Here is a 72,089-nt window from a genome sequence, read left to right as displayed (position 1 = left end):
CATCATTTATAAAATTCACAAACATTTAATATTTTTTTAAATTACTATGAAAATTTGAGAATAAACTAATGAAAAAGTATTCATTATTATTGAAACAAATATTATTATTATGTGCTAATATTGCAAATATCATTTGATGTAAATTTGACCATTGTCGTATTTTAAACCACAAGCTAAATAATACTCAAAATTCCATAGTGTATATGTAATCTTGTGATTACACAATGACACAATTAAATTATAAAAATGATAATAATCTTATAACATTATGAGCCTCATTTTGATACTAAGTCAATCATATGGTAATAAAAATAAATAAAATAAATATTAATTAGGTTCGGTCGGTTTCGGTTTTCATCGGGTTCAAAATAATCATCTGAGCCCGACCGAAACAACCCTATGCTATTCAAATTAAGCAATTGAATCAACCCAACACCCTATCCGTTTACATAAAAAAGACAACGGGTCGGTCGGTTTGAATCGGACGGTTCAAATTTGCCCACCCCTAGATGTAAGGTTGAAGATAACCGTAGTGGTGAGATGTTTAGTGCAGATTACGGTTCTTCAATGATTAGATGAGATTACATGTCAAAAAATTAACACTTTGATGCTCAAGTTAATATATGATAATATATGAGGGAGATGATACTTTTCAAGTATGAATGAAAATGATATTTTGATGTGACTCAGGGTCGCATATATAGAGGAGCATGTTACAACACGATCGTTTGATGTATATAAACAGTTGAGATGGAATTGAGGCCATGCTTTTGTGCGGTGTCCAAGAACGAGGATCCACCTGTACATCAGTGATTGACATACTGTCATACCCCAAAATTTGCCCATACTATTTTTCCTATTCAAAAGTCAAATCAAGGCACAATATTCAAAGACACCCTCTCCTAATCAACTAGCCTCCAACTAGGGTTTTGTTCTTCCCAAGGATAAATCAACTTCACATGCCTCAAGTTGACTTCAGGGTCTCTAAAATGATTCAAAGTATCCTCATGCCAATTTTCAAGCTCTGATTCAAAAGATAGCTCACTCAATGGCCCGAACGATCAATAATCGACTGGTTAACCTAAAAGTCAAACTATGGTCAAACCACAGTCAAAACTCCCGATTCTTGGGCAACATTAACATTTCTATGTTATATTCATCATTTGATCAAAATTTGATCATGATTCATCAAGAAAAAGGTCCAAAATCATCAAAGGAAGAGGTTACTAAATTAGGGTTTTAAAGGGAAAGTCAACGGAACTTTGACCGATCATAACTCTCACATGGTTCATCAAAAATTGCCCAACCAAAGCCTATTCTCAAGGAAATTTCATTTTCTACAACTTTGATGTTGGGTCTAAAGTCAAGAAATGCACCATTTGGATGATACAAGTCAAAACATTACAGGTTCTTCTAGGAACTCGCAAAAAGGCAGTTTTCTCGCACAAGCCATATCGTCAAGATAAAATCTCCAAATGAAAAAAAGTTTCCAAAGTAGCTTGTAGAGGGCATCTAAGCTTTCCAAAAAGTCCTGGAACACCTTCATACGATAAAAATTGAAGGAGTTACAGTTGGTGCAAGTTGGGCAAAGTTTGAGAAATGCATAAAGCCACAATTGAGAAATTTTGTTTTTTTTAGCAATGGGCCTATACTTCATTGTTGACCACGAAAATGCATCTTCATAAGAGGCCCATGGATCAATTTTCATTTATTATATGGTTTTATTCTATTAATTTTTGAATTTATTAATTTAAATTCAATTTTAAAAGAAATAAAATCATAACTTAATGGTAAAGAGAACATATGTGTAATTTCCAAATATTTAAGGACCCCACATGTGTGCAAAAGTCGTGTGAAAATATAAAAGGAAGGCTTGAGACAAAATCTTGGAATTTTGGAAAGTTTTCAAAAAATGTTTTGGAAAGAAATCATGACATTTCCACACTTTGATGACAATGATTCTTTCCATTTTGTTTCAACCCTAATTTTGTTCCATATATAATCACAAATCATGCAGCCACAAGACACGAAACCCTAGCCTCCAAGACTCACACCCAAGGTTCCAAAAAATCACCAAAAAAAAGATTTTTCGTTTTCAAATTTGCAGACCCTAACCACTCAAAATAACCACTCTAATCTCTTCCTGGGACGGTGTATGGTAAGTATGAAGCCAAGCATGAACCCCATGCTATGTAAAATACCACGCTAAGATTGTTCATCATGCATCCATTTTATTCTTTTTCGTTTTTAATTGTTTAATGCGTTTTTATAAGATGTGATGCATTTTACATGTTTATGATGATATTTAGAACAGGTTTGATCCATAATATGGGAGTTTGGAGCCTTGAATAGAGAGACACCATTTCTAGAGCATAGAGATATTGCTTTGCGTTTTTTTTATTTGCGTGATGTTTCGGGCCAAAAAAACACCATCAATGGACTCACAAGGTCCTAATTAGTGGATCTGGACCAATAGTTTTCTTGCTTTGTCGTTCGTTTGCATTGTTTAAATCGTAGGTACAAAAAAGAAGGAACTCGCGGAAAAATCCGCAGGAAAAATCACAGCTGTTTCCGCGGGTAAATCCGCAGGTGATCGCGAGGAAGATGATGAACAGTATGCATGGACTTTTTGACTAACACGCGTGGCGCGTTCCAGCGACCTCATTGGCCAGTCAATGCGCAGTAGGGTCCATTTTAAAGCTGCGTTTGACTTGATGACCGGTTTTCTTTTTTTTTATATTATTCCATTTGATTTATTAACAGCAAAATTGCATAGCACAGATGGCAAGGGAAACTCGCATGTGAACGCAGAACCATGGGATCGATTCCCAGCGGTGGCATCCCCCAACTTTTTTTTTTCATTATTTCTCTTTCTTCACTAATTCTAACTATTTTTCTTTTCTTTTCTTTTTTTAATTAATTAAATAATTCAATAATTGGTACACTTAGGTTAATCAACTAGTATAACTTAATTAATTAAATCAGATAATTAGGATTAGTGAATAATTTATTTGGTTTTACTTAATTAATCTAATTAGTTAAAGGGAATTAATTTAAACAATTTAATTCTAGTAATTATTCAATAATTAGTAAATCACTAATATTTTATTTCTTTTTTAAAATTCAGCCAAAATTAATTTAATTAGGTGTTGATTTAGAATTAGGATAAAATTAAGTTAAAATTAATAGTTATTTTAGATCTAGGTCTCATTTATTTTTCAAAGACTAATTTCTTATTATCGTTCCCGATTTCTTTTCTCATCTCAAAAAAAACCCATGTATGGCGCATGATTGGTCTATTTTATTTAAGACATTAGAATGTACATAGGCCAAATGTAAAAATCATAGTGAATATCTTTATGTTCCGCACCTTTAAATTCTCGTATTTTATTGTATATACATATTACTTAGATGAATGCTAACTAGGGTGTGTATGATAAGACAGAATCAAACGTTAGCTCACTAAAGATATACAAGATAAATTATAATCGAATCCAACACATTTGCACGCACTCACCCATAGGGTACGCCCCTCTCGGTTGCCTTACGATTATATGGTCGTGTCCCTCGAATGTAGAGGTATCTTAGCAAACGATGACCCTTGAAAATATCATCATAGAAAAGATCTTAGTCCCTCAATGACCCTCGATTGTTGCCTACGGTAAAAGATCTTGTCCCTCGGAGTCCCTTCGGAAAATGATGATAGTCCCGCTAGAATGCTAAGGTTCCTCTACTTGTTGCCTTCAACGACCATACGATGACCCTTCGATGACCCGCACGCCCAATATAACAAGGGTTTCCTACTTCTATATAGTATGGATAATCCTGGGAATCGTAAAAAGTATAGAAAAGGACCAAATAATTAGGGTAGTTCTCTTAACCTGCCTAGCTCAATAAAAAAAATATCTTTTCAAAAACTCTTTCAAAGACGAAGGCTACGCATTTACGCTAAAGTCCTTACGTCCCTTATGCTTCTTTTCAAAACAAACAAACATGAGCTAAGCAAATTAAGAGCCTGTAGATAACTACGGATGAAAAGGGTGCTTGCACCTTCCCTTTTCATAACTTACCCCCCGAGCCCGTTTCTTTTAAAAAGGGTCTTTTTCTGTACTTTTTACCCTTCCTAACATTGGACAAAATAAAAGTCGGTGGCGACTCATGCTCACTGCAACATTGTTGCATATTAAAAATAAAAGTCAGTTCACCGAGTTACACATACACTTATTGAATTGGATTGATTTTCATATATCATTGGCCAATCTGAAACATTTTCCTTAAAGTCATTGCTATTAGTTTTGAAGCGATGGTTGTTGCTGCAAAAGTCGACGAGGCCGGTCTAGGAATATGAATCCTCGAAGGAATCTTTCCCTTAAGAATATGCCATAGTGAGAATATGCTCTGTGATGGAGTTGAGTGGAAGTAGTTGGTCTGGGGAATACACACATTAATTGCACATTGTGTAGGCAAAAATTTATTGAGACGATGGCCTCCATACGTGTAGAGTAGGAAAATGGAGCACCTAGACCCGCTAGAGTGCACATAAGTTCCCTTACTGTTCAAAAATTTTTCCTCAATTGTTGGGTATGGGATTTGACCTTCTAGCATATCATGATCATTGATCTAGATGCTCATTGTATCTATAAAGCGAGAACTTGGGATTTAGTTTCATTTTTCGACTTCTTTATTTCTCAAGTGTAATTATGGAAAAAGCTTTAGGGTTTAGTCACTTTTGTGTTGCTAAGGTTCATGGAATTTGGATTGCATGCTCGGAAGATCTTGCATTTCCTCTAAAGTTTGTCGGAGAATTGCACTAAAACACATGGTATTCACTTTTCTTACTTTGATCATTTCTAAGTTTTCAATCTTGTTTGATCATGGTGAACCCGAGAAACTAAGATTTACGTATCCCTCTTATAGACCTTAGTGATATAAAAGTTAATGACACTGATTCTAGTATTGACCGTGTGGTTAATCTTGGTGCTAAGGGATTTTTGTGATTAATGTGGGCACGGGATAAGTTGGGGCTGCATTTACTTTTGGTGAAATTTGTTGAACATGTGACTCCGTACACTAAAGGAGATGAATTTTGGAGGATTGGGAAACGATAGCTTAAATCAAAATTGTTTTCCAAATTAGAATTTGAAACATTTTCTAAAAAAGCGTTTAGATATGCAGTGGTAAATAGGGATAAAAAATAAGCGGAAAGTAAAAGAGTTAAAGGAAGAGAGATAACACTATAGATATATAGATGTTTGGTCTTAAAGAAGTGACTCACTCCTCTCCCCACGAACTAGTACTTGAGAGTATTCAATAATGCTTGAGATCTTTTAGAAGGATAAGCCCGCGAACTCCCTCATACAAGAAAAATTAAGTTTCAAGCTAACTTTCAACCAAACAGCGAACAAAGGAATGAAACAGTTAGTCTTCACTCCGAACAACGAGAAGAGCTTTGAGCAGTTAGTCTTTAAGACAAACTAAGATTTTATGCAGGTTGATCTCAAAACAACTCAGAATTTTGAGTTGGCTATCCTTCAACCGAATCGAGGTTTTGCACGGGCGGAACATAAATTGAACCGAGACTTTTACCGAGATGATCTCGAACCTACTAAGTTTATACATAGGCTGAACTCAGAAATCGAGTGAGAATTTATACCAGGCTGATATCAATTTGATAAAGCTTTTAACGAAGCTAGGCTCAAGAACCATTGTGAAGATTTTTTTCGGGTTATTCTTCATGAACCCAAATGGAGGGCTTTTCGTCAATGGCGAAGCTCACAAACCAAAGACTTATACTAATCCCCAAAAGAGATTTTACACTGGCTTAGCTCCAAACCAAAAAGATTACTATATAAGAAAGAATAACTTACTTAAGAGAAAAAATAAATCTTGGTAAATTTACAATAATGTCCTTTACTCAAAACAATTTCCTCACTAAATTCAAGACCGCACTCAAAGCACTATGGCTAAAGATATGAGAGAAAAAGAAATACTTTTAGAGATACTTAGAGAAAGAGGAAAATTGAGATATTCACGTTTTTTTCTTGATATTTTGAAATGAGGGAAAAAAACCCTTTAATTATAGGCGAAGAGATGGTTCAATTTAGGAAACAATCCATGGCAAAATAAATCGCCTAATCGATTAGCTAATCAATAATTGATTATTGGTCCCTAAATTGGAAGATTTTGATAGAGAGTTGTTACATTTTTATTAAACATTCATAATTGATTATGGACTTTTTTTCTCTTATTAGGTATTTGTTCTAACCGATTAGACAAATCTAAAACTTGTCCTAATCAATTTAATAGTTTTCAAATCAACCGGTTAAGCTCCAAAATATTTTTTGTGATTTAATTTGAAAAATAAAGGCTTCCCAAAGAGCTCTCAACTATTAAAATGTATTTTGATGATATTTTTTGGTGGAAAATATATGATTCACGTGTTTAAATGAGTTTAATATAAAAAATAAAAATACAAATGTCAGTTTAGCAACTTTAATCACATAGGCTTTTTGTTTAACATAACTTTGACGTCAAGGGTCAATGCCAACAAGAAAGTGAGATATAAAGACTTGTACCAAAAAAAGATTTAAAAACTAAAATCAAAAACTCGTCAACTTATTGAGACCAAAAGACTATTTAAGCATTTGTATTATTTTGTTGTATTTGATGATTATATTTAGAATTTGAACGCCATCATAACGTTTCAAACAAGTTGTTGAATGGTGTGTTCATACCTATGCTACGAAAGTTTGTATTGCTGTTTTTCGACGATATACTAATCTAAAGTCGTTGTTGGGACTTGGGAGGATCACTTGAAGCATCAGCAGTTGTGTTTGATTTGTTACAAAAACATCAATTAGTGCTAAACCAGAAGAAATGTCAATTTGGCCAATCTACAGTCGAATACTTGGGTCATCTTATTTTAGGTGAAGGAGTGGCTATAGACCTAAGTAAAGTGAGTAGGGTTAAGCAATGGCCAGTTCCTCAAAATGTGAAGGGAGTAAGGGGTTTTCTAGGACTTACCCGATGTTATCGTAAGTTTATCAAAGAATATGAAAAAAATGTGAGGCCATTAGTAGAACTCACAAAGAAGGAAGGTTTTAAATATATAGGCATTTCATGCACAAACAGCTTTTGAAACACTAAGGGAAAGGCTCACGATAGCTCGGTATTAGCCTTACCTGATTTTGATAAGGAGTTCTTAGTTGAATGTGACCCTTAAGGTGTGGGTATTGGATCCATCTTGATACAATAAGGGAGACCAATTGCATTTTTCAGCAAAGCATTTCAGGTTAAGAACTTGGCCAAATCATCTTAAAAAACCAATTAATGCCAGTAGCCTTAGTAATCCAACACTGGAGACCTTATCTTCTGGGTTGGCATTTCGCTGTTTCAACATACCAGAAAAAGTCTCAAACAGTTGTGGCAGCAAAAGATAACAACACCGGAGCAGTAGAATTGGTCAGCCAAATTACTTGGGTACCAATTCGACATTATATACAAGCCTGAAGTGGATAACATAGGTGTTGATGCTTTGTCATGTGTGTTTGAAAATGGGGATTACAGGCATTGATTTCTTGTCCAATATGGGAGGAAGGGAGAAAAGTGAAAGAGGAAATGCACTGGAATGAGTATTTTATGGGAACTATTGATAGCCTAAAAAAAAGAGAGCATCTAAGGCTGGATTTACGTACCATCAAGGAGGTTTGTTGTATGAGAGATGGTTGGTTTTGTCTAACAAATCAAGTCTCCTCTGTAAGTTGTTGGAAGAACTTCACATCACTCCTCAAGGGGGGAATTCAAGATTTTACATAACATACAGAAGGATTGGAACCAATATTTATTGGGTAGGCATGAAAGGAAGGATACAAGAGTATGCTAGATCTCGGGATACGTGCTAACAACAGAAGTATTTATCGAAATCTCCTGGCAGTTTGCTTCAACCCTTATTGATACCAGAGGTAGTGTGGCAAGAGGTGTCGATGGATCAACCTAAGTCATGGAAACAATGGATACATTGGGAAGAATTCTGGTTTAATACCACCTATGCATCCACTAGGAAAACTCCTTTTGAACTCATTTTTGGCAAGAAACCTCCAATAATCATGCATTTACTACCAGGGGAAAGAAGGGTGGAAGCAGTGCAGATTGATAATCACGCATTTACTACCAGGGGAAACATTGGATCGTGACGAAGCCTTGAGACAGCTTAAGTTTCATCTACAATGTGCTCAGAGAAGGACGAAACAGCATGCAGATGCAAGGCATAAATCAATGTTTACTCGCTCAATGCAAAGCTCGCAGCCAGATACTATGGGTCATATCAAGTCATTGGACAGGTAGGAGAGGAGGCATACAACCTCAAGCTACCCACATGATCATGTGTGCACCAAGTCTTTCACTTGCCTTTGTTGAAAAAGACAATAGAGGAGTATCATGGAGAGAAGGAGATGCCCAAGGATATGGGCCGAACGATGTTATGCTATTTGAACCAGAAAAGGTATTGGTTGAATGAGTCATTGATAAAAAAGGTGAGGCTACAGAGCAAGTGCTCCAGAAAAGGTATTGGTTGAATGAGTCATTGATAAAAAAGGTGAGGCTACAGAGCAAGTGCTGGTACACTTGGGAAGATGTTGTGATGATTGAGTCACTTTTCGAAATTCAACTGAGAGGATGAGGCTACTTGGGAAAATGTTGTGATAATTGAGTCAGTTTTTGAAATTCAACTTTGAGGACAATGTTTCTAAAGGAGGGGTTATTGTTAGCAACCCATGCAATGGGAATGATAGACATGGATGGGTAGCAACCCACGTAACTGAATATTGTTAGACTGATAAGTAGTTGTGAGTGAGGATAGGATGGGGTATCTGGAGTAATGATCAACTTAGCATTATGAATGGAAAGCATTAGATTTCCATAGGAGATATAAACCCATTTATTATACTTCAATCATGCAGTTTTATCAAATTGTTTTATCAAATTCTTGTGCTGATTCTCTTATTTTCTCTTAATTCACTGGGTTTTTTTGGTTTGACACATTTTTACTATTACTATATAGTAAAGTGCTTCTATCAGCCATGACCATTTTTAGATGTACAGAACAAAATTTTAAGAAATTTTATCCTCATGTTACTTCCAGAAATACATAGAATTTAGTTGAAATGGAGTACAAATAAGTAATACTTGAATTAGACAAAGGAAAACAGATTAAATTCAAGTATTCGGTCTGTTTAAAGTATATGACTGAGAACAAAACAACCTAAAATACAAAATTGAAAATCAAAATTTTCTTTGTCAAAAACACAAGATGGCACACAATAACACTCTAACTATCCTTGGCTTCCTCAGCAGCTGTCTCAAAAGTCTCTCCTGGGACAAGCTCTGGAACATCATCATCATTCTCTTCTTGTGCTGTGGCTGTGCCAGCACCTGCTTCAGGAACCTGCTTATTGAACTGCTCAGCTATCTTCTTCAGGTTTTCCAAATTATCCGGCCCTGTATTTTAATAATATTCAAGACGTTAAGATTGGAAGGACAATAAACACCAAACACACCTTTGGAAAAGTTGAAAGCACATACCTAATTGGTGGATAATGCTGGGAAGAATGTCTTGCAACTCTGCAGAAGGGGAGATTAAATTTTAACATCATACAACGGTAAATAACCAGCCATAAAATAAGCAGTACACTATAGAAGGGTGTTCATAAATTGTGGTAAGAAATGCCTTAGTGTACTCTAAGATAAAATGAAAAGATCCATATAATTGATTGTGAACAGATAAAACTATGAATAGACTAGCGTAAATATATGAAGAGGATGTATTATCTTACTCTTGGTTTGAGGAGCACCACTAACAACCCATGTATTAGCAGCAATGGATGCTTGAACTGGAAAGAAAACAATCCAATTTAAAAGTCAGCAAAATCTGAAAAGCAATATATAAAGTATAAATGCTGAAATATTATGGACTGTTATTACCTTTGGGGTTTGAGAACTGGATGACAACATCATCCTTAAAGATATTGACCTCCTCAATTTGAGGGATGGCATTCACCCCAATTCTCTTCAGGGTGCTCTGAAGCCTTTTGTCGTCTGTAGTTGTTGTCTTGTGGACAGCCTTCTTCTTTCTACGGTAAAGTGAATGTAGAACATCAAGAAATTATTTAACTTAACAAAAGCATTATGGATTCAAAACAACACTTAACAAGAAAATGGAGAAATAACTGATATTTATAAGATCTAAGGCTCATGTCAACATATGGCTAGTGACTCCAATGACAAATGACTGATATTATTAACAGGACGCATATGACAACCAAGTTATATTAGAAAAGACCAAAGTTAGGTTTCACAAATACCTTCTGACAGTACCCTTTCCACCCGTTCGAACCGAACCGGCCATCTTGATCAACTTTTCACGATTCATCTGAGTAAAGTACACAAACTAAATATAAATTTCATAACACCAAACTACATTAAAATTGAAAAAAAAATGCAAAGTTATTAGTAGCAAAACTCAATATGGAGTGGAAAGACCTCCATAGAGTAGATTGTGTACAAAAACATAACTAACATCCTTCTCAACCACCCTTGTAGCAAATCAGTAACTCAAAGCTCAATATACAACTAAAAATGGTAGATTTGAGAAAACAAGAGACCTAAAAAACAAAATTAATAAAAAAATGGAATGGAAAATAGGACGAATTCGAAATCAACACACCGCATAGAAATTAGGTCAAATTCTGAAGGGTTGAAAAAACCGAAGACAGTGAGAAACAACGCAACAATGGATAGCAAGATACAACAAAACGAAAAATCAGTGAAATGAAATAGAGTAGAAGTGATGAAAGTACCTTGGGGAAATCAGTGATTTTGGACACAGGTTAAGCCTCACCGTGAAGAAGAACGAAACGACGCAACGAGATAAGATCCTTCTTATATCTATAAAACCCTAGTCTTCTTTTTATTTATAAAAAAGAAAATTAAAAGTGGGATTTAAATTTAGGTTAAATACCTTTTTATCCCTATAAAATTATTAAAATTGATTTTTGATCCTTATAAACAATGACATTTATAAATCGGGATTTTTATTATTTTAATTATTATTTTTTGAAACTTTAAAAATTTATATCGAATTTTTTTTATTTTAAAAAATTTTAAATCTACTTTTAATATAATAAAGTAGAAGACATATGAAATTCTATAATTATCCCTCTAATCACCAATTTGAGGGTGATAAACGGGGACATAGATGTAATTGCATCTCCTTTAATACTTTAATTAATAAATAAATTTTTTAATCATTTGGTAACCTTTCAATTATCCCTTTTTTTGTTTTACCATCATTATAATGTGAAAAAAAAAATTTTGGAATTGTGCAATCTTTCTTGGAATACAGCAAAACCACCTCCACACTTCTCCTCTTTGATTTCTGAGAAATCCTTCAATTTTCTCTCATTAATCTATATATTATGGCTTTTGATATCAACCAACAAACCCTAAACTACAATAATTGCATAATGCATCTCTCATTAAACTATAATAAGTGCATAATGCATCTCTCATCCACAAATTCAATCTCTCCTTCAACCCTAAACCCTTTTTGCATATTTTCATATTTACGGTATTATACATCATGTTTACAATATGATTTTATCATTTGTCACCGAAAATTGTGAGTTGGTCTTCTCTCTGTTTCAGATCTGCAGAAGAAATTTGTCGCCTCTGCTGCAACTCTCTTTGTCAATTTTTTTTGTTTGCTATGATTTGATTTTGTTTCAGTTCATGTTAAATCCTTTCTCATTCCATCATTTACTTTTGCAGCCTAATCAATTTTTTTTTTATTAATGACACAACACAACCCCCACTTTTCCAATGTTGAGAACCTTGGAGTTTCAGCTTCCTTCATCTCCTTTAATACTTTAATTAATAAATAAATTTTTTTAATCATTTGGTAACCTTTCAATTATCCCTTTTTTTGTTTTACCATCATTATAATGTGAAAAAGTTTTTTTGGAATTGTGCAATTTTTCTTGGAATACAGCAAAACCACCTCCACACTTCTCCTCTTTGATTTCTGAGAAACCCTTCAATTTTCTCTCATTAATCTATATATTATGGCTTTTGATATCAACCAACAAACCCTAAACTACAATAATTGCATAATGCATCTCTCATTAAACTATAATAAGTGCATAATGCATCTCTCATCCACAAATTCAATCTCTCCTTCAACCCTAAACCCTTTTTGCATATTTTCATATTTACGGTATTATACATCATGTTTACAATATGATTTTATCATTTGTCACCGAAAATTGTGAGTTGGTCTTCTCTCTGTTTCAGATCTGCAGAAGAATTATGTTCAAGGTTGAATTTGTCGCCTCTGCTGCAACTCTCTTTGTCAGTTTTTTTTTGTTTGCTATGATTTGATTTTGTTTCAGTTCATGTTAAATCCTTTCTCATTCCATCATTTACTTTTGCAGCCTAATCATTTTTTTTTTATTAATGACACAACACAACCCCCACTTTTTCAATGTTGAGAACCTTGGAGTTTCAGCTTCCTTCCTCTTCGCCTCAACAACAATCTTTCCCAGTCTACAAAGCCTATGCAAATACAAGTTTGTTCCACCAGTTGGTTCATTTTTTTCGTTTCCATTGTTGTTTTCTGTTTTCATTTAACACTTCCTTTTCATTTTTGTGTATTATTTTCATCGGGCAAAAATAGATTGCAAAACCCAATCTGAAAAAACCTCAGCAAACAATAGTTTCAAAACTAGATTTGAAGCAAACTCAGCAAACTATCATTGCCAAACAAAATCTAAATTAAGCAAACTCGGAAAACAATCGTTGCAAAACTGGATCTGAATCAAACTCAGAAAATAGTCACTACAAAATCAGATCTGAAGCAAACTCAACAAATAATCATTTTGGATTCTCAATTATTGAAAATTGGTCAGTTTAATTGAGTTTTCATCACAAATATATAGAAAATTTTTAAATCATATATTAACAATATTTATCATTAAGTATCCAGGCATTATTTTGTTTAACCATGGCTATGATTGATACGTATTATTTTCTATGAATACCAAAAAAGGATTATGATCAAATTAATATATAATAATCAATTGAAATCTTTTTTTTTTCTTTTTCAAATTCACTTAAAACATTGAAATTTTTTAATGATTATACTATGAGTTTTTTAATCCATATATCAAATTTCTATACTCATATACTCATGTCATTATATCGGAAGATGATTTTCATTCCAAGATTTATTACAAATTTGCATTTCAATATTTGTGTTACAAAATTTAAGTCACATAATCTCATCTCTTAATGATTACACTTTGGGTTTTTTAATCTATTTATTAAATTTTTTATTTTTTCAAAGATTTATTTTAATTTGTTTATAATTAAAAATTAAAATTTAGTAAATAAATAACTTATAAAGAATTAAGAGAATAGTGAATCTTTAGAGAATAGTAAATAACTTATCAAGACGAAGTGCATAATTTCACTTAATTTTTCAGTTTTCCAACCTACAAAATATGTTACATACTACTCATTAATTATTTATTAGTAATAATTACCATAATATACTAAATCTAATTTATCCTTAACTTTTCAATTTTTAATTAATTATTTATTCGTAATAATTATCAGAATATACTAAATTTAATTTATCCTTAATTTTTTAGTTTTTCAGATTTCAAATTCATGGTGTATATATGTAACGTTGTATTTGTTCCGCCCATTTGCGAGAAAATAATAAGATAGAGAAACAAGTTGTACTAAATTTGAAACTTCTGTGTTATTTAATGATAATTTTTTAGAGAAAATACAAAACTATTACAATAAATTAATGATAATATTTTATTGAATACGGAATAGGGGAAGGAACTAAAATAACAATTAACCATCGTTACTTATATTCACTTATCTCTAATAAAATAAACTTTAAATATATGTGTAGTAACTATTACAGAATATATACATTAAAAAATTAACTTTTTTTACCTAATCAATAAAACATACTACATGTTTGAAGCCATTATATTATTTACTCTAACCACTTTAGAAATTTTTTTAATTAAAAAATAAAAAAATTAAATTGAATATAAAAGGGGATTTGTTACTTAGACATGGAGGATTAAGCTACGCCAAATTTGGAACCACGGTAAAAAAAAGAAGATAAATGGTGACTATCTAATTATTTACGCTCGAAAAACATTATTGTTACTCAAAACCTTTTGCAACAACTTCAAAAACATAAATGGAGAATAGTTTATTCCTTTTATTTATAAAAAATCATATTAGAAAGTTAATTAATAAATATATATCAATTGTTTCTTGCCAAATTAACATTAGGAAGGTATTCGAAAAAAACCGTTTTAAATTGATATATTATTTATTTTTATAATTTTAAAAAAATAATTGAAAACAAAAAATAATAGATAAAGGATGAATGTCTAATTATATACGCCGCATAAAAAATGTAGAATAGTCTGTTCAAATTTGGAACCACGGTAAAAATAAAGAAGATAAATGGTGACTATCTAATTATATACGCTCAAAAAACATTATTGTTACTCAAAACATTTTGCAACAACTTCAAAACATAAATGGAGAATAGTTTATTCCTTTTATTTATAAAAAATCATATTAGAAAGTTAATTAATAAATATATATCAATTGTTTCATGCCAAATTAATATTAGGAAGGTATTCAAAAAAAACCGTTTTAAATTGATATATTATTTATTTGGGTTTTTATAATTTAAAAAAAAAATTGAAAACAAAAAATAATAGATAAAGGGTGAATGTCTAATTATATACGCCGCATAAAAAATGTAGAATAGTCTGTTCATTTTATTTTAAAAAATATTTATAAAAATTAATTAATTTGCATTAATAATGTAAAAAAATTTACATATCATTTAAGAATATTTTTAGACATCATTTATGATTTGTTTTTTAACAACCAATTGAACAACGTTATTCATGTCTCTATTTGTCATGATTACCCTATTACTCTATTTTATGGGAATAAAAATATAGATTCACTATTAATTAGGCATGCTTATATATATAATAGGCTTAATTGCAACTTTGGCCCCCCTATTTTGTCTTTTTCTTGATTTTAGTCCCTCATTTTTAAAACCACGATTTTGGTCCCCTTTTGAATTTTCTATTGAAAAAGATACAGAAATAGGGACCTATTTTGCAGAAAAAGGCAAAATAGGGGGACGAAAATTGCACAGAAAACTTAAAAAGGGACTAAAATAGTGATTTTTAAAATAGAGGGATCAAAATCAAGAAAAAGACAAAATAGGGGGACTAAAGTTGCAATTAAGCCTATATAATATTAATTATATACACTATTAATTAAGTGTGCATAGACAGTATCACATAGTCTCAAAGAACCGTTTCGACTTCGCTTGCAATTAACATTAAAAAGGTATTTCATATAAAAATTATTGTATTGTGTTTTTCATAATATAATATAATATAATATAATATAATATAATATAATATAATATAATATAATATAATATAATAATTAAAAGGAGTATTTCATATCTGTTACATTTATGATTGGTTGCGATTTACTTTACACGCATGCTGTTTCTTAACTTTTCAAAATGGTCAAACTTGCCTATTATAATAAATGGCCTACTCTAATAAATTAATACTTCAAATCCTCATACTCTATATATTTTTTTAATAATGATAATAAATTGTGTTTTTGAAATTTTGATAGCTCCATATTTTTATCTGTAGTATATAATATAATAATTAGAAGGAATATTTCATAGTGTCACATTTATGATTGGGATTTAGTTTACACGCATGAATATTTCATACTGTCACATTTATGATTGGAATTTAGTTTACACGCATTTGTTTTTTAACTTTTTAAAACGGTCAAACTTGCATATTCCAATAAATGGCCTATTCCAATAAATTAATATTCTAAATCTAATATTCTATATATTAACTTGAATTATACCTTTTATTATCAAGGTATTAATAAGGAATTGATAACACGTTCTTTGCATCCTAGGAGGTATTGATAACACGTTTTTATATCTTCAAAAATTAATTTGATTTAATTTTAAATAATATATTATTTTATAATTTCTCATTCCATCACCGTTCTGTAAATTAGTACAATAATATTCTCTACACATATTTATCTATTTGACACTTAAATTTAGGAGACTTTCTTTCATGTTGATTTTTTACATCATAGAGATCTTTATATGATTATTTTATTTTATTTTCATGTGAAAATTAATCTATAACTATAGATAAAAGAGATAGAAATTGTTAGACTAATATATTTTTTAGATTAATTTATTCTTTAAATTTATCTATAACTATTAATCTATGTGATATGTGGATAATAATTAACAATAATATCTATTTAAATTTTTAATACAAAGTTATAAACCTTCTTTAATAATGGATCATTTGACTTTTATTTATTTATTTACCTGGATCCTTATTTTTATAAAAGGAAAAATATTGTTTATATTATTTAGATTTAATTTTTAACTAATATGTAATTGAGTAAAGTGACAATAATAACGATATGCCATCAATATTGATGGCATATCGTTATTATTGTCACTTTACATTTAACATGAGACAGTTATGATAGTTGAATACATAATTTCTTATAAAAACAAAAATTTGACGGGCCGAAACTACTAATAAAATTACATTTAACTTGAGACAATTATGATTGGTGAATACATAATTTGTTATAAGAACAAAAATTTGTTATTCTTTTTGCATTTTATATACATTTTTAACCATCACTATATTATATTAATTTACTACTTATAACGATATTATACGAACCGTGCGAACGCACGGGTAAATGATTTCTTAATTATTTTCTTTATTTTTCTACTAAAATATACATTTTTCGACGGGACAAAGCTACTTAATTTGTATATATTTTATTTACATTTTTAACCATTACTATATTACTTATTTTCTTTATTTTTTATATGTTGATATTAAGCCATAACAGATACTTTTGAAAAAATAAATCTATTAAATATATTGAAATTTTTATTTAAAATAAGTGAAAAAGATTTCAAATGCTTATAATAAGATAGAGGTATGAGTGACAATGAACAAAATTTGGACAACAAATTTGGTACATGTTACCGAATCAAATAAATATAATCACATATATTATATTTATTTAATATTTATAACATTGTGCAATCAAATAAATATAATCACATATATTATATTTATTTAATATTTATAACATTGTGCAATTCGTGCGAAGGCACGGGTAGATGACTACTCATGGTAGATTTGTAACGATATTGTATGATGTGTGCGAACACACGGGTAGATGACTACTTAATTATATATATTTCTAACTAAATTAAATTAATATTTATATGACAATTATAATTTCAAATGTTTTTCTTTTTAATTTGTGTATCTTTTATATATATTTATTAACCATCGTTATATATTTATTTATTATTTTTATCGACTTTGCGTGACCCGTGCGAACGCACGGGTCCTTTACTAGTTTTGATAGAGAAATTTAGTATCACATTCTAAACATGTGTGAAAAAAGTTATTTAAAAATTTAAAAATAAATAAGTAATTTTAAAAAATAATAGAAACTAAAGGTACTTGTACAAAAACTTTTGTAACAACCGAAATATATCATTTTTATAGAGATTAAAAATAAAATATGAGATATTTATAAGGACAAAAACATATTCAATCCTTAAATTTTTAATATAAAAAATGATAGAGAAATATATATATATATATATATATATATATATATATATATATATATATATATATATATATATATATATATATATATATATATATATATATATATGTATGTATAAAAGTTGGATTTTTTTAAAAATAACTATGTTTTTTAACAAAGTTTTCAAATTTATCATCTTTTTTCACTAATTTCTATGCTATTCATATTTTAAATAAAAAATACTCATGCGTATCCCTGAAGTTCGGCCAATTGGTGTTTGTACTATGCAAATTAGCATTGAAGCTAATTGAATTAGCACATATGTACAAGCTATAGTAGGAGACGTCAATTCATCTAGCTTCAATGTATTTCAGCAAGGCCGTCTCAAATAATTTGGAGGCCCTGTTCTAATATTAAAAGTGGACCTCTGAAAAAATTAAAATTTTTAAAATAACATTATCAACATTTGAATTTTCAACTAAAATTTGTGGTTCTTTTATAAGAAATTTATCAAGAGTTCCTGCTTGAGATTGAGTTAGCTCATTAAGTCTTTTTTTTCTTACATTTTTCATATTCTGGATCAAACATTTTAAATTCAGGAGGTAATTTAGAAGACATAATAAAATAATGAAAAAAATTAAAACCTGAAGATTTTTACTATTCTTGATTAAATTTGCAACGTTGAATTTGAACCAAATACATAATATTGAAGTTGAATAGGAAAATAAAATTAAAAGATCACTAATTATTTTTAAATAAAATTTCAACTAAAATTTGTGGTTCTTTTATAAGAAATTTATCAAGAGTTCCTGCTTCAGATTGAGTTAGCTCATTAAGTCTTTTTTTTCCTTACATTTTTCATATTCTGGATCAAACATTTTAAATTTAGGAGGTAATTTAGAAGACATAATAAAATAATGAAAAAAATTAAAACCCGAAGATTTTTACTATTCTTGATTAAATTTGCAACGTTGAATTTGAACCAAATACAGAATATTGAAGTTGAATAGGAAAATAAAATTAAAAGATCACTAATTATTTTTAAATAAAATTGTAAATTAACAAATAAATAAAAAACGATGAAAAAAGAAATACCAATTAAAATATATATTTATAGAGTTTATGCCAGAAAAAAATAAACTATACACAAAATTTTATATATATTTGTTAATTATATAACTTATTAAAAGTAATGCATGAAACAAAAACAAATTATTTTTAAGCAATAATGCAACAATTTCATGATGTAACTTGCACGGGAAACTTTGAGAAATTGATTTTGAGAGATACTATAGTAGTAAAAAAAACGACAAATGATAGATAGTCTAATAGTCTTAGTAGTATTATAATATATAATATATATAATATAATATAATTAGCCCTAGTAATATCATTTATATATATCTTATTAATGAATTAATAATGGGTATATGGCAGTACAATACAGGAGACCATATTTTATTTATAGGTAATTGCTGGAGTATGCAAGCGTAAGTATTTAATACATGATTTTTATGCAATTATTAATTGGACTAGATTGGTAATCAAAATTTTGAGGCCCCACATTTAGAGGCCCTGTTCAAAAGGTCTGGTTGCACTTGCCAATTACCGGCCCTGTATTTCAGTTTTTTTGTAAGATATTATATTTTAATATGTATTTTTTTTTTAAATAGAGGTGTCTTCTAATTTTTTCGCACATCTTTCTATTTTCTTCTTAATATTTTCTTGACTTGCTCTAACATGAGTAGCAAAAGGCATGGACATGTTTGTTTTTCGAGAATCAAGCTTTTGAAGAAGATGCATTTTTTAAACAAACGAGATTTCAAACAACTTGAGAGAAATTTGATCATTTGGTTAGACAGAGAGATTAATGATAGTGAAAGAATTAGAAGTATCGAGAGACTTATTTCGCACATCTTTGTTGCAACTGACAATTATGATATACAACATATGTGGGTGCTAGTTAAAGATGACAATGATGTTAGAGATACGATGTTTGCACCAGATGATATTGTTTTGATTGTTGTAGTCTCTTAGAAATCTTGTGGTGTTAAGTCTTTTATTTGTTATTTGTGTTGTTATTTTATGCATGTTTATGTTCATGATATTACTGTTTAAGAGAATTTGGTGATGGTGATGTTCTAGGGACCTCATATCAAACACTTGGAATGAATCAACAGAGACCGGTACAAGAAAATGCACCTAAGGGTATGAAACCGATGGCATATATGATGAAACGAGTCATCATTGTTATTGTAAAAAATATTCTCGTATGTAATCTGATTTAAATTATATATTATTAGTTTTTTTATAAAAAAAATATTAATTAATTGGATTAAAATTTCAAAAAATAATTGCAACACATTGAAGTCAAATGAATTGACATCTTCTCATATTGCTTGTACATAGGCGGCGCCAATTAGATTGGCTTTGGGTATAGCAGGCGCAATTCAATTGGCTTGGCCTCTTATTTGTTCATTACAGGCCACAACTTTATTGGCTGGTGCTCTATATTGCAATTTTTTGTTTAAAACATGGGTACTTTGAAAATTAATGGGAAAACATGGTTATTTGGAGAATTTTGTTGTAAAACATGGTTATTTTGAAAAAAAAAATTGCCTAATCGTGGTATAAATTTGAAAATAACTAATTGTCAAAATTAATTCTACAATCAATTAGGTTAATTGATTATATACCTTAAATAATCCATTGTTAAGACCACGTATTGAAGGTTTTGATATGGAGTTTTTTACCAATCATTAAGAGAATATCTCAATAAATTTTAGACCCAACCAAGCAACATCTAATCGATTAGGTTTATATTTTAATCGATTGTTTAATAGAAAAAATCTTCAAATCAATCAGATACTCCCAAATCAACTAGTTATGCTCTAAAAACATTTTCTAATGGTTTAAATAAAAAAATTAAAGACTTCTCTTTTAGTGTGTGTTTTAGTCATAGTATTTTCAAAAATAACCTTGTGTCTTTACAAGACACAGGTCACTCAAACAGACACAACCAAACGAGATTTTACACTTCATCTTTTTCTTAACTCTAAGCCTCCAAGTCATGGCACCATTAACATTGGTTTTAGTATCATACAAGAGCTTTGAAGCTTCTTAATGAGGCTTGAGATATCTTCTTAATGATTGTCATCATTTAAAAGGTTAAACCACCGATGATCTTGAAAAGAAAATCTTCACTTGAAAATATGAAATTCTGGTATATTAGATTCCATATGTCATATGACTTGTCGGAACATCTGGTCTAACACAACACATGGCAAGGTATAAACGTATATCCATAATACTAAAAAGTAAATAACACAGGTAATTGTTTACCTAGTTCGATGTACAACAACACCAACTCAGGGGACTACCAAGCTAGGGATAAAGTTTACTATGATAGTATCAATTCAAAGTACTATGCAAACAACCTCCGATTCACACATAAACAACCTCCGATTTACTGACTTCTCACTTAATCACTACCCTAGTTAGCTTTCTAACTAAGACTCACCTAGGTATGAGGCCCTCCTCAACTCCCTTTGAATCACAGTTAGTGATTGGATACTTCTAAACACTTAGAGTGAAACTGGAAGACACGCTTCAAAAATAATACCTAGCCAAGACTCTTGACTAAGAACAATACCCAGAGTTCCTTAAAAGCTTCCTCCAATAACAATAAACTTTCTATGCTTTAAATCTTAACAATGAAAATTAGAAATTTACAACTCTGAACATCAGTCTTACTCTCATATCAACGTGATATTCGAGACGCTCACACATACCAACTCTCATAGAGAGTGGCTTACAGACTCATCTCTTACATCTTCAATTGGTTATCATTTCTAGGTTACAATGCTTTTATTTATACCTTTTTTCCAAACTGGATTTGGGCTTTCAATCACAGCTTATCGGCTGCTACAAATCAGCAAAAAAATTCTGCATAAAGATAGGTCTTCAATCAAATCTTCCTAAATTATCTCCATAAATAGAAAGTGAATATTCTTCTTGATTTAGACTCTAATCTTTCAGACCTAACAGTCAGCGCCACATAGGATAACATAATATTCCCAGAATATTCTACATCAGTTAAATCTTGAACCTATCTAACAGCCCAGTCCAAAACAGTCACGATGTCGAATAGCTTCTGCATAGGACATCTTGTCTAACATGTTTCTTTTATTGATAGAACATCTCAACTCAACATGTTTCTACATAACATAGGACATCTTGTTCAACTTGTTCTTTTAACCAAGATAACACACCTTATTTATCATAGTGCTACTATATTTGTTTTACTAAAATTACTGCCAATCCTAAAACTATAGAACCATCAAAATTGTTTGACCACCGTGTTAAATAAAATATCTATTCATCTTCAAGACAATATCTTGATTTGGAAGGATAACTTGATCAACCATCTTGTGCATCTTTGACCGCTTGAGCTATCTTCAGCAGATACTTGAATCCACTAGATATCATTTGATATTAAGTGTTGTCATCATTAAAACTAAACAACTACTTGGTTGACTTGCAGCTTTGATATCCATGAGTTTCACCATCTTGGATCCCTTTGACTATACTTGTAAGCACATATATCCAAATAAACGTCATCTCTCTAAGATATTTCAACTAAAGTCTCACCTAAGGAAGTCAACTAAAGTTTTGCCTGGGGGACTTAACTAAAGTATCCTATATGGGACTCAATTAAAGTCTCACTTAAGGGACTCAGCAAAAGTGTTTCCTAGGGGACTCAACTAAATTCTCGCATAAGGTACTAAACTAAAGTCTCACGTAGGGGGACTGTTAGTTACCAATTTGTGTAAATATCTTAGGTAATTTTTGGTAACTTTCAAGTCTTTTTGTGGTTAATAGTAGTATTTTATTATCATTTGGTATATATTTATTCTTATATTTATATTATTGTTGAATAGTTCTTATCTTTGCAATCTATGTTGGATTTTGTAGTTTTTACAGATAATTGGAAGCTTGGACCATGGAAAAAGGATTTTGATGATGTTCCAAGACCAAAGCCAAGGGTTGCTGAAAAGTGGAAGCGCGCTAAGCGATGTTGAGCCCGCTAAGCGCGGTTTTGAAGAAAAGAAGGAAGTTCTGGCAGAGAGTTCCGCGCTAAGCGAGGTCTGGAGTCCGCTTAGCGCGGTTGGGCGGTTTAAGCAATTTTTGATAGCGCGTTTAGCGGGTTGCACCGCGCTAAGCGCGGTCTGCGAAACTTTGTTTATTTGATTAGGGGCCAGATCACTTTGAACAAGAGAGAGAGAGATATTTTGAGAGAGAACCAAGAGCACAAAACACTGTAGCAAACTAAGAGTTGAAGATTCGAAGCCTTGATCGTCGATTAATCGCCTTTGATGCTTGTTGATCTTCATCCTTTACTTCTTGAGCAAGCTACCATTCTCATGGATAGCTAAATCTCTTTTGTATCAAGATAAGATGTAATCTTCCTAGCTTTTTGTATGTATTTCTTGTGAATATATTGTGTATGAACATGTGATGATCAATATAAATGGTTTAGTTTGTTTATTAAAGCTTTTCTATGGTATAAATGTTTGAGACATCAATGTTTGTATCTAGACCTAACTCTATCATTTATCAAACTATAAGTTGCAGACATGGATTTAACGTTTGATGTTTACTTAGTATCGGTTTTAAAACGTTATTTGTATTGTTTAAACGGTGGAGAAATCGTCGGTTAAACAATACGGTAAATCTAACTATATCGTTGCGGACACGGACGATATAGGCGTCGATACGTAATTATATTGATCGTTACCGAGTTCAAGTATATTTATAAGGAACCATACAAATTTAGGTCGATGAAATCGAATCTTGATACATTTTCTTTAACTTAGAACTTTCATTACTTTACTCTTTGCTACTAAAAGTGTGAATGATCTTTTGCAAACCCAAACTTAAAGTAACATTAACTCAAGACAAAATAGGCTATAGAACGGCGGTAATATCGCAATAATCCCTGTGGATACGATATAAACGAAAAGGACACCACAATACTATTTCAACAAAATGGCGCCGTTGCCGGGGATTGTTGTTTAGATATTGCAAGCATTGCAATAGTTTGTTTTGAATTGAGTCTTATAATTAATATCTTGTTTCTAAATTTATTTCCCTTGTGTTTGTTAATTTGCTTGGTTAGTTTTTCAGATTACAGTTTATGCGAGGACGTATACCTGCAAATCAACTCCTTTTTGATCCTGAGATTGAAAGGACTGCGCGTAGAGAGAATAGCAAAACTCGTAGGAGGATACAACTAGCTAGGGAAAGAAGACAACAACAAGAAGCATCTTCTTATTCAACTCCAGTTGAAAACTTGGTTGAGGAAGAAATGGTTGCGGAACCTCCACCTCGAGGGCCTTGTGTTAACAGCCCTCGTCTCAATGCACAATTTGCTCGTGATCAGGCCAATGGAAGAAACTCCGAAATGAAGACGGGGTTACTTCAATTGTTATACCAAAATCCGTTCACAGGGGCTGATCACGAGGATCCATTTACTCATCTAACAAAGTTCTATGAGATCGCCGGAACCATTGGTGCTCCGGAAGCCGAAGAAGAACAGGTGTTCAGGAGACTCTTTCCTCATTCCTTAATTGGAAAAGCTAAGGAATGGTACCTTGATCAACCAAATAATGTCATGACAAATTGGAACGAGTTAGAAGAGAAGTTCTTGGATCGGTTCTTTCCTCACAATAGGTTCATGGAAGCGAAAACTTCTATTGCGGTGTTCTCTCAAGGTTCGAATGAATCTCTCAATGAAGCATGGGAGAGGTTCAAGTCCATGGTTAGAAAATGCAAAGGTCATGGGTTTGATGAATTGTTTCAAATCCATATCTTTAAGAATGGACTCCAACCTCAACCAAAAACTCTTTTAGATGCTACCGCGGGTGGTTCATTGATGTCAAAAACAGCTGCTGAAGCAATTGCTATCATTGATAGGATGGCTTTGAATGATCATCAAGGGCAACACAACCGTAGTGCATCGCAAAGAAAACCAGGAGTTCTTGAATTGAATACTAGTGATGCAATACTTGCTCAAAACAAGTTATTGACACAACAAGTAGAATTGCTCACTCAACAAATGTCAAAACTTCCTCAACAAATCAAAGAGATACATGGGATCCCTTCTAAAAATCAACAGGTGATGTGTTGTGAATTGTGTAGGGGTGACCATCAAACTGGTTTTTGTCCTCCACCGGGTGAAGAGGTGAATTATGTGTCTAATCCTAATCAAGGATATGGTGGGAGACAACAACAACAACCTTACAACAATAACCAAGGTTACCAACAAAGAGGTAATCAAGGTTATCAACAAGGATGGAGGCCGGATGCGGGTCCATCGAATCGTCAAAATCCTTATCAAGGTGGTTACAATCAACAACCTCAACAAACAAAGCTTTCAATCGAGGACACTCTTAGCCAATTCATGCAATTGCAAATTGCAAGCCAAAAGAGTACGGATGCCGCAATAAAGAACCTTGAAACTCAAGTCGGGCAATTGTCAAAGCAACTTGCCGATCAAAACAAAGGTCCTTTTCCGGCTACTACACAAGAAAATCCTCGTGAGCATTGTAAGTCAATTCTAACTCGTAGCGGTAGAAATATTGATATGGGTGTAGGAGAGATAGTTGAGGAGGAAATTGTTGAGAGTGAAAAAGATAGGGTGATCGAAGTAGAAAAAAATGTTGAGGGTGATTTAGTTAAAAATGAGAAAGAAAAAGAATTAGTGGAAAAAGAAAATCTTGAGAAAGTAGTAGAAAAAGAGAGAAAAAAATTGAGTGTGAGTGAGAAGGGAAAGAAGAAGGATGATTCTATTCAAGTGAAGAAATTACCTTACCCTCCCGGTCCGTCAAAGAAAGAAGATGCAAAGCACTATGCTCGGTTCTTGGACATCTTTAGCAAGTTGCAAATCAATGTTCCTTTTTCCGAGGCATTAGAGCAAATGCCGATGTATGCAAAATTCATCAAAGACATCATCACTAAGAAGAGAAGATTCTTGGATCCGGAGGTAGTAACGGTGAGCTCTTGTTGTAATGCGTTAATTCAACGCACTACTCCGATAAAATCAAATGATCCTGGGCGGGTAACCTTACCGGTGTCTATTGGAAATGTTCACATAGGCAAAGGTTTGGTAGATACCGGTTCTAGCATTAATTTGATCCCATTGTCTATGGTGAGAAGATTAGGAATCAACGATTTGAAGCCGACAAGAATGACGTTATCATTAGCGGATAAATCCACAGCTCATCCTCATGGAGTTGCGGAAGACTTGCTTGTCAAGGTTGACAAATTTTGGTATCCTGTTGATTTTATTGTCATAGACATGGAAGAAGATCCTGAGATTCCATTGATCTTAGGAAGGCCTTTTATGAAGACGACCCGAATGATGATAGATATTGATGATGGCTTAATGAAATTAAGGTACCAAGATGAAGAATTATGTCTTGATCTCTTTGAAGCCATCAAGCATCCGAGTGATGATGATGATGATTATTTTAGAATCGATGCTACCGAAAGGGCTATTATGAAAGTGGAGAATCAAATGCACTTGTCGAATCCTCTTGAGAAGACTTTAATGGAAGCTCATGAAGTTCTCACCAAAGATCAAGAGAAAGAAATTGAAGATTGCTTGAGAAATTTAGAGGCTTGTGATGAGATGAATCCATTTGAAACTCAAATTGAAGAGTTGAAGGATGAACCTAAAGTTGAAGAGCAAAAGGTGGAGTTGAATGTGTTACCATCTCACTTGAAATACGTGTTTCTCGGTGACAATTCGACTAAGCCGGTTATCATTAATAACGGTTTGTCTAGCAAGGAAGAGCATCGATTGAAGGAAGTATTGACAAAGAATCAAGAAGCAATAGGATGAGTTTTATCCGACTTGAAGGGTATTAGTCCGGCCTATTGTATGCATAAGATTATGTTAGAAGATGATTTTCGGCCCGTGGCACAACCTCAAAGGTGATTAAATCCAACCATGAAAGAAGTTGTTAGAAAAGAGGTTGTGAAGTTATTAGAGGTGGGGATGATTTATCCCATCTCCGATAGCGAATGGGTGAGTCTGGTGCATGTGGTTCCTAAGAAGGGTGGATTGACGGTTGTGAGAAATGAGAAGAACGAGTTGATTCCTTCGAGAGCGGTGACCGGGTGGCGTATGTGTATTGATTATAGGAGGTTGAACCAAGCAACAAGAAAAGATCACTTTCCATTACCTTTTATGGATCAAATGCTAGAGAGGTTAGCCGGAAGAAACTTCTATTGTTTCCTGGATGGTTATTCAGGATACAATCAAATATCAGTGAATCCGGCGGACCACGAGAAAACTGCCTTTACATGTCCTTTTGGCGTTTTTGCATACCGAAGAATGCCATTTGGACTATGTAATGCTCCCGCAACATTTCAAAGGTGCATGCAAGCTATCTTCTCAGATTTGATCGAGAAAAGCATCGAGGTGTTCATGGATGATTTTTCTGTGTACGGGTCGTCATTTGACTTGTGCTTGAAAAATCTTGATGTGGTGATGGAAAGATGTATTGAAACAAATTTGGTTCTCAACTGGGAGAAGTGCACTTTCATGGTAACGGATGGGATTGTTCTTGGCCACAAGGTATCTTCAAAGGGGCTTGAGGTCGATCCGGCAAAAATCGAGGTTATTGAGAAGCTTCCCCCTCCGGTGAATGTGAAAGGCATAAGGAGCTTCTTGGGACATGCTGGGTTTTATAGAAGATTCATCAAGGATTTCTCCAAGGTCGCAAAGCCTTTGAGTAATTTGCTCAACAAAGGTATGGAATTTAATTTTGATGAATCATGTCTAAAAGCTTTCCTAGAACTCAAAGCAAATTTGACCACCACACCCATAATTGTCGCTCCTAATTGGTCGCTTGAGTTTGAACTCATGTGCGATGCGAGTGACTATGCGGTTGGTGCGGTCTTAGGCCAAAGGAAGAACAAACAATTCCATGCTATACATTATGCGAGCAAAGTTTTAAATGAGGCACAGGTTAACTATGCCACTACCGAAAAAGAATTGCTCGCAATTGTATTTGCATTGGAAAAGTTTCGTTCTTACCTCATTGGTTCTAAAGTGGTGTGTTATACTGATCATGCCGCAATCAAATATCTTCTCACCAAGCCTGATTCAAAACAGAGGCTTATTAGGTGGATTCTTTTGCTTCAAGAATTTGATCTTGAAGTGAGAGATAAGAAAGGCACTGAAAATTTGATTGCGGATCATTTATCTCGGTTAGTGAATACCGATGTGACAAACAATGAGAAAGAAGTGAGGGAAGAATTCCCCGATGAAAAACTGTACATGGTACAAGAAGTTAGACCCTGGTTCGCAGATATGGCTAATCACAAAGCATCTGGCTGGATACCAGAGGATCTAACTTGGAATCAAAGAAAAAAGTTTTTGAACGATGCTAATTTTTATGTTTGGGATGATCCTCACTTGTTTAAGTTGAGTAGTGACAATCTTTTGAGAAGATGTGTCGCGGATGAGGAGACAAAAAGCATTTTGTGGCATTGCCACAATTCGCCGTATGGTGGTCATTTTAATGGTTTGCGTACGGCCACAAAAGTCCTTCAATCGGGATTTTGGTGGCCTACTTTGTTCAAAGATGCTTACCACCATGTTGCCTCATGCGACAGTTGTCAACGAACTGGTGGAATAGGGAAAAGAGAGGAAATGTCCCTCCAAAGTATTGTAGAAGTAGAAGTATTTGATTGTTGGGGCATTGATTTTGTTGGACCATTCCCTTCCTTTATGTCAAATGAATACATCTTGGTAGCTGTAGCTTACGTGTCTAAGTGGGTGGAAGCGATTGCTTCACCCAAAGCGGATGGTAAGACCGTGATAAAATTTTTGAAGAAAAATATATTTTCGCGGTTTGGCACGCCAAGAGTGTTAATTAGTGATGGTGGATCTCATTTCTGTAATGCCCCGCTTGAAAAAGTGTTGGAGCAATATGGAGTAAAGCACAAGGTGGCTACTCCATATCATCCACAAACTAATGGGCAAGTTGAGAGGACCAATAGAGAAATTAAGAGAATTCTTGAAAAAACTGTGTCTATCTCTAGGAAGGATTGGTCGATGAAATTAGATGAAACCTTGTGGGCGTATCGGACCGCTTTCAAAGCACCGATCGGTCTTACACCATTCCAAATGGTGTATGGTAAAAGTTGTCACCTTCCCGTAGAACTAGAGCATAAGGCATATTGGGCCTTGAAGCTTTTGAATTTTGACCACAAGTTGTGTGGAGAGAGAAGAAAAATCCAATTAAATGAGTTGGAAGAGATGAGATTGCATGCCTATAAGTCTAATTCGATTTACAAGGAAAAGACCAAATTCTATCATGATAGTAAGATTATAATTAAAGATTTTAAGGTAGGACAATTGGTGTTACTCTTCAATTCCCGGTTAAGACTTTTTCCGGGAAAGTTGAAGTCTAAATGGTCCGGACCGTTTTTGGTCAAAGAGGTTAGAAGCCATGGGGCTATTGTGATAGAGGACCAAAAATCAAAGCAAGAATGGGTAGTTAATGGTCAGAGGTTGAAGGTTTATCGAGGAAGCGATTTTAATCGTGAAACTTGTGTTTTATCGTTTGGTGATCCTTGATTGCCTTTGACCGTCGAGCTGACCGACGTTAAACAAAGCGCTTATTGGGAGGCACCCCAATTTGTAAATATTCAGCTTGTTTTATGTGTTTTTTTACCGTTTATGTTTTTTGCGTTCTGGTCGAGCCAAAATCAGCCTACCGGTAAAGTTACACTTGCTGGTAGAAGAAAAAATTTTCTGTGTTCTGTCAAGGGCGCTTAGCGCGCTCTAGCCCGCTTAGCGCGCTTTTGAAATTTTGGAACCCTTAGTTCCAGAGAGTTGCGCGCTTAGCGCGCTTCAGACCCCGCTTAGCGCGGGTGGGTTTTCAGAAGAAAAAAAAAAGATTATTTTTGAAATGTTGGGCCTTTGTTTCTGACCCGGCCCAGCGCGTTTTCTGAATGAAAAAATAGGGTTTGAGGTCTTTGTGCCTCATTTTTCCCCATTTTTGCTCTCCTAAGCTTGTTTTCTCTCTTTGCTTCTCCATTTTAGTCTTTGCTCTTTCTTCATCTTCATCATCACCAAGGTAAGCAGCTTCTTCTCCATTTCCTTTGCTATTTCTTTATGCTTGTTTTATATATTAGGGTTTAATTGTAGATTAGGAATAGAAATTTTGTGGTTAGGGTTTGTGTTTTGAAAACTTAGTGATATAATCTGATTTCCAGTGCCTTGTACATGTTTAGAATAGAATTTGGGTGCTGGAAATGTTTGGTTGCAACCCTGGTTCGCAGGGAATTTTTCTGCAAATCGCAGAGCGCGCTTAGCGCGGTCTGGGGATTTCAGAAAAATTCCCTCTTCTGCCTGTTTTTGTTTGATGCAGGGGGAGTGTTCTATTGCTTTGATTCTGACTGTAGCTGTTTATTTTTGTTATTTTTATGTTAACATGTTGGTTTTGTGTTGCCATTTCTTTAATCATTTCAGATGGGACCGAAATTCCTAGGCTCTAAGAAAAGAAAGACCGGAACCGAAGGTGGCAGTTCTTCTCAAGCACCTAGGGGTATTCCGTTTAATCATAACCGATTTAAGAGTCATGTCCAAGAGGAGAGGTACAAGAAGTTAGAGGTTAGGACATGGTGGCCAGAGCAAATTGTGAGAATCAATCCTGAGGGAACCTATGGGTGGTGTCATAACACCATTGAGGAGTATGGTTGGCTTAAACTTTGTGAGCCTGCACCTAAGTTTCATTAGGAGATTGTAAGAGAGTTTTATGCTAATGCCATTCCAAATGAGGAATTTCCGGTTGAAGGTGTGGCCTATGAGTTCAAAACTTGGGTGCGTGGTAAGGAAATCGACTTTTCTCGTCAGGCAATCCGTGAATTTCTTGGAACTCCATTGCCTTTTGAGGATGGTGAGCTGTGTGGGTATCATGTGCAATTGGCACGGGGAAATTTTGATTGGGAGCATCTGAAGGAGGTTTTGTGTATGAGTGGGCATTCTTATGATCTTAATCCTTCACAGCAGCCCCAAAAGTTCTCTAGAAAAGTGTTGACTACTAATGCTCAGGTTCTCATGTCGATGGTCCTTCATAATTTAAGGCCTAGGAGTCACACTTCCTCTTTGCCAGCTGAGTCTGCTGCTTTGGTTGCTCGTATGATTGAGCATGAGCCGATTGATATTACTCGCATTATTGCGAATGAGCTGAAGAGGGTTGCTTTGAGTGGAACTCGGCATGGTGATCGTGCTCCCTGCAAGCTGATTTTTCCTGGTTTGATCATGAATCTGTGCAAGAAAGCAAGAGTGCAGATTCCTTCTGAGGGTCTTGTGTCTATTGACACTTTTATTGATGATACTTTTATTGAGCGTTATTGTTTATCCAAGTTGATTGCTGTTCCTGTTGCTGCTGCTCGCCCTGCTCGCCGTCGTAGTGATCCTGATAGAGAGGAGAACTTGGCATTTCATATGGCGCATCAGAGAGCATTCATGTTTTTGCATGATTCTATATCTCAGCTGAGGTTGCAGATGATGGAGCCCCATGTAGCTCATCCGTGGAGTTCTCGCCAAGACTTGGTGGATTATGCTGATTGGCCTGAGGTCAGTCCATTTCCTGAGGAGGAAGAAGGTGGCGAGGATGAAAATGTGGAAGAAAATCAGGATGAGGATGAGTAGTTTTATATTTTATGTTTAGTGCTATTAGTATGTTTAGTGCTAGTTTTTTTTTTTATTTTGACATTAGCTTTGTTATGTTTTGTTCCATCCTTTTATAGGATGAGGTATTTTGAACCTTAGGCATTGCTATGCCTTTTTGGATATTGTGACACCTTTTGGTGTTTGTTTTAAATTATTAAGTTTTTAGTTTAATTGCTTTTATTTCTATGAACATATGCAATTGTGTTTTTTTTTTTAATTTTTGTTATCCTTGTGAAAGTGTTTCCTTGAGGGAGCAAGTTTTACATCCAATTGGGGCGGTGATGATATAATGTGAAATTAGTACGTGCAAGGTACATTTTTATCGTTTCTTTAATATACCATGAATTAGATGCTTGTAATTGTACAAATTAGATGTCATATTTTCTTTAACAAATATAGTTCAATATTGAATCATTTTAGTTCTAAAACTAGTGTGAGGAGCCTTTCCATTGTACATATATATATTATTTTGTGATTACCAATAATGTGCGTTTAACTCGTGTTTATTATGTTTAATCTTGCGTTTTTTATTTAATTGTGTAAAGCATGAAAGTGATCAAAGCATTTTGTTTCGTATTACGAGTATAACTTCTCTACCATATATAACCTACCCGGTGAGTGTGTGAGCATTTGATAACCACTTTGAGCCATTTTTGCCAAGATTCAAGCGGTATCAATTCCTTGTCTATATTTGCCGATTTTTGATATGAATCTTGATGATTTTCTTTCAACCTTGAAGAGTACCATTAATTGTGGTTAGGAATGTTTCCTTTTCGCCTTAGAATATAGAGCATTCGTGATTATGTGGTGGTAATATTCAAGTTGGGGAGAATATAAAATTTTGGTTGTATTGGTAGTGAGAAGTAAATAAGTGATTGCTCAAGAGAAAAAGAAAGAGAAAAAGAAAGAGAAAAAGAAAAAGAAAAAGAAAAAGAAAAAGAAAAAGAAAAAAAGGCTTTGTATATAGCTAGTTCCTTTAAATTAAGAAGGTGAACTCTTGAGCAATAAATTTGTGTGAGTGGTTGATAAGGATATGTGGATATAATTGTATTTGAATGCTCTCTTAGGTATTGACCCTTTCGTTTCAATGGCCTTGAGAAATGACACTTCCTTGTTAACCAAGCCAAGATACAACCCTAAAGACTTTGTGATTCTTGCTTTTACGCTTTTTATATAAATGTTGTGTAGATGAATGCATAATTAATTCTGGATGTTGGCGACATTGTTGTGTGAGTGTTAGGTCCTCAATTTTGTCTCTTACTAGAGAAGTGTGTAGGTTGTGATTCAATTTTGAACTTATTTTGTTTTAGGAACTGTTTACATCAAAGGTGTATTTAGTATTAGTATCTCAATCATAGTATTATTTTAGCAAGGGTGAGATGTTACTTGTGTGCTTATGGAATTTGAACCACCCATTTGTTCTTGTCTTAGCTTGTGCTCTCTTGGTTTTGTTTGTTGTTGTTTTTATGTTTGTTTTTGTTTGAGGACAAACAAAGGTTTAAGTTGGGGAGAGTTGTTAGTTACCAATTTGTGTAAATATCTTAGGTAATTTTTGGTAACTTTCAAGTCTTTTTGTGGTTAATAGTAGTATTTTATTATCATTTGGTATATATTTATTCTTATATTTATATTATTGTTGAATAGTTCTTATCTTTGCAATCTATGTTGGATTTTGTAGTTTTTACAGATAATTGGAAGCTTGGACCATGGAAAAAGGATTTTGATGATGTTCCAAGACCAAAGCCAAGGGTTGCTGAAAAGTGGAAGCGCGCTAAGCGAGGTTGAGCCCGCTAAGCGCGGTTTTGAAGAAAAGAAGGAAGTTCTGGCAGAGAGTTCCGCGCTAAGCGAGGTCTGGAGCCCGCTTAGCGCGGTTGGGCGGTTTAAGCAATTTTTGATAGCGCGCTTAGCGGGCTGCACCGCGCTAAGCGCGGTCTGCGAAACTTTGTTTATTTGATTAGGGGCCAGATCACTTTGAACAAGAGAGAGAGATATTTTGAGAGAGAACCAAGAGCACAAAACACTGTAGCAAACTAAGAGTTGAAGATTCGAAGCCTTGATCGTCGATTAATCGCCTTTGATGCTTGTTGATCTTCATCCTTTACTTCTTGAGCAAGCTACCATTCTCATGGATAGCTAAATCTCTTTTGTATCAAGATAAGATGTAATCTTCCTAGCTTTTTGTATGTATTTCTTGTGAATATATTGTGTATGAACATGTGATGATCAATATAAATGGTTTAGTTTGTTTATTAAAGCTTTTCTATGGTATAAATGTTTGAGACATCAATGTTTGTATCTAGACCTAACTCTATCATTTATCAAACTATAAGTTGCAGACATGGATTTAACGTTTGATGTTTACTTAGTATCGGTTTTAAAACGTTATTTGTATTGTTTAAACGGTGGAGAAATCGTCGGTTAAACAATACGGTAAATCTAACTATATCGTTGCGGACACGGACGATATAGGCGTCGATACGTAATTATATTGATCGTTACCGAGTTCAAATACGCATACTTATAAGGAAACATACAAATTTAGGTCGATGAAATCGAATCTAGATACATTTTCTTTAACTTAGAACTTTCATTACTTTACTCTTTGCTACTAAAAGTGTGAATGATCTTTTGCAAACCCAAACTTAAAGTAACATTAACTCAAGACAAAATAGGCTATAGAACGGCGGTAATATCGCAATAATCCCTGTGGATACGATATAAACGAAAAGGACACCACAATACTATTTCAACAGGGACTTAATTAAAGTTTCGACTGAGAGACTCAACTAATGTATTGCTTTAAGGACTCAACTAAAGTCTCTCATGTGGAACTCAACTAAAGTCTCTCACGGGGGTCTCAACTAAAGTCTCGCTTTAGGGACTTGAGTGAGTCTCGTTACAGGAACTTATCTTGATTCATGTTTAAAGTTCTCCTTTTAAGGTCCCCTCTACGGCGTCTGGATAAAGGAAAAGATACTAAAACACTTCTCCCTTTACAAGGCCCCGTGCTTGAGGGACTGTGTATTGGTATTGGAAATGACGTGATGGTTAAGTATTCAAAATCAAAGATGTTTATGACCATAAGATCCTCTGTCCAATATAAGGGGAAATAGTGGGTGTCATCGTCCCTTGTGGCAACCATGGATATGCCATCACACTCCCTCACCCTAATGAACACGTATTACTAATTCTTGAAATAGTTAAAGTAGGGGTGAATAAGACTTTTCCTGATAAAGCGCAAAGAGTCACCTAACCACATATGGTTCCTGTCTTATTACCATAAAAGGAGAAATGAGTACATATGGTAAGGTTAACGTCTAGACACCGACATATTATCTCAAAATCCCTTATAAAAGCCAAACCATTGGGCTTTATTTGGGATAGGCGACATTAATGGCCATGAGAACCTCTGACTCAAAATGAGTAAAAGGAATGAACACTTCAAGGTTGTGGACAACTGGGAGGTTCGTATAGAAAAGGAGTACGGTGAATCATTTGAGGCAGTTATGTTAGTTCGTTTTTCATCAGAGCAAGGCTACGGGATAACCTCCCCCTGTCTCCCATTCCATTAAGGTTTATGTGCTTATGGAAAGAGGTCATTCTCTTCTCAAAGGTTTAGCAAGTTTCGAAGTCCTCCACTCCCAAACATTTGGATGAGTTTGCCTCCATTAACAACTCTTAATTTCTTGAGAAAGCACGGGAAAAATATAGTCACTATCACTACTAGAATCAAAGGTGTTGTCATAACTCCCAAGCATACATATTTCGAGAATTTTATAGTCAATTGTCCTGTGAACTTGCCTGGAGTTTTTCATGCAGTTTTCATATAGTTTCTTGAGTTCTCTACTATTGGAAATTTCAATCATGTTACCTTTCTCGTCTAACTCCCTAATTATCACCATTATTTTTAAAAAGAGGGTGAATAAAGGAAGAAAGGGAATATGGTGTTATATGTGTGACGGAAAAAAAGATGAAGTTGAGCTTGAGAAGGATTGAGTGCAATTTTCCCTTCTAAGTGAAAACTCTGAAGATAAGATATTCTGTGAGCAGACTCTCTTTTTACTATTGTACTTTTAGCAAGTACAACTACATATAATCACCCTAAAGGCAATTTAGAAGTCTAAGTAAGCATGCAGTGTTGCCATAACACAATGTTACCTATTTGGTCTACTAGACTTCTTCATACTTTTAGAATTCTTTATTTTTTCTCGTATGCAACACGAACTTGTTACCCTAACACTATCTAGCCATATTCTAGCATTTTTTTTCTTTTGTTTACAATTTTCTTTGATCACTGATTCTTCAGCTTCATTTGTTATGTCTTTGGACTTTTTATTGTGTTTTCTTGTAGAAATGTTTAAAATTCCCATATTTCCCCTGAAAATCAAATTTAACTTAAAGATAGTAGAAAATTTCTGAAAACAAACTAAAGTTAACAAATCATCATACAAAATTAAGGGCTTAAAAACAATTATTTTTCATATCAACAATATACTTGGGTGCCTTCTTTTAAACATAACTTCATTTGGTAGGCATATAAAGTTCACAACATAATCTCATCAGCAGATCCCATGAACTTGCAATTAAAATACTAACCAAAGATGACATGTAATCTACTTATGTACGTGGGTAGAAACACAAAGTTGACTGCAAGTTTTTTCCAACTAGGAGTCGCAGTACATGTCAGGCTCGTCGGACATCCACGTTGAATGCAAATTGCTTCCAACTAGGAATCGCAGAACATGTCAGGCTCGTCGGACATCCACGTTGAATTCTAAACAAATAGAGTTAATATTGTGAAGGTCTTCCCTCTACTTTGACCGTCCCGCCTATTTTCTGGTGGTGTTTTATTTGAAGCAAAATGAAATAGTTGCAAATTTGATGGATTTCTACAACATTTTGTTGCTAATTTTGTATGATGTTGATTTAACCAAAGCTGCGGTTGATTTTGCATGCTGTTGATTTAGCCAAATTTTGTGGATTGATTTCATGTTGCTGTTAAGTGGGATTTGAAAAGTTAGTACTCATAGTACTGCATTAATTCTGCTTTAAAAGTAACATTATCCTGTTTTGGAGTAATTTAGTTTTTGCATCAATTAAATGCAAAGGGAATTTAGTAAGTGCCTAAATTACTTATTCAAAATACCTTAACCAAGATGATACATAACTCTATTATTGCATGTCTTTCTGAAATACACAAGCATAGTTTAAAAATGAAAAGTAAATGTTAAGTTAATCCACATTTATATTATTTACTATATATTGAGGGTTTCTTATCAGACATGACCATTTTTAATAAGATTTCAGACGATTACATTCTTGTGAATTAATTATGGCAAACCAGAAATACATTTTGTTGTACTAAATAAAATTTTAAGAGGATGCTGTTGTACTGAATAAAATTTTAAGAGGATGCTGTTGTACTGAATAAAATTTTAAGAAATTTCATTCTCTTGTCACTTCCAGAAATACATAGAATTTGGTAGAAATCAAGTGCAAAGTAATAATACTTGAATTAGACAAGTGAAAACAGATTAAATTCAAGTATTCAGACTGTTTAAAGTATATGACAGGAGAACAAAACAACCTAAAATACTTAAATGAAAATCAAGATTTTCTTTGTTGAAAAAACACAAAATGGCACACAGTAACACTCTAACTATCCTTAGCCTCCTCAGCAGCTGTCTCAAAAGTCTCTCCTGGGACAAGCTCCGGAACATCATCATCATTCTCTTCTTGAGCTGTGGCTGCGCCAGCACCTGCTTCAGGAACCTGCTTATTGAACTGCTCAGCTATCTTCTTCAGGTTTTCCAAATTATCTGGCCCTGTATTTTAATAATATTCAAAACATTAAGATGGGAAGGACACTAAACACCAAACACGACTTTGAAAATGTTGAAAGCACATACCTAATTGGTGGATAATGCTGGGAAGAATGTCTTGCAACTCTGCAGAAGGGGAGATTAAATTTTAACATCATACAACGGCAAATAACCAGCCATAAAATAAGCAGCACGTTATAGAAGGTAGTTCAAAAAAATTGTGCAAAGCAATGCCTTAGTGTACTCTAAAATGAATAGGGTGTATTATCTTACTCTTGGTTTGTGGAGCACCACTAACAACCCATGTATTAGCAGCAATGGACGCTTGAACTGCAAAGAAAACAATCCAATTTAAATGTCAGCAAAATCTTAAAAGCAATATACAGAAAACCTGTCATATTAAAAGTATTAATGCTGAAATATAGTAGACTGTCATCACCTTTGGGGTTTGAGAATTGGATGACAACATCATCTTTAAAGATATTGACCTCCTCAATTTGTGGGATGGCATTCACCCCAATTCTCTTCAAGGTACTCTGAAGCCTTTTGTCGTCTGTAGTTGTTGTCTTATGGACAGCCTTCTTCTTTCTACAGTAATAAGAAGGCACATCATCAAGAGATAATTCAACTTAACAAAAGCATTGTGGATTCACAACAAAACAACTAAACAAGAAAATTGAGAAACAACTGATATTTATGAGAACTAAAGCTCATGCCAACATATGCCCAGTGACTCCAATGACTAATGACAGAACTAATTAACAGGACAACTCTAACAGGTCAGAATATGACAACCAAGTTATATTAGAAAAGACCAAAGTTAGGCTTCAAAAATACCTTCTGACGGTACCCTTTCCACCAGTTCTAACCGAACCGGCCATCTTCATCAACTTTTCACGATTCATCTGGGTAAAAGGTACAAAAACTAAAAACATCAGAAGCAAAACTCAATATGGAGTGGGAAGACCTCCATAGAGTAGGTTGTATAATTGAAATACATGGTGGAAACTTGACAACACTTTGATAACACTGTATAACATAAGCAAGCTAGAAATGTGAATTCAAATAAATCCTCAACAATCCCAAGTTAAAGAAGCTAAATTCGGCTTTACACATGCATATTAATCTGAACCCATGAACCCATATTCCAGAAAAAAAATGCTATACAAACCAAATCCAATCTGAAAGGAAAACAAAACTTCTCAACCACCCTTCAAAAATCAGTATCTCAAAGCTCAATATACAACTAAAAATGATTGATTTGGGAAAAACAGAGACCTAAAAAACTAAAATGATAAAAAAAATGGAATTGAAAAATAGAACGAATTCGAAATCAACACAAGGCATAGTAATTAGGTCAAATCCTGAAGAATTAAAAAACCAACACAACAACGGAAAACAAGATACAACAAAACAAAAAATCAGTGAAATGAAATAGTGAAGTAGTAAAGAAAGTACCTTTGTTAAATCAGTGATTTTAGACACAGGGTAAGCCTCACCGCGAAGAAGAACGAAACAACGCAACCAGATAAGGACCCTTCTTATACCTATAAAACCCTAGTACCTTTTTTATTTATTTTATTAAAATAAAAATTAGAAAAGTTGGGCCGGATATGTAGGCCCAATACCAAAAGCCCATTACCCGATTCCGAATCTGAACCCAAACCCGAGTTATCTAAGAGAGTATCAACAAACACGGTTACTTTACACGTTCACGCTGAGTTCTGAGTGGTGATGAATATTTTGTTTTTTATATTATTATTATTCTTTTAGATTTTCTAATGGCTTCGCTATTACATTCTTCATCTTCATGGCTCTCTTCTATGCTGATGAAGCCGAACAAAAACGTGGGATTGGTGGTGATGCTTCCTTCAACAACGCTAAAATCTTCGAAGTTGTGTTGTGTTAAGAACCCCGACAGCGAGGGATCTTCTGAAGTTATTAATTCGATTGAAGCTAAAGAAACTGCTCCTGTTGATCGTATAAAGCTCGCGTTTGAAAAAGCTAAAGCTTATAAAAAATCGATTAAATCTAACTCTAGTTTGGGAATTGAGGAAAGTGGTGGTGAGGGAGACAATTCGGTTAAAGTGAATCCAAATGTTGTTGATGGAGGGAAAAAGGATATGCCGGATAGATTGAAGATTGCTATGGAGAAGGCTAGAAAGTATAAGCAGAATAAAGAAGTTGTTGTTAGTGAAACTGATCAAGGTAAATAATTGGCTTATTTGAGCTTATTCTAATGAACTTAATTTATGAAAACAGCTTATGATATGTTGAAGCTTATCTATTTGTATAAATGCCTGTGAAACTTTTTAAGAAATTTATGAAACTGTTTTCAACTTGTTACTGCAAGCTCTTTAGAATAGCTTATTGAAACAGCTTATAAATTATCTAAAAACAGTTTATAGATAAGCACTTATATAACATGTGTTTATTATGTATTTATTTGTTTTAAAATAAATAGGATTGCAAGGAGGGAGTGTGAGGACATGGGATGAAAATATGAATGACAATAGTGTTGGTAAGAAAGTAGAACTGTCTGTTTCAAAGATGGATTTTGTGGGGCTTGGTTTTGCGGATAAGCCGAAGACAAGGGGACTTCCGGCTGGTCTGCTTCCTTTTTCAGACCCCTACTTAGATGGTGACTTACCTGAGGTGGAGTTTATCGTCGGAGACTCAACCAAGTTCGATACAAAAACAAAAGCTCCGCAACGTGAACAGACATCACAGCCTGAACAGACATCGGAAGATGAGTCAGATCTGTACAAGCCAAAAGTTTCTACATGGGGTGTATTTCCCAGACCTAACAATATTTCAAAAACAGTATGTATTTAGTATTTGCAATATGAACCTTTATAGTTCACTTGTTTGTGATACTGATATGATTTCCCTTTCAAATATACATTTTTGGTTCTCGGCCTATTCAGTTTGGAGGTGGAAGAGTTATACTTCCTGGAGAAGTTTTAGAGACTGCAGAAGAAAAAGCTACAAAAGAAGAGCGCACAAAGCAAGTGCTTGCTGCTTACAAGAAGACATATGGATTAAATATTGATCCAAAGTTAAAAGCCGAGTGCCAGGAGGTAAGCATAACTATTTGTATCCCAAAATCTTGCTGCCATCATTTCCCTTTTTTAAAACATAAGTATGTATTGTTTTCATTCTCTCTGCAATATTTGTATGCGTATGAGGATATTTTAAATTTGTAAGGAAAAAGAAATTGATGGCTTAAGATGATCACCTCTCTTTATTTTATTTGTTTTTCTAAAATTATATTGTTCAATTTCAAAAATAATGTGCAAGGCTCTAGATAGTTGCCATTGCTTGTTAATTAGTTATTAGCCTCTTTAATTGTTTATCTGTTGCTTAGTAATTCAAACAAAATTTTATTTCATGAATTGTATACAATATTCATAGGAATTGAACAAAGGGGACTTGTTAATGGATGCGGGAAAACTGAAGGATGCATTACCCTACTATGAGAAGGTTATTGATAAACTACCCTTCCAGGTACACGCTTATATTTCAATCACTTACGTGCCAGTTTTTAAGAGGTGGGGGAATGCATGTCTATCTTTCCAGTAAGAACATAATATCATGCTTGATGAAGGTAGACACAATAAAAGCACCAGTGGAATGAGATGAATTTTTTTTTTCTTCAAACCAAAAGGGTATTTTGATTGTCCGTTTAAAAATTATTTTCAGATTTGTTGAGCATTACATTGTGCTTAACATTTGAACTTTTGAATGTCATGCATAACATATACTCTAGCAGGGAAACTAGGAAAACATATATATGGAGGAATATGTGTATGAAATTGAACATGTCTGTGCAGAGTGAACTCCACGGATTAGCAGCCTTACAGTGGTCGATTTGTCTAGACTCCCTCAGTAGGTATGTTTGTAATGTTCTTGACATATCTAAATTTCTCATGTAATATACCTTGTTGTGTTCTACATAGGATTGAAGACACTGTAATTTACATATGCAAGGTAGTTATTTCGGGATTGTGCATCATGATACACTCACAGCACAACTGTGTTGTCTTTCAAAGTTAGCTATAGAGCAAATAGTTTAACGTAAAAGGTTAAATGATTGAGTAGTTTTTAAAACAGGTCATAATATTGCATTGTGTTCGGTTCGATAGGTTTGTCTTGGGTTGCCTTGTTGTCTCCAACATTGTCATCACTGTCGAGATTAATTCAGAAATTTGGATTCAAATAAGTTTTTAAGAGGCAAATTTTGGTAAGTTAATGGTTTTGTTAGTTTTCATAAGTTTGAACCGTGGACCTCCTTCGGTGTCTTAAATAAGTCTATCTCCTGTTCTTGGAAATATTTCATTGACTACTGAAAAGCTAATCTTTGAAACTTGTACAAACATCCCAAGTCTAAGATAATTGAGCAAGTGTGACTGATAACTTGTATAGTGAGAATGTCTATTGTAATCCTTGTGTAGGGATACCTAGTATTGTAAGTTTGTAACCACTTGGAATGGATTTTCAAGTTTACCCAAAAGTTGCAATCTTGTTCTGAGATAGTGAATATAATTGTTTTTTTATCAAGTAACCTTGTGGCTGGAATTCTCCCTTTAAAGGTGAACAAGTGGGATGTCGCGGGTTCAATCCCGCGCCCCTGTATCATGTTAATTGTGTCGTTCTCATTTTATTTGTGTTTTTTATGGATTTCTATTTTCTATCCGTGGTGTGCGGTTTTACTTTTTCCATCAAAGTATGCAAGGGATGAGATATAACGAATACATAGTGAAGACTTAGATGGGATTTCGCTAATGCTACTACACGAAAAGCGGTGAAATCTTAAACTGGGGAAGGGGGAGAATAATATCATTTATTTGCTGAAACTCAACTATATTTTATCTACACACCATGTATTCTATTGAAGTTGAACTGCAACTTTTATTGATATAATAACTTGTAGTATCAGTTAACAATTTAAATCATATAAACATGTCACTGCCAGTCGTCTACAACTAGGACTTCATTCATAAACAACCATAGAAGTGTATGTGTTTTGCTGATTATTAATGAACTGTTTTTTCTTCTTAATAAAAAAGTTTCCAATATATTTTAATGATTGACAGGCACAGTGAAGCGCGAAGTATGTATGAAAAGCTTCAATCTCACCCAAATGTTCAAGTAAGCAAGAAAGCAAGACATTTCACGTTCAGTTTTCAGGTAGTTTCCGGTGGCTTTTAAGTTTAGGAGTTTATGTAAAATGATTTGCTAAATACCAGTGCAACACATAACTAATAGGAAATTTTACAATAGTTGATTCCCTTGAAAATAATATTTCGCAACATTTTTTACATGAAAGCTTGTAAATGGACATCCATTCTCCAACTTTACTTTATAATAAAAGTAAAAATGGGGAATTTTAGTAAGGAAAATCGAATTTATTTTTATACATTTAAACATATTTGGATCTAGCTCTGTCGTATTGCTTGCTTCTGCTCAACTTGTTCTTAAGCTTTGTTTTCTTTCCATGGTAGTGATTTTCTTTCTTTGCTAATAAAAAAAAGAATATTGATTTGAATGTAAACTACAATAAATATATTTTCATTGGATATTTCTTATACATGAACTCTTGCAGGCTATGGAAATGATGAAGGTGAGGACAGGTTCTTCAAGTTATTCGAAGAACACATTCTATGAGAGTTATTTCAATGCCTTTATTGAAAAGAAAATAGACTACACCGTTAAAGTTAAAAATGAAGTGGTTAAAGAAAGTTCAATGAATCAGGTTATTCTGTATTTTCTTTTTCTAACTTCTCCTATTTTTGTTGTACTACTTCTTGCAGTTCAGAAAAGAATATAAATTTCTTTATTTTGTTTGTATATAAGTCCTTGAAACACAAGATATAGAGTGTATCCAGTTTGGACAATTTAATAGATATGTATAGGTATTTTTATTTTTTTTATATGACATAAAATTGGATGGAAGATAGAAGAATACCGCAGATACCATTTCAACCTCTGGCCTGGAAACAGAAATTGTTGGGAAACAGAATTTTTGTTGTTGGATGGATCAATGCAGATTTGAAAGAGGTTATTTGAATTTGTGGAATAGTTTAAGCATTTGTAAAAGTGTGTGAAGTATAGAAATTTTAAGAAGTGTATCAATTGTGTAATACCGGAATGAAATATGACTCGACGACTCTGTTAATCAATGTTAACATGGTTGTTGTTAATAAAAGTTTTAAGGGGATTGTCTCGGGAGCAGAGTCGATAAAATGTTGCATGAACATTTGATGAGGAGACCAGGCCCTATTGCAGATCTCCCATAGGTCAGCAACCGAGTCATGTTTGCAGTTGATGTTGATTATAGAATTCAGCCTAGACCAGATTTTCGAGGCAACTGAGCAGGAACATAAAAGATGAGTAGTTGTTTCTAAGTTAGACTCGCAGAAGCTGCAAATGGAAGAAAGTTGACATTTTCTCTAAGACTGAGTTCTATCAGTTCGAAACTTGTTGTGCATCAGTCTCCAAATTAGCAGGGATTTGGAGGGAGGGATAAATTTATTCCATATCATATTTTTCCAATTAATATTTTGAGCAGGATGATCACGAGTATTATGCAAATTTACCTTAACTTTTAATATCAAATTTACATGGTTAGTCTTGTGCTCAGTGCTCACTCTAATAAAGCAATCATTCACACTTCTAAAACACAAACAAGAAAAAAATTAATGCTAGTACTAATTTATACTACAGTTTATTTGCTACGGATTATAAAAAATATATATTTGATATTCAAAATTAAAGGGTTTTTTTTTTGTAAAAATAATATTGTGTTTTTATCATAGTAAAAAAAATCAATTTTATAAAATCAATTGTAAAAAAATTAAATAAACGACTCAAAGTAATTTATCTTTTAAAAAAATTGATTCTTGTTTTTAACAAAATTTGGAACAACAAAAACTAAAGTGATTATTTTTATGTTTTATATGTGATTTCCTTATAAAAATCGTGATGGACCTTACATTTGACTCGCTAATCACTCATTCTCATAAAATCGAGATGAATAACTTTTGTGATCAGTGAGTGGACAAGAGACTCTATAGATTGATGAGTGGCGAAAGGTTATAATTGCAAACACTTTAATATCCAAGTTAATGAACATAAAAGATGTAAGAGATACTTGAGATATAACGTTATGTATCTATCTCTCTAGTTTCAAAGCTCTTATGCAAATGTTTAGAGAAACCCTAGATTATGATTGGAATATGTTTTAGTTCGACCGTTGGGCCAAAAGGAGAAAGCTCAACCATCAATCCTAATCAGTCCATAAAAGCATGAAGGTACAATGTAACTCCACTTTGGAGCTCGACACTGGACCCACGTATAGGGATGTTGCTTATTGTTAGATGTCATCAAATGTTCTCTCGTATTTCAGGCTAAAATGGTAGGGAACGTCCAGAACCACCATTGATATAAAAGGCATCCCGCTTGAGACTTGAGATACTCTCTCTATCCCAAAGCTTACTCTATTCTTCATTCTCTTATTGACTTGGACGGAGTGATAACCTTGCAGCTTCATCCCCGTGTCGTCATTGGGAAGATCTATTCCACCGCATCTAGACTCTTTTAATCCAAAGTCACGAATCATAATAAATAATTATGCTCGAACAAAGAAGACGACTTCTAATCCAACTGCAAAAAAACTCTAAAGCTCTTCTAGTATCCAAATCGTCTCTTGCATTTGTTGTTGATTTAGTTGGTGTCAAATCTACTAGCAAGAAAGATGTTTCACCACAAAGTTCATTCAAATTATCAGCAGTGGCCCAAAGGCAAGAGAAAGATAGATATATCTTAGGGTTTCAAGACCACGAGAAGGTGGGTGGAACTCCTAATGCAATGCTTCCATTAGTCGTGACCACCTTCATAGCCAAATACTTTGTATCAGGGATCCTCTTCGACAACGAAAGCTCATGTGACTTGATATACCTTGAAGTTTTCATGAGATTAGCACCGCGCATGAAATATTTGAAACTGTATGAAGGCTAGGACCTTCTAGCATTCAATGACTCCTTAACTCGTCCGTTGGAACCATAGATCTACCAGTCTCGTTCAAAGAAGGCAAAAACAAGAGAATTGTGAAAGTTTGATTTCTCATCATCCCTTACGAAAGCGTCTAAAACGACATCCTTGAAAGGTCGTTTCTGAAAGGTCGTTTGTGAAGAGGAAATATCACAACAGTTCATGTAAGGCATTCGTTATTGCAATTGATTTGTATGGGTCTACCTTGAAGTGCGAGAAGATAAAATCCCTTAGGACGATCAAGATAACATTTGTCAATAATTTCATTTTTTTCACCAATCTTATACAATATTTCATTTAGTGCTACATATATAATTTCTTTAATGAGGTTGAATACTTCAAAGTAACCCCACAAGTCTGCACCACAATTTCATTATGAAATAATTTTGATGTCGGTTTCACTTTAATAAACATAATCCACCATGATCAGGGTCGTCCCCGACAATTTGGAGGCCCTGTGTCAATTTTAAAAATTGGCCCCAATAAAAAAGAAGATAGAGAAACAATATCACATTTTTTCCTTTTTTATATAAAATAATACTTTTAAATAGTAAAAGTGTAGGCACAAAGGATCGAACCATTGACCTTTGAGTAAAAAACAAGTTTCTTTACCACTATGATAAGTCTTGGTCAGTGCATGCATATACCTATTTCTAGAATTCTTAATTTGGGAATTTTCGCATTATACTAGAAAACAAAAAGGACTAAATTGATCTTGATCATATTTTCAGATTTTATTTACAACAAATATTTATTTTGTATTATCTAAGTTATCATTTATCAATAGTCAACTTTTTTAGTCGAGCTCATAAGTTAACTGCCACATTTGTAAGTTAAATGTAACATCATATTTTTTGTCAATTTCTTAACACACCCTATGTTTTTCTAGCGCACCGCGTGAAATTACGTATATGCCCTCAGATTTCGGAGATACAACTCCAGGACGCACCAAGATGTAATAAAACACAAACTTTTTTGGAGATGCAGTTCCGATATAAAACTGACTATGTATTTTTGGAATAATGCTTTACAGAATGCAGAAAAACATAATTGAAATACACCAATTTCACAAAATCAAAATACCATTGATATCTTTTTATTTGACGTCTTTTACCATTATAATAACGGTTCTCAATTTTTGCAATAGTCGCGGTACTATCACAGTGGATCAACACAGCTGGCATAGGTTTTTCCCATAAAGGAATCTCAGCTAGCAAGCATCTTAACCAGCTTGCTTCTTCACTAGCTGTGGCTAGTGCTATAATCTCAGACTCCATCATAGACTGAGCCAGGATAATATGTTTCTTAGATCTCCAATATACAGCTCCACCGGCTATGCTAAATATATAACCACTAGTAGCTTTGGAATCATCTGATAAGGTGTTCCATTCTGCATCACCGTACCCTTCTAGTACAACAGGAAATTTCTGATAATGTAGGCCGAGATCCATGGTCCTTTTAAGATACCTCATGACTCACTCAATAGCATTCCATTGCTCGATACTCGGTCTACTCGTAAACCTGCACAACAGTCCTACAACATATGTAATGTCAGGTCTAGTACAATCAGTGACATACCTAAGACTTCCAATGATGCTCGCATATTCGGTTTGTTTGACACTTTCACTAGTGTTCTTAAAGAGTTTTACACTTGGATCATATGGTGTGCACGCAGGTTTACAATCAAAGTATTTATATATCTTTAAGATCTTCTCCACATAGTGTGATTGATCCAATGAAATTCCTTGTTCGGATCTCGTGATCTTGACATCGAGTATCATGCTTGCTTCCCCGAGATCCTTCATATCAAAGTTGTTGCACAACAATGATTTCACATCATTAATGGTCTGAATGTTTGACCCAAATATGAGTAAATTGTCTACATAGAGACATATGATAGTGCAAATGCGATTCTCAGATTTGTAATAAACGCATTTGTCACTTTCATTCACTTTGTACCCATTTGTGATCATTAAGTTATCAAATTTTTCATGCCATTGCTTAGGAGCTTGTTTTAGTCCATACAGGGACTTATCTAACTTACAGACCTTATTTTCTTGTCCATGGATCACAAAGCCTTCTGGTTGTTCCATATAGATTTCTTCTTCTAAGTCACCATTTAAAAAAGTTTTTTTAACATCTATTTGGTGTACTATTAAGTACCCTAATGGATGTAATTCTAGTGACTGGAGAGAGGGTGTCGAAGAAATCTATATTTTCTCTTTAATGGTTTGCCCGTAGGCTTCAGAACCGCACCGAATTTCTTTTTGTTGTTTGAAAAAATTAAGACTTCATCGTACAGATCTTGTCTCCGAGATTCCTGTTCAATTTGGAGGCGAGTAATCAGACTCTCGATTGAAAAAATTTAGTTTTATGTCGAAGCGAATTTTTGAAGTCTTTCCAACCAGGGGACAGTTTGTGAATTATAACAGCAATCTGAAATTGTTCATCGAGTGACATACCTTCAATTATGATTTCATGAGCAATTTTTTGAATTTCATAGCTTTGAGCTTCCACAGATATTTCATCCATCATCTTGTAGTTCAAGTTGTGGCTTACAGCAAATTTCTTTGCACCTGCTTCTTCAGTATCATATTTATTCTGCGGAGCTTCCCATACATGTTTAACAGTCTTGCAGTTACTGTAGTAATCATACAAATCATCAGCAAGACTGTTCAAAATGTGATTAGAATTGTCCATATATTGATGAGTTGTCCATATATTAATGAGCTAATGGATGCTAAATGAGTTCCAACCTTTGTTTTTTCCTAGGTAATGATGACCCCAACTCTTCTTGCATCACTCTCATTATTGGTTTTTCAATCACATGTTCTGAGGCTCCAATGGCCTATGATACCCACATCCTATAATTTGGATTTTATTTCAACAAGTCTAAAGTTTATTATAAGTTCTTGACCTACAACATCTAAAACTATTCGGGTAGTGTCAATTGCATAGTACAATACATATTTTTATTAAGGGTCATGCTAACGAGTGCCCCAGGGGCACTCTTTAAGCATTCTAAATAAAGAAAATATTCTTTCAAAAGTTTACCATTTCAATTTTCGATGCATTAATTACGCATATTTCCAAGAAAAACTTACTTTTTAAAGCTATTAAAGAGTGCCCCTGGGGCACTTGTTAGCATTTCCCTTTTATTAATTTGCAAATATCTTCGTATGTACAGGTTTTATAGTCGAAGAGTTGCACCTATATATTGCCATGTTAAGTAATCAATAGAGAGACATGTCTTGAGGTTCATTGCATCTCTCTTTACTTTACCATTCTTTATTTCAACATCGTAAACTAGCTATGGCACAATTTTTCTTCATCAAGTGAGTAAAATTTTGTACAAAACAAAGGTTGATTGCTTATGTCTCTTGAACCGGGTGAAACTTCCAGTTTTCATGGAGTTGTTTGGAATCAAATTTAGAGACACTACTAGTTTTACTAATCGATGGCCTTTTCTGAGGAACATTGTGTTTTATGAGTTAGATGGCGCCAATCTTTCAAAGAGGCCATTCTTTGAGACTTGAGAGGGCTAGTGCAAGTACGTAAGTTCATCATGCTCGCCTGAACAATGTAGCACCAATTTATGCCTCTAAGCCTAATACAAAGAGTCGAATTTCATAACCTACCAAGAAGGATAATATTTTACATGTACATCTCTTTTAGAGTTCAACCTTTTCTGATTTTCCAATGTTATATCTAATAATATTTTTGACTTTTTTCTTGTAGAAGAAAAAATATAAAAGGAGGATGAAGAAAACCCCCTAATCCATCATAAAATATTAAGGTCTAGTAGTTAATGAGTCGATATACCCATCAACTCTTAAAGATATGAAGGAAAATCCAGCCAACACATTTTTGTCCTAAACTAAAATACAATAGAATTTGAGTGTATACATCATATTATATCCATTTTGTTACTTCGATATTTTAAAATTCAATAATTGGTTGAAAACGTAGACTATTAATTCAAAATGTCTACATTAGTTACAATTATAGTAACTAGATCTATAAGTTGAATTTTATAAGGGGCGAAATACCAATTCTCAATGTTATCTATCTTACAATTTTTTTTTTTTGATAATCAAATCTATCTTACAATTACATCAATGTAAAATATATTAGTAAATTATCTTTATAAATTACGCTTCACCAATGTGTAATTTATTTTTAGTTTTTTAAATAAGCATTAACCTATGAAGTAAAATTATAGTCTTAGATAACCCATCAAAAAATGCTAACAACACTCACTACCACTAGCATAGCACTCCTCAACCCACTAATTTCCATAATAATTAGCAACTGCCCACTCAATCAAGGTTCAAATGAACACGTCCATTTTTCTCTCTTTCTCACTTAATCTCTACTAAATCAAAATTTAACTGGACAGTTTCTCTCGCAAATGGATTGCCTCCTACTCTATTATCTTCGACTCATTATCTTATTCCAAATCAATGGTTGATATATAGCGCAAAATAGAAACACAACTCTTTTATACTTCATCCTCAACAAACTTAACGTATGTATCAAAAATGTATAAAAAAGTCAAATTTGTTAGGGAGGGAATTTTTTTGTAGAGATACTTCTTGGATAAAGATAAAAATCATTTTATTATTACTATTGCAGAATGAATAAAACTAACTTATTAAAATACACTCAATTTAAATAACTCAAGATTTGTTACCAAGTCCATAAATTAAAAACAAACAATACACAAATTCACAAATTGGTCACAACTTTGAGATATAAGCTATAAACATAATGAATAAAATCAGATAATATATAACAAATACTAAAAAGATGAGGCTAGGCAATTCTTCTTGGGAGATTATTGTATCTTCTGTTGGGGAGATTCTTGTTGATTCTAAGATGTGTCCCATATCTATAAAATAATTAGTTACAACGGTCAGTTATATGGAGAGACTAGTAAAAATTTGTTGAGTGAGGTAGTTTTCAATTACCTGCAGTTTTCCTGATTCCCCACCTATAGCCATAATAAAGGGATTATCCTCTGAGAAAGAAATAGAATATATACCACCCTAAAAACACCATTGGAAAAAAATTGTGTCAATGTAATGTAACTATTATCATGATTTGTATAATACTTTTCCATGAGTGAGAAAAAGAAACTTACTACTCCGGGATTTTTAGATGCTACACAAGTTTGCTGGTTGTTGGACAAATCCCAAAGCTTCACCTGGAACAAATATTATCAGTCAAATATAAGTCTATATATATATAATCTAAATACATCATTTATTCAATGAATCTAAAAAAATTATAAAAGAGAACGGATGGAGTAAATTACAAACAACAGCAATATCAAAACTGATATGAGTATTACCGTTCCATCCAAGGATGCAGTAGCAAGAATCTGCATGAAGTCAAATCATAGTAGAGTTAAACTAAAGTAGATATTAAATACTGTATGTATTCTCATCATAATATTAGTCATACATACATTGGTGTGCTGTGGATTGTAGCATACTGATGTAACAGATCCATCATGTGCAGAAAGGGTAAAAAGTGGGGAAGACAGGCTACGAATATCATAACCCTCCACCATACCATTTTTAAGGCCCACCTAATAGAACAAAAATGAGAGGAATAAAAGGTAATTTAAGAATTTAAAGCTAAGAAATAACCGTAACGCACCACATGAGAGAGTGGATGACAAATCAAGCTCTCTACACTATCTGTGACTAAAATCTGGGTGTGTGTTGGACTCCTCACATCCTTCTGCAAAGTGTAATAGCATTAAAAGACAATAATATACTCAATGTTGAAATATTTTCATATACAAATATGAGTAAAACGTAACCTGTGGCAGAGAAAAGAAGGTTATTGGATCATTACCTCAACAACAATTCGATCGCAGGAACCACTAATAAATAAAGGTACTATGTGATCACTCCAAGCAAATGCTTGAACCTGTGAGATGAATAAAGAAATGTATCATTGATTCTATTAGTTAGAATAGTAATACTAATGACAAAACTAATATAAAAAGACACATCTAGTTAAAATCTTGCCTTGTCTGAGTGATGTTCCAGGGTAATTTTACAAGTTCCTGTGATCAAGTCCCAGATCTTTATAAGTTTGTCAGCACTAGCACTTGCAAGAGCAAAAGGTTTTCTGATTGCAAGGGCAAGTACCGAGTCAGTGTGTCCATTAGTATCACCCAGGATATAGCGGGGCTCTACTGCATTAATCTGAGAACAAAGAGAAGTTATTATATTATAGGACAAAAAGTTGAAGACAGTGATACTAGTAGTAAAGGCCGTCCACATCAATTTGGAGGGTCTAGTGGTTCAAAGTTAGGGAAATAAAATGACATTTTAATTGCTAAATATATAGTGAGAATGGATCTACTAAATGTTTGAGGCATAATAATAACCATTAAATTAATTAATGCAATTGAATAATAAATTCTAAAAAATACATTGAAGTAAGTCTAAATTAATTTTAACTTTAATTCTATTATTTCTTTGAATAATTATTAATGAGGAGCGATATATTTACTCCAAGAATAATTATATAGAGAGAATATATTTGCTTAATTTATATTTATATTTTGGTCTTATATTTGTAAAATGTATTTTTAATATTTCAAAATTTAACTTTTTACTTTTAGTTTCTTTTAAAAATATAAACTTTGATTTTTTTTTTTAAATTTTTGCTATTAATTTTAATCTCAATTTTTATATAAAATTTCATGTCGAATATTTTGAATCTATTTTTGTGATAAAATTATTAATTATTAATTTATAATTCCTTAATTTTAATAATAACAACCATTGATCTTATAATTCAAAGAATTGCTATAGATTTATATTTAAAATTATATTTATTATTTAATAGAGGTTTGAATTTAATTTTAGTATTTGATAATTACATTTTTGAATTTTATCAAAATATATCAAATATTATATTTAATTTATTAAAAAAACAAAATTCAATTCCTTTAAATTTTATGTTTTAAATTTAATCTCTATTTTTTATTAAATTTCATGTTGCATCTTTCAATTTAATAGCAACTAGTTATCAATATTAATTAATCTCTACAATTTATAAAATTTATCTTATTACAAAAACCAAAATAAAAAAATTTCTTGTTATTCTCAAATTCTCCTAGACTATAAATATGTTTTCAATCTCTAAATATTAACTTTTAGTTTCAATTTACCTAAAATTATAAAATTATATGATATATCATAAAAAAAAATTAAAATATATAAATAAAGTTTATAAAAAAATATGAGATTAAAATTAATGGCAGAAAATTAAAAAAAAAACAAATTTATTTAAAGTTATTTTCTGTATACAATTTTTAATTATTAGTTATAAAAAAATAAAAGAATTAAAATTAAAATTAATTAAGGTTGATTTCAATTTTTTACAAAATTTATAATTCAATCTAAATAATTAAAGGTAAAATTTTTTAATTAGGCTGCAAGCATAGAGTTAGAAAACATCACCCGTAAGATTGCCCGACTGAAAGGGAAACATGATACTAGTAATACACTTATTTACTTACATTGTCAAGGTCCCAAATTTGAATAATAGAAGTATCCTTGGTTCCAACCGCTAATAAGTTACCTGCAATCGTAACAACTCAAAATCATCAATATATGAAATCATATTAAGATTCGGGTTATATATTTAGGGACAGTTTGTTTTGGCTTTTATAAAAATGATTTTTATATTGTTACCAAATTTTATGAAAATTTTTTTTATAAAGAAACTTTTTGTAAAAGCTTCAAATGTAAATTTTGTTTGAATGGTTATTCTTAAAATATAATTTTAGATATTTCATCTATTTATGGAAGAAAAAAATTGAATATCAAAATTTCAAAAAATCACTTAATTTTGAAGCTATTTCAAATAGATTTTAATAAAAATCATTTTTGAAATACAACTTTTATAAAATTATGATTTTCACTAAGTTTTGGTCTTCAATTATGTAAGTTTTTATTATAGGATGTCAAATTAAGTGTTTCATTTTAGAAAAAACTAATAATATTTTTAAAAACTGTTTTAGAAAATATATTTTCAAAAATACAAAGAAAAAATCCATTTTTTTAGAGCTGAAACAAACTGGCCATTAATTTGGCTGACCTGTTTCTTCATCTTCATATCCATTGGAGATGAGACCAAACCAAGCCGTGCAGAGTGGGGACGATGGTATTTTTATATCATGGTGAAGTTCAACTTCTTTTTGGTCAATTGACCAAACCTGCAAAGGGATACAAATAAATCATATAATTTAGTCGAAGATGCTAAGCTACTTCACAATCACAATAAACAGTTTTAGTTTTGTTACCTCAAGAACACCGTGTTCATCATTTACACTTCGGGATCTAGCAATCGTTGTTACTTTTTTGTAAGTAACAAGATCTCCTCTTTTCATCCATGTAACTGACGGCGGCATCTTACCTAGACCTAAAAAACAATCCTGCAGAAAGAAAATACCGCGGGTCAAAACCCTAAACTACTTGCATTAAACACTAATTAAGCAATTAACCAATTGCATTAAACACTAATTAAGCAATTAACCAATATTTAATGAGTTAAATAACGGAAAAACCTTCATTAAATAGATTTAAACCAGCAAAATTAACAAGAAATACTCTTGAGAAATTAGAATCTCAGGATTTAATAATCGTAAGCTTTATTTATCAAAAAGGATGAATATGATAACAAAATAAAGTGAATCCGTGTTGTTTTAATGGTTTAAGGTGGTGTAGAAATCAAAATCTAAACCTCAAAGGGTTGGCTGGCAAATGAGCTTTCTCCAAAAAGGGACGGAACCGGCTAGTACCCGGGTTTGATCCCGGGAGTCAAAAACGCCCTGGGGTCACGGTGTCGTCGCCTCCGAGTCCGGGTCCGGATTAGTCACGTAGGTACAAGCCCGGGTCCGGATTAGTCACGTGGAGCTCTTTCCCCCGCGATACTGATCGGTTAATACCAAAAAAAGAAATCAAGATCTAAGGTTGAAACAGTGAAATTCGAAAAATCTAAAAAATCCTATAATTTTGGAATCAAAAGTAGAAGCTCTTGAAAGAATGGAGAGGAGGAACGAAAGTACCTTTGTTAAATCAGTGATTTTGGACAAAGCGTAAGCCTCACCGTGAAGAAGAAGAACGAAACAACGCAATTAGATAACGATCCTTCTTATACCTACAAAACTCTAATCTTTTTTCATTTATTTTATAAAACTCTCATATTAAAAAGTTGGGTGGAATTTTTAGGTCCAATACCAAAAAGCCCATAATTCTCTAAAGGTATTCTCTCGGTCTTATTTTTTAAAATATGATAGGAAAAATCGTCTTTTAATTTTAAATAAAATAAAATCCAAATTATTTTTATTTTTTTAAAAAAGCGTGATTTTAAATTTTTTTTCTTATATTTGGGACGGAGGAAGTATCAAATAGTCTAGCAACTAGCATTACACGTTACTGCTGAGTTCTGAGTGCTGATGAATGTTTTACTTTTTATTATTACTAGTATTTAGACCCGTGCGAGGCACGGGTTAAATGTTTTAGAATATTTAAAAAATACTTAAAATTGAAATTTATTATTTATTATTATTTATTTAAAATTTATGGAACTAATATAAAATTTATAGTAAGCAAATATTTTTAAAATTATATTAATGATTAATTATCATAAAAATATTAATACTATAAAAAATTAGTATTTACATGAGTTAAAAGACAAAAGAAAAATAGCAAGACATAATTCAGACGTGTTAAATTAAAAGACGAAAGAAAAATAGCAAGACATAATTCAAACGTGTTAAATTAAATATTTGATTGTTATAACTAAAAAAACAATTTGATATAATTTCAAAAATGTTTGGTTATTTTTTTTAAAAGAAAACAAAAGACCAAATACACATCTATTATGTTTATTTTTTTAATAATTACAATTTATTAACAAAACTAAATCAAATCAATAAGAAATAAATAAAAATATAGAATTAAAAAATATATATAAAATTATAGAATCAATTCTACTTGGAATTCTTTCATTTAATAATTTTTTTATAGAAACTAAATAATCCAACTCTATTTAATGATTTCTTTCTATAAACCAAATGATCCAACTTTATTATTTTTTACTTCTAAATTTAGCTTTTGTGAAATATTAAAAAGAAAATCATACTATTTATAACTCCAATATTTTTACTATAACTCTAATATTTTTAATACTTAAATCATTTAATAATGGTATTAAACATATAATATATTAACAAATACAGAATTTAAACCAAATTCATTTCAAATAATCTTAGTAACTTATATTTTAAGAAGAAAATAAATAAATAAATTTCATTCAATACGTATAAAAGATAATATAGTAGACCTATGTAATGAATTGATGGACAATATCATCAGACCTATAAATTATGCATAAATTGATGTTACAACTGTCAAAAGTCTTTTTATAAAAAAATTGATAGAATTAAAAAAGCTGATAGTATAGAAGTCACAACAACTCATAACTTCTGGCAGTAAAATGCAAAACTGTTTTGCCATTACTTCTAGTCATGGCTGCCAACCTACCGCCTTTTTCTAATAAAAATTTCATAAGTGAACTTCTTCGGTACCTAAACGAAATAAAATAAGCAAGTAAACAAAATAAAATAAATATATTTATTATATAATAATCACGAAAACATGGCACATATGCTGCCACTAATTCAAATGAATTTTCATATCATCAATAGATTAGTAACAAACATCAAAATCATATATCTCTTGTGTTCCTTTGTGGCTGCTTCCCATACTTTTTCATTCTGCACGAATAGCAGCATGAACCTTCTTGTAAGGTTCCTCAATTCTGTGATTTCCGTCAGCTTCTATCCCTTTCTTGATATATTGATGAAGTGAGTATGATATTTTTATGGTTCTTCTTCAATCAATGTCTACGAAATAATATATCAATGTTGATAAAAAAAGTCATCAAAACAACATATGATGAATTACTTAGCGACCAAATAAAAAAGATGGGCAAAAACACTAACAGAAGCATAAATCAAGTCCAAGCACAAGTTTACAAATTAACACATTACCTTCAATATTCTACATCTCTGTTTAAGATCTTGCAAATTCTTTTGCATATCTTCATTGTCTTGTATCTGACTGCAAAGTTCAATCTAAGTTAGCATTTTAATGTTAAATTCATATCAAAGAAATTGAAATCTTAAACAACTTTTAACCCGCTATCAGTGTGTATTACTTCTCCATGTTTCTTCTACATTTTAAAGGCATAGTCTCTATTTCTCTTTCTCTTTATGGTGCTAAGTAGTAAGTGAGTCAAGCTTTATTTCTAAACTCATTATCAGCTGCTTGACACTTTCAAGGGCAGTGTCTCTGAAATTAATAAAATGAGAGGTGGTGTCTCCACATTAAACAACAAAAAAAGGTAACTACTATTAATCCCCAAACCAAAGCACAAATCAATGGCAAAAAAGAATGATGCAAATATAAAATTTCATAATCTTATTCCAAAGAATATAATCTATAATAGTAAAGATATTAATTCATTAAGTTGTACATAAACGAAAGAACTAAAGCATCATAAAACATAAATAGTTTTAGCTACTCCATGGAATCAAAACTGAAAGAATATTGGTTCGAAGTTTTCAATAGTTGCAGCAGAAAGATGACCGGTACTTCTAGAAGCATCAAAACTCACCACTTAATTTTTCCACCTATTACAAATAAGATATAAATTCATTAATTCAAACAAAATGTCTAAATTCAGAAGCCAATATATCAATATTTAAACAAATACTACATGTATATGATAAACCTCATCAATCCAAGTAGGATCTGAGTTCAATCAAAGGACAGGAATTTTGCCATCCATTAAATGGCGGGCCAGCGGAAGAGTTCCATCACCACCAGTTGCAACAACCAGGTCCAATTGTTTCCAAGCACTACTTTCCGTTCAACTGACTTTTTCTGCATTTTACAAAAAGACCACTTGAGTATTGATACTCTACCGCATACCACACGTTCAATAAGTATATTGGTAAACAACTATATCTTAAGCTTTTTCGAATAAAAAATTATTGCAACATGTTATTGGTGGTTCTGGTTGATTTTACTTTACCAGCGGCGGCAAAAGTGGCAGTTCAATGGCTTTGATAAATCCAATGCATCTAGCCCAATGTGTTTCCAATATCTACAACATTACCTATAGTACATGATATCCATAGTGAAAAGCCTCTGGTTCACGGGCCACTGATGTTGTGGGCACCCTATCGATCTGCAGTAGAATAAAATCTAGAAAGGAATAGCAAACAACATATTATGATCCATGAGTATGTCATTAAAAAATAAATTTGAAAAACTTCAAACCAAGCACGCGAGAATAGATTTACATAAATCAAGATACATGAAGTGATTTAAAAAACCACCGATGGCAGCCAACACTCACCACTGTTAAATGCAACCCTGAGTACTTGATTTTTTAGCTTCATGAGCAGCCAGTTAAAACAAAGTAGTAAGTTGTGGTTGATTGCTAGCTGTAGTAGCCGAAAGCCCTCGCATTGCTGCAATTGTTGACTCAACTTTGCTGCTAAATTATTTTCTCAGCTTTAATCATTATTAAAATGCAACAAACATAAAAGTTCAGTACACACTTTCTGCATCCACCTAGAAATATAGTGTTTCAAATATTTATATGGAACACATGAAAACCCTGAAAAAGAATTTATATTGCCCTATATGCTAATGTCTAAATCTAGATAGCACGTCAACATTCCATTACTCATGTGCTCATACGGTAAGCAACCGAACCCCGGACACGCTTCAAATAGAAGAACCATGTTTAGATGCCTTATGCTTATCACAACTTCAATCTACATGAATCAAATGTCAAATAATAATTAATTGATTCATTTAAATAATATTTAATTTAATTCAATAATTTGCATACCTTGGTTGAAATTGCAACCATCCTTGAGCTGCACAGGGTTGCAACACTTTTATTGCAAATGCAGTGAGAACTAATTCAGCCCTATAGACTGGTCCATAACATACTTCACCAACTTCAGTGAGTTGGAAAAGTATTTTGTCGCTTCTTCTATTTCCTCAATAGTGTATCTTCGATACTGCATAATTATACAACCCAAAACAGTAATAGCACATATGCAATTTCAGAACCAAGTCACTGCTTATCCATGTCACAATTAAAATTCTCTTCCAATACAATAAGAAGCCATCACTTCATACACAATCCTACACACACACACACACAAAATCCAGTTCAAGCCAAATTAGAGAAAAACAAAGGCATGTACATACATCTAATTCAATTTAGTGCATTTAAAAACCGATATCACCATATATTTGTATGCACAAATTCAAAAATTCAAACACAGTGCCGGTTCCAATCACCTTTCCATGAGTATTCCCTTCATTTGCTAGCAGCTGCATCTCTTTTTGCTCTTTCTTTCACTTCATCCTCTGCAAATATCAGCAATCATAAGAATTAAAAGAGAAAACAATAAACCGAATTCAAATTTCAAATGATCATATTTAGATAAGAAAAACTCGGCCATACCCTGTTAGATTCAAAAGTCAGCGGTAAAACCCGATCAAGTCTAAATCCTGAAAAACAAACCTCCAAATCATCAAATCAACCACAAACCCAAACCCTTTATCAAATGTCAAAAACCACATAATTTAATTTTACCATTCACAAACCTTTCTGGCTACTGAGATGAAATCCTATATGATGTAGCCTTAATTTGATTCAATATATAGCAGAGAAAAGGGATGAAATAATTTGATTTATAAAAACAGTCGTGGAGATGAACAAATACACAGATCTAAACCTGAAACAAACATTAACCATAAGTAACAAAAGAATAAAAATCAGAAATAAACCCTCAAACATAACAATAAACTAATTAGATTTATGAAAACAACCATGGAGATGAACAAATACACAAATCTAACCCTAAAACAAACATTACCCATCATCATCATTGCACTTTCACCGAATCAAGCTTGGACAGAAACACACAATACAACAACACAAATCACCGATTCCGTATCACCATCATCATCAAACCAACAAACAACGAATTAGAAATCGAAAAGAGGAGAAGAAGATATTGAGACCGAGAGTTCGTCGGAGAAGAGAACTCGTATGAGTTCTTCGGCCGTCGGGTTTGTAATGGACGCGAGGTTGAGACGACAGAGAACACGACTGAGAGAGAAAATGGAGCGTCGCCGCTGCATGTGTTGTTTCCGAACATGATGAAATTGAAGTTGGAGTGAAAGCGTTTTGAGTTTTGAATTTGTATTGAGATACGATACCTCGAGCGTTTCACTTTCTTATCAATTTATTTGCTCTTCCCCAAATATTCATATTTATCGTGTAACCCTTGAAAGAAAAAATGATGTTTCAGCTTCTCACTCATTATGACAAATGCATTTATTCATTTAATAAAATAATTAATTGAATAAAAAATAATAATATTAATTGAATTGAGAATAACTTTCCATTAATAGAATGTTTAGAAAATTTGAAAAAGTGTAACAAAGCACCAGAGAGTGCCACATGTCTCACTTGCCAAAGAACTCCTTTAAAAATATTATTATCTATGATTATTATTAGGGTTAAACCCTATTTTGCCCCCTGCCATATGGGGCAATTCTCAAAAACAACCCTGTAAAAAAAAACACAGATTTCATCCCTACCATTTGTAGATTCCCCTGTTTTGCCCCCTTGCTGAATTTGGTCAACAAAATTGATGATGTGGCACTGTTTTTTTAATTATTTAAATATGACGTGGAATGCTAATATGCTGACGTGGAATTTAATTTTTTTATTTTAAATTGTTTTTAATTCCACGTAATAACCCTTTATTATTTCTTAAAAATAATTTGTCTCATGTAATGTTTGAACCCAAGACCTACCCCTCACAACATTCAACATCACCTTTGCCAACTGAGCTATTTAAGTTTTCTGTAAACTAACTGCATAAATATGTATATCATACAAAGAAATATTTTATTTCATAATTAATTTTCCATAAGTATTATTATTAAACTGAAAGTATTCTTTATATAAATAAGAGAAAATGGGTGATGCACTGACAGTGTAAAATAGTTTTACACTGTCAACCAATCACAACCATGTATCTAATTCCATCACATTTTTATATTTAAAATTTTTTAATGACATGGCAAATTGCTTGTTTTCTATTGGATGACAGTGTAAAATTGTTTTACACTGTCAGTGCATATCCATTAAACCCTATAAATAAATATAATTTTTAAATATATTATATTTAAACGTTATTTAGCAAATCATATTTTAATATTTAGTATTTAAGTACTGAAAATAATAAAATAATAATAAATTGAAAATGATTGAAATATAATTTCAGTTTATTAATTAAACGTAAATATAATAAACTAAAATATTTAGATATAATACTTTTACGTTTAATATATTAAAACCAAAAGTTATAAATAAACTGAAAATAATTTAGAATAATTATAATAAAGTAATATATTTATAATAATAAATTAAATAATATATTTATAATACTACATGAGAAACATTCAGTTTTTTATATTGTAAATAAATAAATAATGTTAGTATAAACGAATTAACGTTTTTTATTAAACTGAATAATATTAGCATAAACTGAATAATATATTGTAAATAAATAATGTTTTTTTAAATAAATAAATAATGTTAACATAAACCGAATTAACGTTTTTTATTTGTAAATAAATAAATAATGTTAGCATAAACTTTGTAAATAAATAATGTTTAAAAAATATAAAAGAATTAAAGTTTTTTATTATATAAATATAGTATTTAACGTTTTTAACATAAACGAATACTTAACATTTAGTTTTTATTAAAAAATGTTATTGTTAGCATTCAGTTTTTTTTAACATTCAATTTTTATTAAACATTTATTATTAATACAGTATATTAAAATATTTAGTTATAAACATAAACGAATGACTTAGTTATTAATACAGTAGTTATGTAATATATCAATTTTGATGCAACTAGTTAAACAAGGGAAACAAATGGCCTAGTGGTAAGGCCTATTACTTTCAACCAAATGGTGATGGGATCGATACCTATTGTTCACAAAATTTTAATAATTTTCCATTCTTGACATAGGAAAAAAAAACAAAGCGAAAAAATAAAAATTACCAAACTTAAAAGAAAATTACTAAAAAAAAAAATTAATATTAACCCTTATTATTATTATTATTATTATTATTATTATTACTAGCGGGATACCCGTGCGTTCGCACGGGTACGGTACACGCATTTGTTTTTAAAATGTAATAAAAAAATCAAATTTATTTAACTAATAAAATTTATTGTTTTTTAAAAAAAGTTAGTAAAATAGTGTCTATATTTTTTGTATATATAAAATTTTTAAATGAACATATAATTTTTGTTTTGCATTATTTACAAAAATGTTGTTCAGCATCTTGATGTTCTCATTATTATTAACTATTATGAATCAGTACAAAAATTATATTTATTAACTACATAAAAAATAAAAATAAAACACATTTATATTGTTGATAGATAGTTGTACCTAATGTCATATCTAATTTATTAATAATATTAATTGTGATTTATATCTCGTTATACTAAATATATATTAAAAATATTTAAATATTTTTTTAACAAAAGAAATATAATTATATAACAAATGACAAATGTTAGTAGGGATAACAATTGGTAGGGTACTATAGTACTCATTTCCATACCCGCATTTTGAAAAATGCCCGTACTCGAGTCCATATCCACGCGAGCACCAACGTTTGAGTCATTTCTCGTGCCCTATGGGTATCGTGCCCATACCCATATCCATTTACCCGCATTCTTAATAAAAATTCATGATCAATTATAATTTTTCATGTGATTTTAATTTTTCATGATCAATTATAGTTCTTAAAAAAAATTAAAGTGTTACTCAAACACTTGTATTAAAATGCGTATGAATTTAACAGTAATACATTTAATCTAACAGTTTTAATTGATCATTTAATTTAATTATTTTTGGAAATATTTTTCTATATAAAAAGTTAATTAAAGCAGTTAGATTAATGATAATCAATGGTTAAGATTTGGAGTAAGTGTTCAACACTTACTCTTGGAGTAAATATATCCCTCCTAATATATATATATATATATATATATATATATATATATATATATATATATATATATATATATATATATATATATATATATATATATATATATATATATATATAAAATGCTGGCATGAGGCGGGGTGAAATCTAAGGTATCTGTACCCACGCCTATACTTGTTGTTTTAGTGGGTAATTATCCATGTTCATTTTTACGGATTTTTATCCTACTCATTAATGGTAATTTTTTACGTGTGTTTATTTGAGATGTGTCCAATTCTCATACCTTAATGTTAGGGTCAGATAAGAAACTCGATACTAATATTTTGAATTCTAAAAATTAAAATTAGTGATAAATGACAAGCATTTTTGTATTTTTATGTATATTAATTTTAAAAAAAATATTATATCTTAAATTAAAATTAGAATATTCAAGAGTATAAAACATTTTCTTGATAATAAGGGCAAAGACTTTAATAACAGTATGTCCAAATTATAAAAAGCTTTGGGTAAATAAATAATTTGTTCTCATTTTTAAAAAAAGAACATTAATATTCATTCATTAATTTTAAAATATTTAAAATTAATTTATAAGAAATATATATTTCTCTTATTTAAATTAATAACAACCTATATTAGTAAAATGATTATATCAATAATATAATATATGATATAATATATAGTTCATTTTTCTATATATTTTCTTAAACAATATTATACATTAAATTAAAAATAATTTTTAAATTAAAATCTTAATAACATAAATAATAAAAAAAAGGCTTAAATGCACTTTTGGTCCATGTAAGTTAGCGAGTTTTTGATTTTCGTCCCTCTAAAAAAAATTTTTGGTTTGAGTCTCTATATCTTACTTTTTGCTTGAAGTTTAGTCCCTAAAGTCAAAATCAGTAGGAAAATCTGCAGGTTTCCTACGGATTTTCCTGCGAAATTTCCTGCAGATTTTGATTTTAGGGACTAAAACGAACACGGAAGTGAAATATAGGGATTCAAACAAAAAAATAACTTACAAGGACGAAAATAAAAAACTCGCTAACTTACAGGGACCAAAAGTATATTTAAGCCATAAAAAAACAACACATTTTTCCATGTTTAAATTCATACATTATTTTAAATATATTTATTTTAATTTTTTTCATGAGCAAATAAAATTTACTAAAATTTTATTGACTCAGGACATAATTCATAATTGAATTCGTAGTTTTTTTTCCAATATAATGTTATTTCCATATAATTATATAGATTAAAAGCAATTGTAAATGTTATTTTTATGAGATATATAAGAAAAGTTGGAAAATAATTAAGAGGTAGAGTATTTTTAGGAGAGATATTTCTTATATGTGTAGGAGAAGCTTCCAAACAGTTTTGTAAATGGAAATTTCTACAATTTCATACTTACTTTAGAAGGTTAAGATTGCTAAGGATTTTAAAACATTAAGTCTTAACAAAAATAAAGTTGTGCTCATTTAATCATAAGAGTAGAAACTTGTATTAAAATGCAGTAGCATTAAAGGTTTGGAATTACTGGGAGCCAAATACAAGTTATCACTTATTAGTGTCAAACTGACCAGGTGTAGGTTTGGTTATTGGCAAAGAAAATGATTTGCTTACTTCTACCATGAACTAAATGCCAACAAAAATCATGTCATGATTATAATTCCATTCATGTGTGAAGCAGATAACAATCCAAATTAAGAAATTGCATCCAACATAAGTTTTTCAAAGATGATTCCAAGGTTGGTTCACACAATTTTTTTCACTATAATTGATACCAGATTTATAGAAAACTTGTATCCCTTATCGACTACTTTGTTTCAATTAAAGATTATACATTTACAATAAGCGAACATAAGTTACTGCATTTCTATCAGCATCTACAACACACGAATGGCTTGTTCATGATCTCCAAGTTGGCTCCACCTGCATGTAATGCATATACACTTTTATTAACAACTTAGTTGGACTGCAAAAGGTAAAGTTTAACCTCAAATTCAAACCACACCTTTCCATATAGTACTCTGGAGGGAAAACGGGGTTATCATGATGTCCAATATGTGATAACATAATTTCTTCTAAACCCAGGTGAACAAAGAGAAGCATTTAGTGAATCTGACAGGAAAAAAAAGACAAGAAAGAACCAAATACAAATCTTTACTCCAAGAAAGTAAAATGAAAAATATGGGGTATAACTCAACTCAACTAATTTATACAAATCAACAACCTTTCCAATTTATACAAATCACCAAAAACAAATTTAATATCAACAACCCTTGTCATTAGTCATGTGACAGAGCCATCCAAGTATAGGCATGTGACAGATTATCAAAATAACTCAACTCATGTGCCGTTTTTAATAATGTAAGCTTTCAATTTGTAGTAGCTCCCTTTTCAATGTCAGTCTTAGTTTCCGTAATTAACATTAAACAATATCCAAAATACTTTAACTTGACACAATCACCATTAGTCCATAATTCCATATATACCTGGCAAAAACTCAGTTGTTAGAAACAAACTCCTCAGCTTCTCTCTTCAGTTGTTGCAATAATTTGACTAAACATTTTCACAAGTAATTTATAACTGATAAGTACTTATATTAGATGCAAAGAAAAAAAGTTTTAAAAACTTTCCAGGAACATTTTGGAAATGGTTACATTGATGCTTCTACTTTGCACGCCTTCGACAGAAAGATCGACAAGCATTTGTTTGTGTTTTTCCACAAAGTAATTTCACTTTTTCATGAATGCAAAGGTGCTCTCGAGAACCAAGAACTGTCATCTTAGGTCTGCATACTAATGAATACCAGGTGAGCTTAAGCTAGAAACACTTAAATCACCATACAACTATAAACTACAAAGTCAGCTCAGTTTGCACAAGCCTAGTGAACACTACATCACCAGTGAAAAGTGTCGTAAACCCAAATATAAAAAAAAGAATATACTCCGAGGAAAGTGCCAGTGAATGTCTCAAATTACTTTTTTTAGGTGAACTAATGTTCATTCCACATGACATAGACAAATAATAGACAAATAAGCAGTATATCATAGAACACATGTATTATTACGGTAGAACCTGACATTTATCATAGAGAAAGAAAATATGTAACACAATTCAAACATTAATGAGCTTATCACTAACAAAACATGAGAACTGAGAACTTGTTATATTTTATGGCTATCAGGACGACGACGGCGACGAATGCACATCGGGTTTAACATCTAGCTTGTCTTCTTCCATATCAACTGCTGAACGCATGTTTCATATAGAGTATATTTCTTAGATTTTTTTTTAAAAAGGAACCAGTATATCCTTGGATTTAGGGGTGGGAATAGGCCAGGCCGGCCTACAGGGGCCTATAGCCTAGCCTACTTAAGGCCAGGCCAGGCCAGGCCTATTTGATAAAAAGGCTAGGCTTGGGCTTTTTTAAAAGCCTATTTAATAAAATAGGTCAGACCTAGGCTATTAAAAAAGCCTATAAAGCCTTGTAGGCCGGCCTATATTTTCATATATATTAAAATTAGTCTAAATAGGTTGGCATATATATGCATATATATTAGAAAAAGTGTTAAATAGATTGGTCTATATATGCATATATATTATAAAAAAAATGCTAAATAGGTCGGTTTAAATGTTCATATATATGCGACCTATAAGGCTTCTTAAGTAATATGAATTAATTGAAAACATTAATAAGAAAGAGGCTTTTAAATAGGCTTTCAGGCCAGGCTTTTAAAAAGGCCAGGCCAGGCTGAAAAAATGAGCCTATAGTAGGCCATAGGCCAGGCTCAGGCCTTGTAAGTTTATCATAGGCCAGGCCCAGGCCTTATAAAGCCTAGCCTAGCCTAGCCTATTCTCACCCCTACTTGGATTCACAACAATTGCAAATCACTTTCAGATAGTGACCAACTTCATTCTGTTTCAATACCAACTATTCATCCTGCCAGGTACATACATGAATTATCTTAATAAAAATAAATTAATTAGAAGAAAAGAATGAATAAAAAGAAAGGAATCATATTATGGATTAGGTTTATGTGATAATGCTCAAATATTATGGTTGATGTAAAGGTAAGAAAAATAATATATATATCACCATTTCGTTACGGAAAACTTTCGGTGATTCGAATACGGTAAAGGGTTATTCTAAGTCCATTCTTAAGCACTGTCTGGTTACCTGCTATGAATCCGTCTCCATAGGCTAGTGAGATATCTGACTCGATCCGGTATTTAAAACTTTATCGAGTTTCTTTTCAAAAACCGATTGTTCACCCTTCTTTGATGACGTGGAGGAAGGTGATGATGAAGACGACTATGAAGAAGATGATGCTTCTTCAATTCCGGAGCCAAAATAGATCTCATAATCTAACCACATATGATCTAAGACTTGGCATATTCCTTCTTCAACTTCTGGCCTAAGATTGCCTTAGCCTGTACAAAATGAACAAAAGATTGTTCGACTTAACACTAAGATATAAAATTTTCAACATTTGTTTTGATCATACGAAAGATGAAGCAGTAAATCTAAGTCAAGCTTGCATCATTTCATGAGTCGGGTAGTAGACAGTTCAACAATTCAGCCCAAAATTCAACATACCAGACAATTCAACATAAAGTTACATTAAAGTGCCTCTGCTGTGTCCACCAGAAGGGATTTTGTTTTAAAATTTTTTTTCACCTCTATGTTGAATTGATCTTCTGTTTAAGACATATCAGGAGAAAAATCAAAATAAAAAACTTGCATACAAGAAGAAAAATAATCCCAAATCCAACAATAAACTCACCCATAACAAAAAAAATTGAAAATTTCTCTAAAATATAATTTCACAGTAAGAAAAACAAAATTAAGTATATTTTTCAAAAGAACAAATCATTTGCTATCTCATAATAAAACCAAAATAACCAAATGTTTTTCAATTTCGACTAAGTTTCTACAATCGCAATAAACCTGATAACAATTTATAAATGTGACTAATTTGTTGGTGAAATATCATGAAGTAGATTTATCACCGCGAAACCGCATACCACCGTTAAAATTGCCGGAAAAGCCTTAGGTGATTTTGTCTCCCAATCTAAGTAGAAATGCTTCAAATTTTTTGTCTGTAGACATATCAAATATAAAGGAATAACATTAAAAAATCAACAAATACATCATAATACCCATAAAATTATATATCATAACTCAAAATCATCAAACTCTAACCACAAATTATCTTATTTTCACTATCAACACCAACAAAATAAAAAACCCTAACTTTCCTGATTCTTGAGTTTTGTCATATAATCATATCTATCTATTTTAACTTCAAATCCTTTGTTGTTGTTGATGACGAAAGAAGTTAGAAACTCAGAGATCAAACATGAAAAACCTAAAAAACAAATAGAGAGTGAAGTTAGCAATCGAGTGAATCTTCTGAAATAGAGAAAAGAAATAGATAAAAGAAAGAATAGAAACAGAAAGAAGGACAAGAGTGAGAAGAATGGAGAAGAAGAGAAAGAGGATTGGTGAGTGAGAGAGAGAAGAGATGGAGAAACATGAAGAAAAGTTATTTGAAGAATGAAACAGTAGTGGAATAATGGGTGTTATACGGTTTTGGTCTAGTAACCGTGTTGCATAAAAGAAGAGAGAGTTGGTTTTACTTAGTTTTAATTAGTTTTAATGAGAATTTATTTATTAAAAAACAAAATTAATAATTTTAAAACAAAGGAAATCAAGCTACTTAATGATAAAGAATACCACGTGGAGGATTATTGAATATTAAGGGCAATTAGGGGTTTTAAACAACACCTAATTTTCTTATATGATAGATTATTATTATTATTATTATCTATAATATAAGAAAGGATTATGCTATGGCTAAGACAACATAACCCTAGCTTAATTGGGTGACAAATCTCACTTATGGGGGTATTTGTGGTCCAAAGTAACGATTTGTCAGTCCATTAGCCCATTTTAGTTCCATTTTAACGGTCTGTTTCATTAATCCTTGTCTGCAGCTGTATTAAAATATTATTCTTTTTAGATATTGGTTGCATTTGAACCGGATAATGAAGAAAAGGTGAGTCTGGATAACAGGTCCTCACTCATATTGTTCCCAATGACTACACTGTTTGCAGGTTGTAATGTCACTTACCTCTTCTCTTTCTTTCTTTCCTCTTCTCTTTCTTCACTTTTCACAAATACATTTTGTTTCCGGAAGAACCCTAACTACCACCAAACTCTTTCTTCAGTTTTCACATCTACATTTTCTTCACTATACAACCCTGTTTTTTGGTTTTCCGGATTCTAAATGGCTAGACCCTTTGAGTTGGTGAAGAACATTAACGATACGAAGGAGCTTTGGAAAGTTGTTGTTCTTATCCATCACAAATGGACCGTTCTCAATAAGAACAATGAACATTTTGAGTTGGTTGTCGTTGATAAAGATGTAAGCTCTTCTATCTGCTTTTTTTTTACTACTTCTGTTTGGCGTTTTTGTCATGAATCCTTCATTTTTTTTGTTCTTAATGGTTTTCTAAATCTAAAGCTTTGGCTTAATGAAACTGACGGTTTAATGAAACTTTGCTTTCAATAAAACTTAACAAAACATGAAGATCTACGCGCTTCAACCTGGTTGTCAAATTTTCTTCTTTTCTTTATCCTTTTACTTTTTTCCTGCATTTTGTGTGAAATTTGCTTTTTGTTCTTCATGGAAATCTGGTTTAAAATACAAATGTAGTGGTTGTTTTACCTTTTCTTAAAACTAACTTCTGTTTTAATGGAAACCTGATTTTACCACCACTGATTAGATACTATAAACTTGGTTAATGTGGTTGATCTTTTAAACTTTTACAACCAACATGTTTCCTCTATTAATAGTTTGTTCATATGTTGTTCCCTTTTCCATATTCCCTTTCCTCTCTGAAACTCTGCTTTTTCGTCTATTATACAGGGTTGTGACATCCATGTCAACGTTCCACATCCTTTTAAGTAGGCTTATGATTCACTTTTAACCGTTGGCAACACTTATACAATCTCAAACTTCCAAGTCTCTCTTAATGATATGCTTTTCAAGCCTTCAGATCACAAATTTATGTTGACATTTACTGGTGGTACATCTGTTACCGACAAGAATAAACATCAAATTCCTGCAAAGCCACTTAAATTCACTTCTTTCACTGATATTATGTCTGGGAATTGGAAAAAGGATGTTCTAATAGGTATGAAAATATTAACTGAGCCTTATTTTATGTGCACAACATTTTTCTCTATTCTATTATGTTTTGTTTCTTTTTTCTCAGATGTCATTGGAATGGTCACAGAAATTGGCTACACCCAACTACAACAGGGGGGCAAGAAACAACAGATCAATTTATTGTTGAAGGATTTGTCGTATGTCTTTAATTATGCAACTCTTTTTTTACAGTTTTTGTTGTTATTTGTCATACTAAGATTCTTCTGTTATTGAATTTTCTTTAGGGACAACGTTTTGAATTTCACTTTGTGGGAAGGATATGCAGTGCAGTTCCATGAATTCAGTAAAAATAGAAAGGACACAACTCCCCTCATTATTGTTTTGCAATATGCAAAAGTCAAGGAAGAAGGTATCTGATTAATATAGATGCATAACATATTGAACTTATTGTTTATTTAAAGGTTTGCCATACAATAATAATAATAACTGTCATCTGCCTTCTCGTTTTTAGGAAAGTATCCATTATGTGTTTCTAACACCTTCAACGTTACAAAGTTGATTCTCAATGATGACTTTCCTCAGATTAAAGAATTTATTGAAAGGTATCTGTTTTTCCACCAATTATCCTCTATGATTGACTTCAATTCTACTGTGTTGTTCATTTGTTTTTATTTTATTTATAGCCTACCAAAAATCAGTGAGGCTGAATCTTCAAGTCAGGCTTTGAGCCTGCAGTCCCAGGCTCTGTCTCAATACTCAACTTCTTCTCAACACACTCTTTATGATAAACTAATGTATAAAGCAACAGTACTTCCTTTGGTTGAAATTGTAAAACTCAAGGAGGTATTAACTTCTTTTCATCTCAATATTATTCCTTTTACAAATAATATTTCTCTACCCTAATGAAAGAAGGCTATTGTTTCATTGTCAGTTAGCTTAATGTGTTACCGTTGCGACAATAACCAAACTCAAGGCTGCTCAAGGTGGATGGTATTACCAAGCATGTCATCAGTGTCCTAGGGTTGCTAAAGGGAATGAACCACCCTATGAATGTGGTCTTCGCCACAAAACAGAAACAGCCATTTATAGGTAACATATCAACCTATTCCATGACATTTTTATGTGCACAACACAATTGCATCCTCACCACCTCAATGTATTACAGATATAAAATTTTAATTGAAGTTTTTAATGCTGGAACAAAAGCATCATTTGTAATATGGGACCGTGAAGCTTTTTAACTTTTGAAGGTCACTGCTGCTCAGATGCGCACTAATTTACTTGAGGTCTCATCCTGCTACTTTATCTTGAGCTTTAACATCATGGTCTTCGATTATCTGTGAACCCATTGACTCACACCTTTCATTCTTATAAAAGGCTGGTATTACCGACCCTCTTGAGTTTCCAGTAGCGCTTGATGCTTTAGTTGGAATGACCATGGTTTTCAAGGTCAAATGGCAACCTGATTGGGAAAATGCGTCTGTTATGTCTATATTTGAAGATGACATTGTAAAAAAGGATATACCGCGTTCATTTGGACAGGAATTGGTACGTGTTTTTTTCTGGACTACATTATTATACATATAGTCATATATATACATTTTAAATTCAGGCATTAACGTTTCTACCTTTTTTATTAGCCTAATTCCCAGAACATGCTAACTCCTAATCTAACACAGGTATGTTCAACCACTTATTTTTATTATTCCCATTTCTCTTTATGGTTTATCCTTCTTTCCTTTAATAAATCACTGTTTTTCTTTTATATTGGCTAAGAACAATGAGAGTGTTGTTGAGGCTTCGCATTTGGATGATTGGGACATCTTTCCGGTAATACCCATTTCCAATTTCGTATTGTCTACCTAATACCAGTGACTTCCACACCTGCTATATCGCTGATATCTTTGTATTATACCAATGACTTCTACTCCTGCTATATGTTAATGGTTCAGTTGTTCTTCTTATCAGGAAACCGATATTACGTCTGATGCATTGCCGGACCCTGTTACACCAACTTCAGCTGCCAAACGGATTGCTCCACATGAATCACATGACATTACTCCTTTATCTCAGACGTCTGAAGTACAACGGTCTTCCACAAAGATGAAAAAGCATATCAAACTGGAGAATTAGCATGCTTTCCATTAATATCAAGTGAAAACTATCTTTTGTAATCTGCCTAAGTCAACAGTTATTAGAATTTTACTCTCCACCTAAAACATCACTACTTTTCAAGGGCAGCAATGGTTGTATAATATTATAATTAATGCTTATTTTGGTTTAAGTAATTCCTCTTCTTTATAACTAATTCATCATGCTCTTTATATTTTCCAGC

General features: G+C 32.3%; 4 protein-coding genes and 3 long non-coding RNA genes across 11 annotated transcripts; 1 reads left to right on the top strand and 6 right to left on the bottom strand.

The window, feature by feature from the left end:
• Positions 1-9,188: 9,188 nt before the first annotated feature.
• LOC131632241 (nascent polypeptide-associated complex subunit beta-like) lies at positions 9,189-10,967 on the bottom strand. Its single transcript, XM_058903026.1, has 6 exons — positions 10,854-10,967; positions 10,359-10,426; positions 9,979-10,127; positions 9,831-9,887; positions 9,580-9,618; positions 9,189-9,495 (listed from the first exon to the last, which is right to left on the bottom strand). Exons 2-6 carry the CDS (start codon positions 10,424-10,426, stop codon positions 9,326-9,328), a joined length of 483 nt encoding a protein of 160 aa, XP_058759009.1. The 5' UTR covers positions 10,854-10,967; the 3' UTR covers positions 9,189-9,325.
• A 26,070-nt stretch (positions 10,968-37,037) lies between these two features.
• LOC131632240 (nascent polypeptide-associated complex subunit beta-like) lies at positions 37,038-38,893 on the bottom strand. The gene is made up of 6 exons (XM_058903025.1): positions 38,803-38,893; positions 38,182-38,249; positions 37,784-37,932; positions 37,618-37,674; positions 37,432-37,470; positions 37,038-37,347 (listed from the first exon to the last, which is right to left on the bottom strand). The coding sequence occupies exons 2-6, from the start codon at positions 38,247-38,249 to the stop codon at positions 37,178-37,180; spliced, it is 483 nt and encodes a 160-aa protein (XP_058759008.1). The 5' UTR covers positions 38,803-38,893; the 3' UTR covers positions 37,038-37,177.
• A 164-nt stretch (positions 38,894-39,057) lies between these two features.
• LOC131632239 (uncharacterized) lies at positions 39,058-43,275 on the top strand. 2 transcript variants are annotated; one of them, XM_058903023.1, is made up of 7 exons: positions 39,058-39,552; positions 39,809-40,167; positions 40,272-40,424; positions 40,759-40,851; positions 41,178-41,236; positions 42,441-42,534; positions 42,950-43,275. In XM_058903023.1, the coding sequence occupies exons 1-7, from the start codon at positions 39,126-39,128 to the stop codon at positions 43,172-43,174; spliced, it is 1,410 nt and encodes a 469-aa protein (XP_058759006.1). In that variant the 5' UTR covers positions 39,058-39,125; the 3' UTR covers positions 43,175-43,275. The 2 variants fall into 2 exon arrangements, with proteins under 2 accessions (XP_058759006.1, XP_058759007.1); XM_058903024.1 differs by lacking the exons at positions 42,441-42,534; positions 42,950-43,275 and adding an exon at positions 41,490-42,406.
• A 6,806-nt stretch (positions 43,276-50,081) lies between these two features.
• On the bottom strand, positions 50,082-54,646 carry LOC131632232 (uncharacterized WD repeat-containing protein C17D11.16-like). 2 transcript variants are annotated; one of them, XM_058903014.1, is made up of 13 exons: positions 54,494-54,646; positions 54,169-54,358; positions 53,729-53,860; positions 53,524-53,641; positions 52,943-53,004; positions 51,438-51,617; positions 51,262-51,336; positions 51,061-51,144; positions 50,867-50,989; positions 50,750-50,779; positions 50,540-50,602; positions 50,367-50,444; positions 50,082-50,287 (listed from the first exon to the last, which is right to left on the bottom strand). In XM_058903014.1, exons 3-13 carry the CDS (start codon positions 53,834-53,836, stop codon positions 50,270-50,272), a joined length of 939 nt encoding a protein of 312 aa, XP_058758997.1. In that variant the 5' UTR covers positions 53,837-53,860; positions 54,169-54,358; positions 54,494-54,646; the 3' UTR covers positions 50,082-50,269. The 2 variants fall into 2 exon arrangements, with proteins under 2 accessions (XP_058758997.1, XP_058758998.1); XM_058903015.1 differs by lacking the exon at positions 54,169-54,358 and having other exon boundaries at positions 54,494-54,638.
• A 1,441-nt stretch (positions 54,647-56,087) lies between these two features.
• LOC131632247 (uncharacterized) lies at positions 56,088-56,871 on the bottom strand. Its single transcript, XR_009292935.1, has 3 exons — positions 56,650-56,871; positions 56,483-56,552; positions 56,088-56,335 (listed from the first exon to the last, which is right to left on the bottom strand). It is a non-coding gene; the product is annotated as an uncharacterized LOC131632247 (long non-coding RNA).
• Positions 56,872-56,980: 109 nt separating this feature from the next.
• Positions 56,981-59,694, bottom strand: LOC131632246 (uncharacterized). 3 transcript variants are annotated; one of them, XR_009292933.1, is made up of 9 exons: positions 59,399-59,694; positions 59,127-59,257; positions 58,984-59,030; positions 58,818-58,886; positions 58,357-58,658; positions 57,856-58,279; positions 57,529-57,701; positions 57,226-57,377; positions 57,015-57,124 (listed from the first exon to the last, which is right to left on the bottom strand). It is a non-coding gene; the product is annotated as an uncharacterized LOC131632246 (long non-coding RNA). The 3 variants fall into 3 exon arrangements; XR_009292932.1 differs by having other exon boundaries at positions 56,981-57,377; XR_009292934.1 differs by having other exon boundaries at positions 56,981-57,377; positions 57,613-57,701.
• Positions 59,695-64,225: 4,531 nt separating this feature from the next.
• On the bottom strand, positions 64,226-67,281 carry LOC131632250 (uncharacterized). Its single transcript, XR_009292936.1, has 3 exons — positions 66,757-67,281; positions 64,588-65,367; positions 64,226-64,505 (listed from the first exon to the last, which is right to left on the bottom strand). It is a non-coding gene; the product is annotated as an uncharacterized LOC131632250 (long non-coding RNA).
• Between the last annotated feature and the right edge of the window lie 4,808 nt (positions 67,282-72,089).

This window comes from Vicia villosa, unplaced genomic scaffold, assembly GCF_029867415.1.
Source record: "Vicia villosa cultivar HV-30 ecotype Madison, WI unplaced genomic scaffold, Vvil1.0 ctg.000920F_1_1, whole genome shotgun sequence".
Classification (NCBI taxonomy): domain Eukaryota; kingdom Viridiplantae; phylum Streptophyta; class Magnoliopsida; order Fabales; family Fabaceae; genus Vicia; species Vicia villosa.
The sequence above is the reverse complement of the archived record's forward strand: the minus strand, read 5'-3'. Positions and strand labels throughout refer to the sequence as shown.

Coding starts and splice junctions, on each gene's coding strand:
- LOC131632241 (XM_058903026.1), bottom strand. CDS start 10,426: ATGAATCGTGAAAAGTTGATCAAGATGGCCGGTTCGGTTCGAACGGGT. Junction 9,619..9,830: donor TGGTGCTCCTCAAACCAAGA/GTAAGATAATAC, acceptor CCCCTTCTGCAG/AGTTGCAAGACATTCTTCCC. Junction 9,496..9,579: donor CAGCATTATCCACCAATTAG/GTATGTGCTTTC, acceptor ATTAAAATACAG/GGCCGGATAATTTGGAAAAC.
- LOC131632240 (XM_058903025.1), bottom strand. CDS start 38,249: ATGAATCGTGAAAAGTTGATGAAGATGGCCGGTTCGGTTAGAACTGGT. Junction 37,471..37,617: donor TGGTGCTCCACAAACCAAGA/GTAAGATAATAC, acceptor CCCCTTCTGCAG/AGTTGCAAGACATTCTTCCC. Junction 37,348..37,431: donor CAGCATTATCCACCAATTAG/GTATGTGCTTTC, acceptor ATTAAAATACAG/GGCCAGATAATTTGGAAAAC.
- LOC131632239 (XM_058903023.1), top strand. CDS start 39,126: ATGGCTTCGCTATTACATTCTTCATCTTCATGGCTCTCTTCTATGCTG. Junction 40,168..40,271: donor CTAACAATATTTCAAAAACA/GTATGTATTTAG, acceptor CGGCCTATTCAG/TTTGGAGGTGGAAGAGTTAT. Junction 41,237..42,440: donor TGTCTAGACTCCCTCAGTAG/GTATGTTTGTAA, acceptor AATGATTGACAG/GCACAGTGAAGCGCGAAGTA.
- LOC131632232 (XM_058903014.1), bottom strand. CDS start 53,836: ATGCCGCCGTCAGTTACATGGATGAAAAGAGGAGATCTTGTTACTTAC. Junction 51,145..51,261: donor GCGATCGAATTGTTGTTGAG/GTAATGATCCAA, acceptor TACACTTTGCAG/AAGGATGTGAGGAGTCCAAC. Junction 50,990..51,060: donor GTCATCCACTCTCTCATGTG/GTGCGTTACGGT, acceptor TTGTTCTATTAG/GTGGGCCTTAAAAATGGTAT.